The 63,828-nt window shown below is 51.5% G+C and overlaps 2 protein-coding genes, 1 non-coding gene and 1 pseudogene across 5 annotated transcripts in view; 2 read left to right on the top strand and 2 right to left on the bottom strand.

Annotated features, from left to right (window-relative positions):
- Positions 1-1,062, top strand: part of ALOX15 (arachidonate 15-lipoxygenase) — an 11,211-nt gene extending 10,149 nt beyond the window's left edge. The window contains 1 exon segment of the mRNA NM_001133877.1: positions 1-1,062. This exon segment is cut by the window's left edge and continues 160 nt beyond it. Within this exon segment, the coding sequence (NP_001127349.1) occupies positions 1-20 (20 nt within the window). The 3' untranslated portion in view covers positions 21-1,062.
- Positions 1,063-11,693: 10,631 nt separating this feature from the next.
- LOC112129756 (U6 spliceosomal RNA) lies at positions 11,694-11,797 on the top strand. The gene has a single exon (XR_002912112.1). It is a non-coding gene; the product is annotated as a U6 spliceosomal RNA (small nuclear RNA).
- An 11,161-nt stretch (positions 11,798-22,958) lies between these two features.
- SMTNL2 (smoothelin like 2) lies at positions 22,959-48,156 on the bottom strand. 3 transcript variants are annotated; one of them, XM_054536003.1, is made up of 8 exons: positions 48,033-48,156; positions 39,719-39,806; positions 38,997-39,239; positions 38,260-38,335; positions 36,838-37,020; positions 35,549-35,666; positions 35,204-35,355; positions 22,959-23,908 (listed from the first exon to the last, which is right to left on the bottom strand). In XM_054536003.1, exons 2-8 carry the CDS (start codon positions 39,771-39,773, stop codon positions 23,782-23,784), a joined length of 954 nt encoding a protein of 317 aa, XP_054391978.1. In that variant the 5' UTR covers positions 39,774-39,806; positions 48,033-48,156; the 3' UTR covers positions 22,959-23,781. The 3 variants fall into 3 exon arrangements, with proteins under 3 accessions (XP_054391978.1, XP_002826916.2, XP_054391977.1); XM_002826870.5 differs by lacking the exon at positions 48,033-48,156 and adding an exon at positions 47,128-47,623; XM_054536002.1 differs by lacking the exons at positions 38,997-39,239; positions 48,033-48,156 and adding an exon at positions 47,128-47,623.
- A 9,876-nt stretch (positions 48,157-58,032) lies between these two features.
- Positions 58,033-60,699, bottom strand: LOC112129649 (thioredoxin-like; annotated as a pseudogene).
- Positions 60,700-63,828: the final 3,129 nt, after the last annotated feature.

The raw sequence follows: 63,828 nt of genomic DNA, 5'->3' as shown, positions 1-63,828 counted from the left end.
AAAACAGTGTGGCCATCTGAGCGTCGCCAGCCTTTGGTTATTTCAGCCCCCATCACCCAAGCCACAAGCTGACCCCTTCGTGGTTACAGTCCTACCCTCCCAAGCCCCACCCTCTTCCCATGTCCCACCCTCCCTAAAGGGGCACCTTTTCATGGTCTCTGCACCCAGTGAACACATTTTACTCTAGAGGCATCCCCTGGGACCTTACTCCTCTTAGCTTCCTTCCTCCCTCTCTTCCTCTTTCTTCATTCAGATCTATACGGCAAATAGCCACAATTATATAAACCATTTCAAGGCTAGAATAGGGGGATAATACATATTACTGCACACCTTTTATGAATCAAATATGATTTTTTTGTTCTTGTTAAGACAGAGTCTCACTTTGACACCCAGGCTGGAGTGCAGTGGACCCATCACCATGGCTCACTGCAGCCTCAGCCTCCTGGGCTCAAATGATCCTCCCACCTCAGCCTCCTGAGTAGCTGGGACTACAGGCTCATGCCATCATGCCCAGCTAATTTTTTTTTATTTTTGTAGAGACGGGGCCTCACTATGTTGCCTAGGCTGGAAGTAGGATTTTGAACCCAAATTGAGTTTAACAATAATAAAAAGTTGTTTTACACTAAAGATGGAAAAGAACTAGGACTGAACTATTTTAAATAAAATATTGGCAAAAGAATATAGAGCATCAAAAAATTTTTCTGGGTTCATATGCTTGATGTGGTAAAGAATTAAAAATTTTTAATTTTTTTTTTTTTTTTTGAGACGGAATCTTGCTTTTGCGGCCCAGGCTGGAGTGCAGTGGTACGATCTTGGCTCGCTGCAACCTTCACCTCCCAGGTTCAAACAATTCTCCTGCCTCAGCCGCCCAAGTAGCTAGGATTACAGGAGCCTGCCACCATGCCCAACTAATATTTTGTATTTTTAGTAGAGACGGGGTTTCACCATGTTGGCCAGGCTGGTCTCGAACTCCTGACCTCAGGTGATCTGCCCGCCTCGGCCTCCCAAAGTGCTGGGATTATAGGTGTGAGCCGCCCTGCCCGGCCTAAAAATTTTTAAAAATTAAAAAAAAATTGTCTTCTAACTGTATGGGATTTAACTTGTGTCCTGAAGCCAGACACACTACAAAGGAAACCATGAACATAGTGAGTCCCAAGAATGTTTGACTCTGAAGATTTTCATTTCAAGGCTCAAGCAGAAAATACGAAACAAAAGTCAGCTGGTTGAACTGAAGAAGCTGCTCCTGTCTGGAGATACTTGGCCTTGGGACTTCAGCCTGAGGTGTCCGTGTCTTAACCCATCTGCAGTTCACCAGTTGGCAAGCTCCAAGTTAATATAATTAACTGGAAGAAGACTAAACATTTCATTATTATCATAATGAGTACAACAACGGATTCAATGAACTTCAACTTCTGTATCATGTTACAGTTTGGGGAAAATAAACTTGGAAGTTTTCTTTCTTTTTTTTTTTTTTGAGACGGAGTCTCTCTCTGCCACCCAGGCTGGAGTGCAGTGGTGCGATCTCAGCTCACTGCAACCTCCGTCTCCTGGGTTCAAGCAATTCTCCTGCCTCAGCCTCCCGAGTAGCTGGGATTACAGGCACCTGCCACCATGCCTGGCTAATTTTTTTGTATTTTTAGTAGAGACAAGGTTTCACTGTGTTGGCCAAGCTGGTCTCGAACTCCTGACCTCAGGTGATCCACTTGCCTTGGCCTCCCAAAGTACCGGGATTACAGGCGTGAGCCACTGCACCTGGCCTTTATTTCTTAATGTGATCATCTGTATTTTAAAACAGAAACTAACAGTATACACAAAACAAAAGTGTTTCATTTATAATGTGAATAAAGTTGCTTCTTGCCTCTGATTGTGTTTACTTCTACAGAAGACATACTGGCTATGTTTGGTCTGATTTTTCTTTTGAGATGGAGTCTCGCTTTGTTGCCCAGGCTGTAGTGCAGTGGCACAATCTCGGCTCACTGATACCTCTGCTTCCTGGGTTCTCCTGCCTCAGCCTCCTATGTAGCTGGGATTACAGGTGCCCGCCACCACGCCCAACTAATTTTTTGTATTTTTAGTAGAGATGGGATTTCATGTTGGCCAGGCTGGTTTTGAACTCTCAACCTCAGGTGATCCGCCTGCCTCAGCCTCCCAAAGTGCTGGGATTCCAGGTGTGAGCCACCGTGCCTGGCCTATATCAGTTCTCATCCCATGAAATAGTTCCCCTTCATCACAGACTAAAAAAAATATCTTTTTTCACTTCTGTTGAAGTGAAAGTCTTAGATGGATTTCCTGATAGAGAATGAAGAATTTACACTCAGTGATCACCACGGAGATAAAATCGTTACAATCTTCTAAAATCCTTTTATTCACCGTGAAAGCAATTTTGGATTTCAGACTTTAAAAATAATATTTCCTGGCTGGGCGCAGCGGCTCACGCCTGTAATCCCAACACTTTGGGAGACCAAGGCGGGCAGATCACCTGAGGCCGGGAGTTCAAGACCAGCCTGACCAACATGGAGAAATCCCGTCTCTACTAAAAATACAAAATTAGGCGGGTGTGGTGGTGCATGCCTGTAATCCCAGCTACTCGGGAGGCTGAGGCAGAATTGCTTGAACTCAAGAGGTGGAGGTTGCAGTGAGCTGAGATCGTGCCATTGCACTCCAGCCTGGGTAACAAGAGAGACTCTCTGTCTCAAAATATATATATATATATCTATATATATTATGTTCACTGAAGATTGCTTTAAGGATGGTGCTAGGCCAACACTGAGAAGAGCACGTGTAACAAAATAGGCATTCGGTAATTTTTTTTTAAGTTTAATGAGCAAAAAAATTAAAAATATATATTTCAATTGGATCATATTTCCCAATGCAAATACCAGGGGCTTCCATGAAAAGCTTTTGAGGGCTTTTTTTTTTTTTTCTTGAAGAGCAATTTTTTTCCATCTAAAGTTTGTATTGAACAAACTTTTACAAAGAACAATTTCGCACTATGGCGAAGTATGTCTGCACATCGCATTTTTCTTTGCTCTTTATGATGAAATTATCAAACACATTAATAAGATCTGAAGGTCCAGTTTCCAAGAAAGGAAGATGGTCATGGATGCTGGTGTAAGCCAGGCCTTCTAGAAAAATTTGAACAACTGCCTGATCCCTTGAGTTGTGAAAGGTATTTTAAAATTAGTATTGCATAGTAAAAATTATGTGTTAATTATTGTTAATTGTCTTCAGTGTCAATTATGGGCTTACTAATTGCATAAATAATGACTTCCGTAGTGTTTTATTTAAAAGTAGAGTTTAGGATGCTAAACATAAGTTTATTGTTTGCAAATATCTATGTGCTGGCATTTATGTGAGCCACGCAAAGTCTGATTGGGCCAAACCCTGGGAAATGTAAATATATTTATTCTTATTTTACTATTTGGCACAGCCTGTGTCTCCCAATAATTGTAATAATGTCTGCTCTTGAATCGTGGCAGACACCATCCAGTGTTTCTCGGAATACAGGCAGCCCTCCTACACTCTGCATCAGAGCCCCTCCCGCAGGGGATGCTTGCTAAAGGATGGATTCGCAGGACCTGCCGCCAACCTGCTGATCAGAACTTAAGTTTAAAAAAGGCTGCGCCTTCACGGGTGCTTGCTCCGTCCTACCAGTGAGCTTCCCTTTGGTTTCGTGTTTCCACAGGCAACAGGAATAGATCTAAAATTGCCTTTGCACTTGGACTGGTTTCCTTTGCTGACCTAATACAGAATAGCTTTTTGTGCTGTGACTGCGAGTGTGTTGAACAGATCCTCTGTATTTTAGGAGAAGAAATTTAGTGCCTCGTTGCTCACCATCACCACTGGCCCTGGTAGCTCTGCGGATAAACCAGCTTGGATTTCACCCTTGAGGATTAACATTGCAGCATTGCATAGGCACATAAAGCCACCTGAAAGTCAAGATGAGGCAGGTAATGTGCGCACTGGGATTTCGTGTGGTTGGTGTCTTGTCTTTTGCCATTTGTCAGGCACAGCAGCTGCAGTTGCTGAAGCAGGTGAGTAACTTTCAAGAGCCGATCCAACTGCAAGAAGCTCTCCTGGAAAAGGGCATCAAGGCTGCTGACCCTCGTCCTGCCCCTCTGCCGACCAACTCCATACCTGGGATTAGAGGGGAGGAAACCTTTATCCCATACTCTCTTATATTCTATTGCTGGGGACCTGCAAATTAAACTGACAGAACACAGATTAACAAGAGAAAAAGTATACAAATTTTATGGATGTTAATATTTTTATGGGCACAGGAGCTTCACAAAAAGAAGTAGAAAACCCCAATAAGTGTTTAGACTTGAGAAGTTATATACTATTTGAGCAAAGGGTGATAGGTTATAGAGAAGTGACTGGATAAAGAAAATAATGTTTGGGCTTCTGGGGTAATAAACTGTAAGAAAGCGTTTAGGAATATATGGGAGAAATTAATGGACGAGAACAGTTATCTCTCTTCCATTTATTTGTTTATGTAGACTCTTCTCGATGCAACTTCTGTTACAGGTGATAAGAGTCACTCTCTTCCTGGTATAGAGGGGCATCTTCCTCAAAACAAAATTTAGGTCCTGCATTTAGGCAGATAAGGGAGGACAGAGAACTTTTACTGCATCTGTTGTTTCTTCATTGCCTATAGCTCAAAATATTCTTTTGCCGAGGTAGCATATTTTGAGGTGGCATGTTCTCATCCTCGTTAGGATCATCAGCACCTCCAGCTGGGGTGATGCTGGACGGCGGGGGCTGGCACAAAGGAGGCCTTCAGGCAGTTTCCTTGAGTTCTAACCACAACCCCTGCAGAACAATTGGCCTGTGGCCTGTGGCCTGCTCTCCCTGCTGTGCCTGAATTGCTGTGGACTAATTTATGAGTAGCCCTCTGAACCCAGAGGAAGCTCGAGGAACAGAATTGACATACTCATCAGGTAGAATCGCTGTACGAAGACAGAATCAGTGAACATAAAGTCTCCAAGTTCGAACAACTGAAAATGAAATCATAATTAATTTTTAAAAGAGTTTTGTGAAATATGTGGATAAAACATACTTTCCGATGAGCCTAATACTATGAATGATAAATTATAAATGGGAGTCTTATTTCAAATCTAAGCTAGGACGGCTGGGTGCAGTGATTCATGCCTGTAATCCCAGCACTTTGGGAGGCCGAGGTGGGTGGATCACTTGAGGCTAGGAGTTCAAGACCAGCCTGGTCAACATGGTGAAACCCCATCTCTACTAAAAATACATAAATTAGCTGGGCATGGTGGTAGGTGCCTGTAATCCCAGCTACTCAAGAGGCTGAGGCAGGAGAATCACTTGAACCCGGGAGGCGGAGGTTGCAGTGAGCTGAGATCATGCCACTGCACTCCAGCCTGGGTGACAGAGTGAAACTCCATCTCAAAAAGAAAAAAAAAAAAAAAATCCAAGCGGACTTTGACTCAAAGAAATCATTATGTTCCACGAGAGGGCAGTATAGTAACTCGTTTATAAAACAGTAGGCTCGGAAGAGCAGGGAAAAACATTTGTCAACAGTTTTAAAATTTGTGATGAGCACCGGGCACGGTGGCTCACAGCTGTAATCTCAGCACCTTGGGCGGCCGAGGCGGGCGGATCACCTGAGGTTGGGAGTTTGAGACCAGCCTGACCAATATGGTGAAACCCCGTCTCTGCTAAAAATACAAAAAAATTAGCTGGGCGTGGTGGCGCATGCCTGTAATCTCAGCTACTCGCGAGACTGAAGCAGGAGAATTGCTTGAACCCCGGAGGCGGAGGATGCAGTGAGCGGAGATCGCGTCACTGCACTCCAGCCTGGGCAACAAGAGCAAAACTCCATCTCAAAAAACAAACAAACAAAAGATTGTGATGAGAACTGCTTTGAGCAGAAACAAAATCAAATAGCATTTTTACCATAAAGTGTTTGCAAAACTCCATCTCAAAAAACAAACAAACAAACAAACAAAAGATTGTGATGAGAACTGCTTTGAGCAGAAACAAAATCAAATAGCATTTTTACCATAAAGTGTTTGTCTCTATGACATGAAGCCTACTCAGGAAGATTGGTTTTTTCAAGTCGGAATAACATACTTTTGAAAAAGTAAGTTGCTTGACTTGGAATTAAATGGAATTGCTTTCGTTCGTTGCTATGTTGCTCGGTTGCTATGTGGTCTAGTAGAAGCTACAAACAAAATCCAGGAGATCACATTTCCTCTGCCTCAGCCCCTGGAAAAGCTTCATATGCCTGAGTCCTCACCTCCAGTTGTGCCTGGAGCTACGAAGTTTGTGGGAGAGTTTAAATTGGGAAAGATAGTAATCCTTACAGCTAGCTTTATCTGAACTCTGAGTAGCAGGCTGGGCGCTTTACGTGGATTATTTCTTTCAGCCCCATGATAGCTCTATGAGTTAGGAACTATTATTATCTTCATTTGATAGACGAGGAAACCAAGGCCCATAGAAGACTGAGTACTTGCCCGTGGGACACGGCTCATCGATGGCAGATGCAAAGTTGGGATTCAAACCGGGCAGATCAAATCTAGATCCCAAGTTTGAGCTATTTCTAGGCAATTGGTGGCAAAGACAGAACTAGGACCCATATCTCTTTGTTACAAATTAAAGAGTGACTTTAATGTTGGAAACGATGTGTATAGCGGGACTGGGTAGAATAACCTTTGGAAGACAGCTGATGGGACAGACACAAAGTGACTGTGTTTGCAAAAAGACAGGTTCATGCCAAGAAACAAGAACATTCCAGGCTGAGCTGGGATGCCCCATTTATGCCAATTATGCAGTGTCAGAGTGGCCAAGACCAGAGGGATTTCCCCATTCCCTTCTCAAACTCCAAAGAGCTCTGAGATCCACAGGCTGGTGGGGTTCCCAGGAGAAGCCTGCAGAAGGTGCTTTCTCCTTCAGGGAACAGAAGAGGACGGAGAGAAGTTCCCCTAAATCCCCAGAGCCCTTAGTCAAGTTCATCCCAAAACTATCAGAATAATCATCACTGCTATCCCTTGAGAACTCAAATGCCAAGCCTTGTGCTAAGCACTTTACTTGTATTAGCTCATTTAATCCACATAGCAACTCAGTGAGGTGAGTCCTATGTTCACCATCTGGGAATTTCATGGGCTGGCCCCTCTCACAGGAGTTTCATCATGTAAGGCATGCATGCATATATCTGTGAAAAAGTTATGTCTTGCACACAGATTGGTTTTCCTAAACCCTCCCTCATCTTTGAGCAATGCAGCCGATTTTGTTTTTAAAATGCAGCCCACTTCTGAGTAAGCACGACAGATTGCTCACTTCCCCCTTCCAAAACTCCACTGAAATGGCAATAAAGGAATCAAGAATATATAAACTCATAAGGGGATAAAATGAGGGAAGAGATGAACATGGATGAGACAGTCCCATAAATATCTGGAAGAGGGAGAGGAGCAGGAGCTGACTTGGCAGAGCTGGGGATCACTACCTGGCTCCCTGCAGACGAGGAAACTAACAAGCAGAAGGGGGGTGGTCTTGTAGAACTCTGGGTGCTGAGGATGGGGAGATCCAAATCTACAGAAGGTAGGCATGAGGCATGGGACTAAAAACAGGGGGTCTACGTGGCCTGTATAGGGGGGAGGATGGACCCCCTTCCTCCTCCTACAGCAGGCGCACCCCAGCTCTCTCCTACACCCATTGCACACCTCCCCACCCCCACTCCCAGTAGGAGATTTGACACATTCTCTTTGGATAACTGAATGGCTCCAGAGAAAAGACCTCCACATTCTGACATCTTGGAGTCCCACCCCAATTTGAAAGCCAGTTTGGGATGGGCGCAGTGGCTCACGCCTGTAATCCCAGCTCTTTGGGAGGCCAAGGCAGGTGGATCACCTGAGGTCACGAGTTTGAGACCAGCCTTACCAACATGGTGAAGCCCCATTTCTACCAAAAAAAAAAAAAAAGAACCAAAATTAGCCGAGCGTGGTGGCACATGCCTGTAATCCCAGCTACTCAAGAGGCTGAGGCAGGAGAATCGCCTGAACCGGGGAGGCAGAGGTTGCAATGAGCTGAGATTGCACCATTGCATTCCAGCCTGGGCAATAAGAGCAAAACTCCATAAAAGAAAGAAAGAAAGAAAAAGAAAGAAAGAAGGGAAGGGGAGGGGAGGGAGAAGAAAGAGAGAGAGAGGAGGAAAGAAGAAAGAAAGAAAGAAGGAAAGAAAGAAGCTAGTTTGCTATCCAACGACCTTGTTATAAGTCCTTCTATGGACAAGCCTCACCCACTCACTCAGAGTTCCCACTCATGTTTTTAGTGAGTCACACTTAGACAAGAACAGGCAGCCCAGGATCACCAAATGTTTAAAGACAGCCTTCAACTTGGAAGAGACGGATCCAGACAAATAGGATAAAGGAATTTGGAGAAAGCAGAGATGATGGAAGGAGTAGGAAAAAAATGAAAAAAAATTTGATAAGTTCTTCAGAAAAGTAAAATAAGATGTTGTGTCCATTAAACAAGAGTTAGATGCTTTATTCTCTATTTTGGACGTTACTTTTAAAGGAATTAATGAAAAAAATGAAAATTTGGAAATTGTTCAAAAAAAGAGTAAGAATAAAATATTTAAAAGCAAGTTTGGTGGAAGATAAAGTAGAACAAAAATAAACAGAGATTTAAAAATAATAATAATTGAAAATAAGAATGAGGACCACTCTAGGAAGTCCAATTTCCAGCTAATAGAAATTCTATAAAGAGAAAATAGAGGAGAGAGAGTGAGAGTAAAAATAATACCACTTCACAAAATTGAAAGATGTGAGTCTCCAGATTGAGAGGCCCAACTAAATGCCCACCCCAAGGTGCATCATCACAAATTTCAGAATACCCAGAACAAAGAATAGATTTCTAAAGCTCCTTGAGAGAAAAAAACATACGAAAGATCTGGTATCAGCCTTGGACTTCTAAATAGCCACACTGAAAGAAAACAATGCCTTCAAGCGTCTGTGTGAAAATGATTTTCAGCTGAGAATACTTGTAACCAGATGATCAATGAAATAGGAAGGTGGAATAAAAGCATCTCAGACATGCAAGGAGTCAAATTTTACCTCACATGTATGTCCTTTCTTAAGTAGTTACTGCAGGATGTGCACCAACAAAATGAGAAAGTAAACTAAGAAAAATAATGTGGAACTAGAAGTCATGGGATTCAATGCTGAACAGCAGTGAAGAGAAATGCCAGGATGATAATGGATAGAGAGCTACCAGTCCAGAGGGGAGCAGGATGGCAGGCACCAGGAGTGAAGCACCCAAGGAATCAAATAAAATGACATGTTTGAGGATACGGAAAATAGTATCCAGAAACATGAAAGCACTTGGGGAAAAAATGAGCAATTGCCACATAGAATAGTAGGTAAATGACAAACAAAAAGTAATGATAAATTCCAGGAAATAAATGAAGAGTATGGCTCATGCAAAGGGCCTAAAGTAGAAGTGAGCCTAATGCATTCAGGGACTAACAAGGAGAGTGGGGCTGCGGCAGAACTGGAGAGGGGAGGAGACTGGGCAATGAGGTCAGAGAGACAAGAAGGGTCAGGACATTGTGAGGACTCGGGCATTGACTCTGAGCAAGATGGGAGCTGCTGCAGTGTTTTGTGCCGAAGAGTGACATGATCTGACTTACATGTTGGCAAGATAATTCTGCCTATGTGTTGAGAATAAACGGTAGGAGGGACTAGGTAGAAGTAGGATGCTATTGCAGTCAGAAGGCCACTGCAGTGATCCAGGGGAAAGACCATACTGATGGCCCCATTGGATGATGGTGGCTTGGACCAAGTGGAAGCATTGGAGGTGGTGAGAAGAGATTGGATTCTGGATATTTTGAAGGCAGAGCCAAATATTCCTTGACATATAGAATGTGAGGTATGAAAGAAAGAGATAAATCAAAGATGGCCTGAGCAACTGGAGGGATGAAGCTGCAGTCACATGAGATGAGGAGACCACAGTTGGAACAATGTTCCCATCACCTGTTGCTGAACCAACCTCAATTTACAGACATAAAACAACAATCATTGATTATTATCAGCTCTGGTGACCCTGGCAGTTGACTGGGCTCAGATAGGCAGGTCTCACTCGGTGGTTGGGGCTAGAGTCATCTCAAAGGCCTCCTTGCTCACATGTCTGGTGCGTCTACTAGAAGACTCTTAGAGCTCGAGGATGGACTAGGAGGGGCTCCTCGGGCCTCTCTCTACGTTGTCTCTGCACATGATCTCTCCAGCATGGTGGCTGGTGGCTTCCTGCATGGTGGTCCAGGGCTCCAAAGGCTCAGGTCCTAAAATGAGAGGGAAGCTGTATCGCGCTGCGCGAGCTGCGTCAGAAGCAACACAGCGTCACTTCAGCGGCATTGTGTTCCTTAGAGTTGAACCACCTCGTGCAAGCAGGGAGGGAATCAGATTCTCCGTCTTGATGAGAGGAGAGTCCAAGAATCTGCAGATATGTTTTAAAACCACCTCAGCAGGTTTTGGGGAGACCATAAGAGTTGAGGAACATTTTGAGTTGAATGTTATTTGCATAGTGATTAAAATAAAAGCACTATCAATTTAACCAAAGTTGTGATATGACCACATTGTGGGAGGACTGAGCAGAGGAAGTGATGGGGTCAGAGTGGGACAGGGCCCAGTTCCCAACCCCCACAGTGGGAAATCAATGGGCACATACAAAGAAAGAATCAAGAAAGAAGAGTAGGACAATGTAGAAATCCGGGGATAAATACAAAGTGAAATACGTAGAAGAGATAAGGATGGTTCCTTGGGGAAGGGGGTTAGTGTTTTTCTTTCTTTCCTTTCTCTCTTTCTTTCTTTCCTTTCTCTCTCTCTTTCTTTCTTTCTTTCTTTCTTTCTCCTTCCTTCCTTCTTTCTTTTTCTCTCTTTCTTTCCCTTCCTTCCCTCCTTCCTTCCTTCCTTCCTCCCTCCCTCCCTCTCTCTCTCTCTTTCTTTCTTTTTTTTGACAGAGTCTCACTCCGTCGCCCAGGCTGGAGTGCAGTGGCACGTTCTTGGCTCACTAGCAACCTCCGTCTCCCAGGTTCAAGCTATTCTCCTGCCTCAGCCTCCCAAGTAGCTGGGACTACAGGTGCCCCCCACCACGCCCAGCTAATTTTTGTATTTTTAGTAGAGACAGGGTTTCACCATATTGGCCAGGCTGGTCTCCAACTCCTGACCTTGTGATCCACCCGCCTTGGGCTCCCAAAGTGCTGGGATTACAGGCGTCAGCCACTGCACCCAGCCAGTGTTTTTCAATATGGCTTTTAGTACCATGTGACTTTTTTTTTTTTTTGAGATGGCATCTCACTCTGTTGCCCAGGCTGGAGTGCAGTAGTGTGATCTCAGCTCACTGCAACTTCCACCTCCAGGGTTCAGGTGATTCTCGTGCCTCTGTCTCCTGAGTAGCTGGGACCACAGGCACACGCCACCACGCCTAGCTAATTTTTGTGTTTTCAGTAGAGACGGTGTTTCACCCTGCTGGCCAGGCTGGTCTCCAACTCCTGACCTCAGGTGATCCTCCCCTCTCAGCTTCCCAAAGTGCTGGGATTACAGGCATGAGCCACTCACTGTCCCTGGCCTCCATTTGACTTTTTAATTTATGTACATGTATTACTTGGTAAAATAACTGTTTTAAAAGGATGTAAATTTCATTTCTATAAAATCGATGTTAAAAATGATAGAACAGTGCTCACTTCAGCAGCACATATGCTAGAAGTGGAATGACGCCGATATTAGCACGGCCCCTGAGCAAGGGTGATACGTGAATTCATGAAGTGTTCCATATATCTTTTATGTAAAAAAAAAGTTTTTTTTAACTCAAAATTTTTAAAAATGAGAGAAAAAAATGCCCCCAGTCTGGGCAACATAGTGAGATCCCATCTCTAAAAAATAAAAATTAGGCCGGGCACTGGGGCTCATGCCTGTAATCTCAGCACTTTGGGAGGCCGAGGCGGGTGGATCATGAGGTCAGGAGATCGAGACCATCCTGGCTAACACGGTGAAACCCCACCTCTACTAAAAAAAAAAAAAATACAAAAAATTAGCTGGATGTGGTGGCAGGCACCTGTAGTCCCAGCTACTCAGGAGGCTGAGGCAGGAGAATGGCATGAACCTGGAAGGCGGGGCTTGCAGTGAGACTGTGCCACTGCACTCCAGCCTGGGCGACAGAGCGAGACTCTGTCTCAAAAAAAATAAATAAATAAAAATAAAAATAAATAATTTGCTGGGCATGGTGGTGAGCATCTGTAATCCCAGCTACTCAGGAGGCTACAGCGAGAGGATTGCTTGAGACCAGGAGTTCAAGGCTGCAGTGAGTTGTGATTGAACCACTGCGCTCCAGTCTGGGCCACAGAACTAGACCTTGTCTGTTAAAAAATAAAAATTAAGGCCGGGCGTGGTGGCTCACGCCTGTAATCCCAGCACTTTGGGAGGCCGAGGCAGGTGAATCATCTGAGGTCAGGAGTTCAAGACCAGCCTGTCCAACATGGTGAAACCCCATCTCTACTAAAAATACCAAAAAATTAGCCAGGTTTGGTCATGGGTGCCTGTAATCCCAGCTACTTGGGAGACCGAGGCAGGAGAATCACTTGAACCCGGGAGGCGGAGGTTGCAGTGAGCCTAGGTTGTGCCATTGCACTCCAGCCTGGGTGACAAGAGCAAAACTCCATCTCAAAAAAAAAACCCACAAAAGTTTAAAAAGTTAAAAAATAAAAAATAGCCTCATCCCTATAGCAATTTGTGTGTGTGTGTGTGTGTGTTTGTGTGTGTGTGTGTGTGTGTGTGATGGAGTTTTGCTCTTGTCACCCAGGCTAGAGTGCAATGGCGCGATCTCACCTCACTGCAACCTCTGCCTCCCGGGTTCAAGTGATTCTCCTGCCTCAGCCTCCTGAGTAGCTGGGATTATAGGCATGTGCTACCACGCCCGGCTAATTTTTTTGTATTTTTAGTTAAGACGGGGTTTCACCATGTTGGAGAGGCTGGTCTGGAACTCCTGACCTCAGATGAGCCACTGCCTCGGCCTCCCAAAGTGCTTGGATTACAGGCGTGAGCCACCGCGCCCAGCCTGGCAAGTGCAATTTTAGGAAATACTCCAACCCAGTCCCCTTTCCCCTCTGTGCCTTCTCCTTGGTGTCTCTGGCCCCAAAGAGTGCTTGGATTCACACAATCATTTCACCTTGTGGATCTCCCACCAAGGACCACTGCAGCTCCCCGAGTCTCAGATGCCCACTAACCCCCTCCCCGATCCTCCTGGGCTCATGCCCATTGCAAAGGAGAAAGCTGGCTCTGTGATTTCCCGTGTTCATCAAAAGGTGGAGTGCAGACTACAAGCCAGACCTCCTGGCTTAGGTTTAATGGTGTCTCCAGGATAAAAATGGTGGTTGCTGTCACTGTAGATGATCCAGCAGGTGGCATGGGGGACAGATGAGGGGGGCAACGTTCCTGGAAGGGAAGTCCATCCCTCTAAATTAAGTGCGTTAATTTTCCCGAATAAAGACACGCCTGTCATGAAATCCACTGCCTGGAAAAGATACTTGATACAGCAACTGTGATGGCCCCTGGCTGAAAATACTCCGTTTCCCCTTAGTCACCCTCCTCAGGTCAGGGTAAGCCTGCTGGCTAAAGCAACAGAAAGAAGCAAACAGATCTGTGGAATGAAATTCCTTGGCTAACAGGAAAACTGCAGCGAGAGGAGTAGGCGGCAGGGGACAAAGTTCTGAGCAGAACTTCGGGTTTTTCTCTTGCCCTTGGTGCGGTGGGGGTGGGGGACATGAATCTGGGATGTGGAGAATCAGTCCTGAGTAGGGGGTGGGCCTGATAGAGCAGATGAGAAACTCAGCCCTGGAGGCAACGTTATTGTCATCATTGTTAACCCTTTGCAGACCAGAAACCGCCAGGACAGCCAACTAACCCTGATTATTATTATATTCATAATAACGCTTGTCTTTTGTCGAAGCCCTTGTTCGAGTGCTGTAAGTGGCCTGGAAGGTGATGTTCCCCAAATTTGCCAACGTGCAAAGCAATGGTAACCATGATGGTTGGAGTGGTTTTCACAGGCAGGCAAAACAACCCTGCCATGGTCAGGTGAACAGAAGCCCCTGAGGCCTGGGATGGCAGAGGGGACAGACATGAACAGAATCTGTCTCTGCCCCGAGGCTGCTCACGTCAGACCCACAGCCCCGAGTGGCCGAGGCGCCTGCATTTTCCTCAGCAGCAGGAGCCGTGGTTTGCGCTGTGGCTCTGCCACGTGCCGCGTGGTTAATCCAGTTCGCTCGACTGTGCCAGCGTGGAATCTGAGTGTCTTATTAATTGAAAGGTGCTGCCCTGTCGAACATTCTGTGGGTTCCGAAGCGAGTGGAACGGGAGGCATGGTCGGCTTCTTCCTCGTTGGCCTCATTTTTTGACAAACAACAGCAGGTTCCCTGCGGGGTCTCTGGCCCAGCTTCTCAGCACGTCTCTGTTCTAACTGAATTTGATTTTCTTTTTTTTTTCAGTCTCGTGCTAGTGACGGAGGGGAATGAGACTGTGATCTCCCTCATGACACTAATTAATATCCTTCATCCAAGGTGGTGACACTGTACTTTGGGGCTGAAATCTGAAACTTAACCAATGGCAGTTCTAGTCCAGCCTGGAGAGGCTAAGTGACAGCTTGTTACCTTCAGCTTCATTTATTAACATCAGCTGAATAAACAAATCCCGGTGGGAGCAGAGCCCTGCTGCCCAGGAACCCCTCCCACTGGTTCTCAAAACTCTCCAGTGATTGGAATTGAAGCCATCTTGAGTAAGAAGGTCCCACTGGAAAGAAATTGAATGGCACCTGATTAATTCTGAAAGCACGCACTTAACCTTCAGGAGCTTGGGCTGAACCACTCATTCTTTCATTCCATTCCTCCTGTATTTACTTGGCACCAAACAACCTGTTGACTCAGCAGTACAAGCCATGCATTAAGAAATACTGATGGAGGCTGGGCGCGGTGGCTCACGCCTGTAATCCCAGCACTTTGGGAGGCCGAGGCGGGCGGATCACGAGGTCAGGAGATCAAGAGCATCCTGGCTAACACGGTGAAACCCCGTCTGTACTAAAAATACAAAAAAGTTAGCTGGGCGTGGTGGCGGGTACCTGTAGTCCCAGCTACTCGGGAGGCTGAGGCAGGAGAATGGTGTGAACCCGGGAGGCGGAGCTTGCCGATCTCAGTGAGCCGAGATGGCGCCACTGCACTCCAGCCTGGATGACAGAGTGAGACTCTGTCTCAAAAAAAAAAAAAAAAAAAAATACTGCTGGAGCGCCTGCTAGATCCAGTAGGGAAGCAGGCGCATGCTCTGCCCTCAGGGAGCTTATAGTCTAGTGATAAAACAGGAGCTGTGAGTGACAGGATGAAGTTCATGGTGCCCCGGGAACAGAGATGATGGAGGGGTGTTGATGAAGCCTCCCCAAGGAAGTGGTGTTTAGACGATGAGACAATGTAGCCGACCTAAGAAACCAGGTCTGCTCATTTCTGCTGCCAGCGTAATTTCACGAAGCCCCTTGTTCTGTGACCACATACAGCTCTTCGAAAAGATGCTATGAAGGCAAAAGAGGACAGAGCACATGGCCAGGGGAGGTGGTCCCCAATGCTCCTCTAAGAAACTGCTTATCCCAAGGACCACAGGAATCCAGTCACTGGAGGTGGTGACATGATCAGATGTGCATTTTAAGATCATTCTAGTTCCAATATGGACAATGGATTAGAGAAGGACAAGAGTGAGGCCTGGAAACCAGTTTCAGGAGGTAGTTGTTCTAATCCAAGTGAGAAGTGACATGAACTAGATTAGGTTACAAGCAGAGTGGGTGGAGAGAGCCGGGATGGAGAGATACAGAAATCTTTTATTCATTTATTTTTTTGAGACAGGGTCTCACTCTGTTGCCCAGGCTGGAGCGCGATGGGCGATTACAGCTCACTGCAGCCTTGCCCTCCTGGGCTGAAGCAATCCTTCTGTCTCAGCATCCAGAGTAGCTAGGACTACAGGTGCGCACCACTATGCTTGGCTAATTTTTAAACTTTTTGTAGAGATGGGGTCTCACTGTGTTGCCCAGGCTGGTCTTGAACTCCTGGACTCAAGCAATCCTCCCAGCTTGGCCTCCCAAATTGCTGAAATTACAGATGTGAGTCACTGTGCCCAGCCCAGAAATCTTTCTAATATATAAAAAGTTCTTGGCTGGGTGTGGTGGCTCACGCCTACAATCCCAACACTTTGGGAGGCTGAGGCAGGCGGATCACTTGAGGTCAGGAGTTTGAGACCAGCTTGGCCAACACGGTAAAACCCTGTCTCTACAGAAAATATAAAAATTAGCTGGGCGTGGTGGTGCACACCTGTAGTCCCAGCTACTCGGGAGGCTGAGGCAGGAGAGCCGCTTGAACCCAGGAGGCAGAGGCTGTTGAGAGCCGAGATCATGCCGTTGCACTCCAGCCTGGGCAATGGGAATGAGACTCTGACACACACATGCACGTGCACACACACACACACGTTCTTAAAAATCAAGTGAAAAAGCCAGACACAGTGGCTCACGCCTGTAATCCCAGCACTTTGGGAGGCCAAGGCGGGTGGATCACCTGAGGTCGGGAGTTCAAGACCAGCCTGGCCAACATGGAGAAGCCCCGTCTCTACTAAAAATACAAAATTAGCCGGGTGTGGTGGTGCGTGCCTGTAATCCCAGCTACTCGGGAGGCTGAGGCAGGAGAATTGCTTGAACCTGGGAGGTGGAGGTTGCAGTGATCTGAGATTGCGCCATTGCACTCCAGCCTGGGTGACAAGAGTGAAACTTTGTCTCAAAAAAAAAAAAAAAAAAAATCAAGTGAAAAAATAGAAAAATGAATAAAGACAGAAGAGTTCACAGAACAAGATATACAAGTCTCCCGTAAACATGAAAATATGCTCATCTTCACTCATAAGAGAAATACAAATTGAAACTACACTGAAACCATCTGTCTCCTAAAAATTCAAAAACCTGACAGCACTCGCTGTTGGGGAAAAGCAAGCATTCTCATGTGTCTGGTGAGACGGCAAAACAGAAGAGATTTGGGCAATGTCTAACAAAATATGTATTTACCCTTGAACCCAGCAATCTCAATCCTGGGAACTAGCCCTGAAGATCCACCCTCACAAATGCAAAACAGCATACACCCAAGGCTGCTCACTGCAGTCCTGTTTGTAATAGCTAAATGCTGGAAAAAAACCCAAGATATTCCCTGCCTAGGAGACGGGCTGAACAAATGATCAGCTAGCACAGTGGAGGACTATACAGGCATTTTTTTTTTTTTTGAGATGGAGTCTTGCTCTGTTGCCCAGGCTGGAGTGCAGTGGTGCTATCTTGGCTCACTGCAATCTCCGCCTCCCGGGTTCAAGCGATTCTCCTGTCTCAGCCTCCCGAGTAGCTGGGATTACAGGCGCACACTGCCACACCCAGCTAATTTTTTGTATTTTAGTAGAGACGGGGTTTCACTGTGTTACCCAGCGTGGTCTCAAACTCCTGAGCTCAGGCAATCCACCCACCTTGGCCTCCCAAAGTGCTAGGATTACAAGCATCATGAGCCACCGTGCCTGGCCTATGCAGGAATTTTTTAAAGATGAGGAGGATCAGCCGGGTGCAGTGGCTCACACCTGTAATCCCAGCACTTTGGGAGGCCAAGGCAGGCGGATCATCTGAGGTCAGGAGTTCGAGACCAGCCTGGCCAACATGGTGAAACCCCGTCTCTATCAAAAATACAAAAATTAGCCAGGCGTGGTGGCGGGTGTCTGTGGTCCCAGCTACTTGGGAGGCTGAGGCAGGAGAATCGCTTGAACCTAAGAGGTGGAGGTTGCAGTGAGCTCAGATTGCACCACTGCACTCCAGAGCAAGACTCCATCTCAAAAAAAAAAAAAGAATAAAAAAGAAAAAAAGGACGAGAAGGAGCTCTGTGAGATGATAGGTATATACCTACTTATTGTTGTGGAAGGAAGGTGAAAAGGAGGAAAGGAGAAGACAGGCAAGGAGGAGAAAACAGAGACTAAGGGTGGGAACAGATGGAGGAATGGGAATGGGAATATACCTATTTGTATAGTTTTGACTTGATCTAGGTAAAGAATTTACATAGTCAAAAAAAGAAAATAAAAATGATGGGAACAAACCTTCAATTGAATACAAACAGAATCAAGTCAACCTCATGCATATCAAATTCATAACCTGGTTTCCAAGAGAAAATTAATAATTCAAGTAACTTTTATTTCTTTTTCTTTTTTTGAAACAGGGTCTTACTCTGTCACTTCACGTGCTGGAGGGCAGTGGCGCCATCTTGGCTCACTGCAACCTCCACCTCCCAGGTCCTGGTTCAAGCAATTCTCCTGCCTCAGCCTCCCTAGTAGCTGGGATTACAGGCACGCACCACCATGCCTGGCTAATTTTTGTATTTTTAGTAGAGATGGGGTTTTGCCATGTTGGCCAGGCTGGTCTTGAACTCCTGGCCTCAAGTGATCCGCCTGCCTCGGCCTCCCAGAGTGCTGGGATTACAGGCGTGAGCCACCGCGCCTGGCCTCAAGTAACTTTTGAATCCACTACCCTGTGCACCCTTAGGGAATATACCCAAAGGTGGGGAAAGGGGCTGAAGAGAAATCCCAAACCTTACTTGGTGAGTTTGTTGTTGGCAGTGACATCAGTTTAAGAATTCGGAAACTATTGTTTCAGAATTTGGATATTGCAGTACAGAAGAAATTTATAAGTGTATTGAAATTGTTGGGAATCAGGATGGTTTGAGAAAAGGAAAAATATGGACTAAAGTACAGATGAGGCCTGTGGTGCTGAATTTAAGCTGGAGGTTTCAATACACTTGGAGGCTCCTCTAAAACATCTTAGCTCTCTTCACTGAAAGGGCCTAGAAGCAAGACACCCAGGAAAACGAGCGCACACCAAGTTCCTGGACCTTCACTGGGAAATAAAAATTCTCCACCACAAGAGACCAGGATTTGAATAAACGACTGATTCCACAGCTGGGGCAAGGAAAGTAAAAGGTCAGTCTGGAGCACCTTGTGTCAGAAAGCAAGAACGTGCTCAAAGTCCGGGTGCGGTGGCTCACGCCTGTAATCCCAGCACTTTGGGAGGCCGAGGCGGGCAGATAACCTGAGGTCAGGAGTTCAAGACCAGCCTGGCCAACATGGTGAAACCCCGTCTCTACTAAAAATATAAAAATTAGCCAGGCATGGTGGCTTATGCCTGTAGTTCCAGCTACCCAGGAGGCTGAGGCACGAGAATCGCTTGAACCTGGGAGGTGGAGGTTGTAGTGAGCTGAGATCAAGCCACTGCACTCCAGCCTGGGCAACAGAGTGAGACTCTGTCTCAAAAAAATAAAATAAAATAAAATGCTCAAAGAACCATGGGAATATGGCAAAAAGACACAAGAGCTGTCTTCTTGCTCTGAACAGTTTGAGCATCAGAAAAAATTATAACAGTAAGCGATTACAACACATTGAATTAAAAAAAAAAAAGAATCCATGGGCCTCAGGAATACTCAAACACTGAGTTAGAGGGAGAGAAAGACTTTCTTTACAGAAGAATTCCAGCCAGTAAACATCAAAGAAATACAATTTTTTGAGACAGAGTTTCACTCGTTGCCCAGGCTGGAGTGCAATGGCTCAATCTCGGCTCACCGCAACCTCAACCAAATTGAGGTAAAACACTCAATTTGGACATCCACAGACTCCCCAAAGTCCTGGGCTATGAACCCTAATGTAGAAGAAGGAGCATAGCGCTTAGGTCATAGCACATAGGAGCAACAAGCTGAGGAGAGGAGGCTCTAATGAACAGAGGAGGGAAAGCAACAGCCAGAGAGGCGGGCAGCACAAACGCCACTCAGTCTGCAAACCAGGTAAGGACGCTTGCTACTGGGAGTGATTAAAACTCAGATCCCCGGCCGGGCGCAGTGGCTCATGCCTGTAATCCCAGCACTTTGGGATGCCAAGGCGGGCGGATCACTTGAGGTCAGGAGTTCGAGACCAGCCTGACCAACATGGTGAAACCCCGTCTGTACTAAAAATACAAAAATTAGCCTGGCGTGGTGGCAGGCACCTGTACTCCCAGCTACTCAGGAGGCTGAGGCACGAGAATCACTTGAACCCGGGAGGTGGAGGTTGCAGTGAGCCAAGATTGTGCCACTGCACTCCAGCCTGGGCGACAGAGTGAGACTCTGTCTCAAAAAAAAACAAAAACAAAAACAAACAAAAAATTAGATCCCTAAAGATCAATTTTATATCCACCTACGTGACAGTAAGAAAGCTGGATCAACTTCAGGAATGAAGGTGGACAGTCAAGACCTACGGTAACACCGTCTGGCGTCTCTCTGGTGCCACCACCCACATCACCTGCCTCTGGTTCAGGGCCCCTTCCCAGCTTGTCATCCCACCTGCCTGGACCTTGTCCCTCCAGTGAAGGCTGCCTAGATGCCTTGGAGGGCGCAGCCTTCTTAGCTTCATTCTTCCGGAGTGCTTTTCCTTATTTGGTGTTTTCTAGGGAGTAGGCAGGTCAGGTCTTAGGGATCTTCCTTCCTTCTTTCTTTCTTTCTTTTCTTTCTTTCTTTCCTTCTTTCTTTTTTTGACAGGGTCTCACTCTGTCTCCAGGCAGTGGCACAACCATCGCTCACTGATGCCTTGACCTCCCGGGCTCAAGCCATCCTCCCGCCTTGGCCTTCCAAGTAACGGGGACTACAAGCATGTGTCACTACACCTGGCTAATTTTAAAACTTTCTGTAGAGACAGAGTCTCACTCTGTTGCCCAGGCTGGTCTCAAACTCCAGAGCTCAAATATTTGTCCTGTCTCGGCCTCCCAAAGTGCTGGGACTGCAGGCATGAGCCACCACGCCCAGCCTAGGAATTTTTAAGGTGCTCTTTCAAAAGACTATGAGGGCTGTTTGGTGTCAAAGCAGTCCAAGCACCAAGAGATAAGAGATCAAAAGCTCTAAAAGCAAACCCAATCCAATCTTTAAAAGTGAGAGAGATAAGATGGCTCAGAAATAATCATACTGGGTCCATTTATCAGGTGGTTGGGAGAGCACAGCTAACGGAGGGAGAAAAAATAAATCAAGTGGGCCATATCCACAGGCGTAATCAACTCATCAGAATGAGTTGGTCACCTGTCACCAGCTGGAGAAACCCAAGCCAGAGTTGGTTCTGCCGGACTGGTAAGATGTCCCACCCCAAAATGACCAACTGAATCAGCATTTCTAGTCTTCCGTGCAATTGCCTACAGTCATAATAGACCCGGTCATGATGGCAGAGAATAAAATCTTCTCTCACACCGGTCTCCAGTTACAGAGTTCTGATCACTGCAACTGGGAAAGCTGAGAAGTTTTCATCGTCTAGCACATTTGTGAAATTCATTGGCTTTAACAAACTGTTCCCCAAACACCTGGCCTGTGCGGTCTCCTCTCACCAGCATGTGCTCTGTCATATTCCGAAAGTGCTTATAGGCTCTCGCTTGCCTTGAAAAATATCCATCAGCTGTCAGAAAAGCTAAAACCCATCGTGGCTCTGGTGAAACGTTCACTTCAGGGAAACACACAAGCCAATTTGATCCGACTTAATAAGTTTAACAAAATCCAGGTGAAGGAATCTATCTGGAAAAACAGAAGACTCTTATGAGCAGCTCCAAGAAATAATTCTCTTGGGAAAGGGGAAAAAAGATGTGAATTCCTCCATACCAGGGTAGAAAGCAAGATGAAATTGGGTGTCACAAACGGGGAACTTTCGCGTAACCCCGACCTAAAACAGTGGTTTCCACATATCTCGGAATTGTGAGACCCTCCTGGATTTTCTTCTCATGCTTTGTCTTAGAGGTAAAATCACGTTTAAAACTCATAAACTCTCTTATGATCCCTCACCCCCACCCCCAACAAAGACCACAGACAAGAACATCATGGAACCAACTTTAAAATCTCGAGTCTGTCTCATTCTGAATGTGAGACATGAGGGACACCATTCCTAAAGTTTAAAAGAAATTGTTCTGTATTCTGGCAGGATCTGCTCTGTTTCATGTGCAGAGCGTATGGCCATGTCTGCAACTTGGGAGAGCTCTATTTAACATGTGCGAGGACTCAGTAACATATAGGCATGCTTTTTACAGAGACCTTGTGTTCCCAGATTGGCTTTAGGTTTGCAACCCTAAGCTTCAGTTATGTGTCCTACTAATAATAGGGCTCACCTCCCCAAGCGTACAAGAGACGAGAGAGCTAGCAAGCGAATGGTTTCTAGCGTGGGAGAATCCAAGAGAGAGGGCAAGACTGCAGCCTGGACCAACCAATCCATGGAGAAAACTGCTCACCCACCTGCAGGCTCTGCCATGTTCCTCCTGACACCCCCAAGGATCTCCTACCCACCCCCAATATACCACCCAAGGGACACGTGGGACCCCACAAAGGCACACAGGCACTGGTGTTGAGAGCCAGCTGCATGAGGTGAAGACACAGATCCGCTCCTTAAAGGGAAGGTTTAGAAGTGCATGGCTAAAATCCAACCCAATTATACAATGATTCTTGGCTGAGAATAAGCTAATGGCAGGAGCTCTATAGAATCTCAAGATTTTTCTATGGAAGTCCTACCACCAAACAGCTGTGAAAATAAACCAACGTTCCTTGATGGGCTTCCTCCAAGTGCGGGACCACCCCAAACCCTGCTGTCTTGGGCCACTGTTTATCACAAACACTGCAGTCTACATCCAGAGGACGGATCTCAAGGGGAACTTTCTGTTGATGCTCCTTCCACAACATGGAGATGGGAGACAGGCACACTCAGAGATGACAGCAAATAATGCCACCTTCAACTTTCCAGGCCAGTGATATAAGTGCAGGAACAGGGGCGGGAATTTAGTGGATATTCACTTGGAAGGTGTGTAAAGTCTCTTATTCACAGAACTCCCATCTCCCAAACAGAAATGACAAACCCCAAGCAAAATTCAACACATCTTTTTTATGTACAAATGGGTCAGTTGTACAGAGGGAGTTACTTTTTATAAATATCTGCAGCAAATCCCCTAAAAAAGATGTGAATAAAAACTCTCTCTCAGCACAAAGGGCCTATTCCTTCCCCAAAAGTGTTAAATTCCCGAGAGCCTGTGCTTAGCCGAACACTTGTGGGGCCTCCTGGGAAGAACAGGAGGACTTTGGGACCAAGAGGAGAGCCTTCCCATCTCCCTGGAGAGCGGAGGTGACTTGAAGGTCATCTGTTGCCCAGGACTTGGGAGTGATTAAACTGTTTCTTCCCAAGACTTGCGGTCTTCTTTGTCAAGCTGCTGATTAAGCAGTCTCTCTGTTTCCTGGCAGTGGCTCAGAGGGAGGGAGGAGAGGAACCTACAATCGCGTGAGGAAGTAAAAAACTCTGGGTATTTTGATAAAAAAACACTTGGTAATCACTGTAACCCTGTAAAGCCGATGTATCGAATTCACCAGAGGGAAAATCGTAGATTAGCATTCTGGAAGCTATAAACACAAGCATTTCTTTAGGAAGATCATTACTTAGCACCAACGTCTCTCTCTCTCATAATTTTTCCTTTTCCTCCGAGCCCTTGGCTGTGATCAGCGCTGTCGGACCACAGCTCAGCAGTACTTTTAATCAGTAACACAGCTGGGCTCGAAGGGGAGTGCGGTCACATGCCACAGAACAAACAGCGCGCTCACACCAAACGGCAAGGCTCCTGGGGGCATCCTGGCTGGGGAATCGCAAACGGACCCCCGGCCTCTTCCTGGGGCTGCTCTTTGGCAATCCAGGCTCAGGGGCTTTACTCGAAGCGACGCAGGTGGTTGTACAGCGACTGGACGTAGGTGAAGACACACATGGGGTCCGGCTTGCGGCCCATCACCATCATGTCCTCCACTTCGATGAGGCGCTCACAGTTGGCCAGATTCCTGAAACACACAAGCCCCGTCAGAACGGCAGTCCCAGCCATCAGCCAGCCCCACAGCCGCGACAGGGCCGGTGTCTTGGTACCGGGAACAGAGCTCAGCCTGCAGCCAGAGGTTCCCAAGGACCCATCCCGGGAACAGAGCTCAGCCTGCAGCCAGAGGTTCCCAAGGACCCACCAGCGGGGAATTCAGATAACCCTGGCAGAACTCTTGGAGTCACTGACTCCAATGCAGTGTTTCCCAGACTCCCAGATTTATGAGCCACCTCTACAATTCATGTTTTCATTTAAACAGACTTACTTTATTTAATTTGGGATTTTTTTAGAGACAGGGTCTTGCTCTGTTGCCCAGGCATGAGCAACAGAGCATGAGTACAGTGGTACAATCCTAGCTTACTGTAGCCTTGATCTCCTAGGCCCAAGTGATCCTCACGCCTTGTCTTCCCAAGTAGCTGTGATTCCAGGCACACACCACCGTGCCCAGCTAGTTGTTTGCTTTTTTGTTTTGTTTTGTTTCTGAGACAGTTTTGCTCTTGTTGCCCATGCTGGAGTGCACTGGCACAATCTTGACTCACTGCAACCTCTGCCTCCCGGGTTCAAGCGATTCTCCTGCCTCAGCCTCCCGAGTAGCTGGGATTACAGGTGTCCGCCACCACGCCTGGCTAATTTTTTTTTGTATTTTTAGTAGAGACGAGGTTTCACCATGTTGGCCAGGCTGGTCTCGAACTCCAGACCTCAGGTGATCCACCTGCCCTGGCCTCCCAAAGTGCTGGGATTACAGGCATGAGCCACCACGCCCGGCCCAGCTAGTTTTTTAAAAATAGTTTTGTAGAGATGGGGTCTCACTATGTTACCGAGACTGGTCTTGAACACCTGCCTCAAGCGATCTTCCCACCTCAGCCTCCTGAGTAGCTGTGATTACAGGCACACGTGACCCACAGTACCTGGCATATTGTATTTAAATTTGAAGTGAAACTATATTTAAGCTAAAAAAAAAAAAAAAGTAGGCTGGATGTGGTGGCTCACACCTGTAATCCCAGCACTTTGGGAGGCAGAGGCAGGCGGGTCACCTGAGGTCAGGAGTTCGAGACCAGCCTGACCAATATGGTAAAACCTTGTCTCTACTAAAAATACAAAAATTAGCCAGGCGTAGTGGCACATGCCTGTAGTCCCAGCTACTCAGGAAGCTGAGACAGGAAAATTGCGTGGACCCAAGAGGTGAAGGTATCGTGCCACTGCACTGCAGCCTGGGCGATGGAGTGAAACTCTGTCTCAAAAAAAAAAAAAAAAAAAAAAAAAATCAATAGTATATGGAACACCGAGTTATTAAAATAAATGTAAAACTAATAAAGCAAAAAATAAATTACCCATTTACTTCCTGAAAGTGCTTTTAGACCTTTTTTTTTTTTTTTTTACTGTGATCCAGAGTAAGGAAGATGTTTTTATCATGATTGAGCACATGCTTACATGTATGTGGAAACAAAGTTTCACAGAAATACTTATCTTTACCACTACATATATTTTCTCATGATACTTCATGTTTATTTCTCTCCCGTAGCCCTCCCCAATCCCACCTCTTTAAAATGCTGGTCATGGCCGGGCGTGGTGGCTCACGCCTGTAATCCCAGCACGTTGAGAGGCAGAGGCGGGCAGATCACCTGAGGTCAGGAGTTCGACCAGCCTGGCCAACAAGGTGAAACTCTGTCTCTACCAAAAATACAAAAATTAGCTGGGCATGGTGGCATGCACCTGTGATCCCAGCTACTCGGGAGGCTGAGGCAGGAGAATCGCTTGAACCCGGGAGGCAGAGGTTGCAGTCAGCTGAGATCGCGTCACTGCACTCCAGCCTGGGGGACAAGAGTGAGACTTCGTCTCAAAAAAAAAAAAAAATGCTGGTCATGAAGCACTAAATGGATTTTATAGTCTACTAATAAGTCATATCTGGCAGTTTAAAAGATTGCTTGTCACGCCTGTAATCCCAGCACTTTGGGAGGCCGAGGCGGGCGGATCAGAAGGTCAAGAGATTGAGACCATCCTGGCCAACATAGTGAAACCCCGTCTCTGCTAAAAATACGAAAAATTAGCCAGGCGTGGTGGTGGGCACCTGTAGTTCCAGCTACTCGGGAGGCTGAGGCAGGAGAATCGCTTGAACCTGGGAGGCAGAGGTTGCAGTGAGCCGAGATCGTGCCATCGTGCCACTGCACTCCAGCCTGGGCGACAGAGCGAGACTCCGTCTCAAAAAAAAAAAAAAAAGATTGCTTAAAATCATTGCCGCCCCACCCCCCAGCCCCCCAGGGCCCTCTGCCTCCTGCCCTGGGAAATACTGGTTGAACTTTTGGCTGCACTGGTTTAGACTCGTGTGTACACCGTGGCCTTCCAATGGGGCTCAGAGGGAGGCTGAAGGCCTCGTGGACGTGGGAAGAGGAACATCAAGAGTCAAGACACATCGCCCTGCTCATCTCAGCAGCGGGTCCTGAAATAACAACAGACAGCCTCTGGAATGCCCAGCCCTGCGCCGCCTGCCTCCTCTGACTCTGCTTACAGTATGCCTGGGTCCCCTGGGCACCAGATGGAGCCGGCCTGACATTATCAGGCAGAACTAAAAAGGCAAAAACGATCGCACTTGGCCTGATTGTCAGTGCCCTTCCTTCAGCAGCTGTGTGTACTTTTGTAGTTCCAGGGGTCGCCAGTCTTTTTTTTTTTTTTTTTTCCATCAATAAGCCCATGGCTGTCAGGGTTCAAATCCCAGCTCCATCTCTTCCAAGCCATATATCCGCGGGCAACACACTTCATTTCTCTGGGCCTCAGTTTCTCCATCTGTGAATTATATCCACCTCAAAAGAGTGGTATGAAAATTATAAACCCATGCAAATCAGGTAGAATAGCAAAGGGCACATCGAAAGAGCTAATAAATGTTAAAGATTAGGCCGGGCACAGTGGCTCATGCCTGTCATCCCAGCACTTTGGAAGGCCGTAGCTGGAGGATCACTTGAGCCTGGGAGTTTGAGACCAGCCTGGACAACACAGCAAAACCCCGTCTCTATAAAAAGTTTTAAAAATTAGCCAGGCATGGTGGTGTGCACCTGTAGTCCCAGCTACTCGAGGCTGAGGTGAGAGGATCGCTTGAGGCCAGGAGGTGGAGGCTGCAGTGAGCCCAGATTGCACCACTGCACTCCAGCCTGGGTGACAGAGCCAGACCCTGCCTCGAAAAAACCAAAACCAAAACAAACAAAGAAGTCAGAGATTATTCTTGTTGCCATTTTGATGATCATGCCTTGCTTTAAAGAAGCAGGGTAGATCACAGAGAAGAGGGCTGAATGTGAAATCAAAATAGTCGAGTTCAAACCCCGACTCCTCCAATTGCTTCACTGTTCTGTGCCCATTTCCTTAGCAGAAAATCGCGACACTGGCCGGGCATGGTGGCTCACACCTGTAATCCCGGCACTTTGGGAGGCCGAGGCGGGCGGATCGCCTGAGGCCAGGAGTTCCAAACCAGCCTGACCAACATGGTGAAACCCTGTCTCTACTAAAAATACAAAATTAGCCGGGCATGGTGGTGCATGCCTGAAATCCCAGCTATTTGGGAGACAGGCTGGAGAATCGCTTGAACCCAGGAGGTGGAGGTTGCAGTGAGCCGAGATCGTGCTACTGCACTCCAGCCTGGTGACAGAGAGAGACTCCGTCTCAAAAAAAAAAAAGAAAAATACCAGAATACCACCTCTGCTGTCCCTCCCAGTAGGCCTGTTACGAGGCTATGATTCCACAATGTGTCTTTATGCATCTTGTTCCCCAGAGAGCCCAGCCAGAGGGGAGACCCCAGTGAGTGAGCAAGACTCCTCTGACCCATCCCAGTTTGGCACGACGCACTCAGCACTTTCTACCAGGACTCACGCGGCTGTGTGCTCCAGAGACAAAGACTGTAACATTACCCGCAGGCCCTGCTCTGCTGTGCTGGCTGGATGCCAGGCCTCCTATCAGAAACCAAATGTCAAGGCGAAATGGAGACATCTGTCTTGGATCCCCTCCCCACCTCCTGCTTGGGGTTGTAGCGGGTGGCCTGTAAGTGAATCCAACAGGCTTTGTGGGGTGATGAGTGGGTTTGGCCCAATGAGCAGGCACCCATTCTCCCTGGGACAGGCCAGGGCAGGGCTCGATGTCAGGGAAGTTGGCCCTCTGATGCAAGCAAGCATGCAAAGGTGCTTTGTCAATGATAAAGGATTGAAAATCTGAGTTCAGGCCGGGCACGGTGGCTCACGCCTGTAATCCCAACATTTTAAGAGGCTGAGGTGGGCAGATCATTTGAGGTCAGGAGTTGGAGACCAGCCTGGCCAACATGGTGAAACCCCGTCTCTACTAAAAATACAAAAATTAGCCGGGCATGGTGGCGCATGCCTGTAGTCCCAGCTACTCGGGAGGCTGAGGCAGGAGAATCACTTGAACCCAGGAGGCAGAGGTTGCAGTGAGCCGAGATCATGCCACTGCACTCCAGCCTGGGCGACAGAGTGAGACTCTATCTCAAGGAAAAAAAAAGAAAAGAAAAGAAAATCTGAGTTCAGAGAGGCTGGGGACCTGAGTTCACCTTCCTGAGCGATCATTTCATATCTGGTGCCCTCCTTTCCATCTGCCACACAGCTGGGGCACCTCCACTCCCATACCTGCTATTTGGAGGATCCCAGGTGTGTAGAAACAGGCTCCACACATGCTCACGTTATCAGCACTGACAATGGTGGCCTCAGTGGTGCCACATGTTAAATAGGGACAGCATGAGGACTCTAGGACCTCCAAGCATCCAAACACCCCCATCAGAAGCACCAGTCACCTCTATAAAGGCCCTGCCTCAGCTTGTTCATCTCAGGGTGCAGGGAAAGGGGACCCAATTTCCTCCAAGGACAGCTCAGAACCCTCTGCAGATTCTCTGACCACGAGAAAGTTCTTCTGACATTTCTTATGCTATTTGTGCCTGTGCGTACTTTCTACCTACTGACCCCACAAGGCTACTTATTCTCAGTCTAATTTCTTCCCCCATGCAAGAACCCTTCACATGCCAGAAGAAAACCTTCCTTCCATGTCTTTCTTTGAACTAAATAGCTCTGGTTCCTTAACTGTCCCCACAAAGGATACCCAGGACCCACCTCTCTGAACCAGGTCTTGCCACTCCCTAACCCACTTCATAGGAGGCCCTCAGAATTGCTGGCATTTTCCGGGTGTTGTCCACCCTGTGCAGAAGACAGCAAGCTGACCCCCTCCTCATTCTAGAGGCTGCATTTACCCTCTGATAATGACCCCTGGCCCCTGCCCTGGTGGCAAGTCTTCAAGTCCAGGGTGGCAGTCAGGATGGGAGTGGATGCCATACCCTGTGTCATCCTCCGCTGTCCAGATCGCTGGCTTCCCCAGCAGGCAGCAAGGGCACTGCGCCATCTGGTCCCCACTGTTGTTATTTCTAAGTTGAGTACATGAGAGTGTAGGGGTTCCTAGGGGAGCAGGGAGGGGTCACAATATGCAACACGCAACCACCGTCTCCTGGCTCCTTTTCTTCACCTCTGCCACCTTTGCTCTTCACCCCCTTCTTTTCCTGGGGAGCTCCAAATTCCCCCTCCCATAGGCAGAGACCACTCTCTGTCTTTGAAGCACAGCTCACAGCAGACCCTCAAGGGCACCTGCCTTCCACGGATCACCTGAGGTCAGGAGTTCGTGACCAGCCTGGGTAACATGGCAAAACCCCATCTCTACTAAAAATACAAAAATTAGCTGGGCGCAGTGGCTTACGCCTGTAATCCCAGCACTTTGGGAGGCTGAGGCAAGTAGATCACCTGAGGTCAGGAGTTTGAGACCAGCCTGGCCAACATGGTGAAACTCTGTCTCTACTAGAAATACAAAAGTTAGCCGGGCGTGGTGGCGGGTGCCTGTAATCCCAGCTACTCGGGAGGCTGAGGCAGGAAAATCGCTTGAATCCAGGAAGTGGAAGTTGCAGTGAGCTGAGATTACTCCATTGCACTCCAGCCTCGGCAACAAGAACGAAACTCCATCTCAAAAAAAAAAAAAAAAGCACCTGCCTTCCACCCCAGATTGTCCCCGCAAAGGGAGCACTCTCTCTCAGAGACATGGTGCTAACTTCAATGGCACAGGTTCACCATACCAAATCCAAAATGCGCCAATGAGCATTTCCTTTGAGCATCATGTCTGGCACTCAAAAAGTTTCAGATTTTAGAGCCTTTGGATTTTTTAAATTTGGGATGCTCAACCAGTAAGTATTATATAATGCAAATATTCCAGAATCTAAAATCCAAAACACCTCTGGTCCCAGGCCATTTTGGATAAGGGATATTTGACCTGTGATGGCAAGATTCCTGGAAGCTGCAGACATAGGCTGGACAAAACCCGGGAGACAGGAGAAAAAGAAAGTGATGATCAGCATTGACTTTTATAAAAAATGTTTGAGTCTCCAAATATTAGAAGTCCCAATTGCCTTTTAAATTAAAAAACAAACAAACAAACTCCTTTTGTAAAAATGATACAGGTTTGTTTTAATGATTCAAACAGGCCAAGTGCGGTGGTTCACGCCTGTAATCCCAGCACTTCAGGAGGCTGAGACGGGAGGATCACTTGAGGCCAGGAGTTTGAGACCAGTCTGGCCAACATAGTGAGACCCCGTCTCTAAAAAAAAAAAAAATAGCCAAGTGTGGGGGTGTGTGCCTGTAGTCCCAGCTACTTGGGAGGCCGAGGCAGGAGGATCACTTGAGCTTGGGAGTCTGAGGCTACAGTGAGCTGTGATTGCACCACTGTATTCCAGCCTGGGAGACAAAGTGTGACCTTGTGTCAATCAATCAGTCAATCAATCAATCAATCATTCAAACAGAAAGTTCAAAGGAGAAAGTACAAATCACTTTAAATGCCATTCCATAGCAAGAACCAGAGTTAACATGGGCTGACTACATTTTTTTTTTTTTTGAGATGAGGTCTCACTCTGTTGCCCAGGCTGGAGCGCAGTGGCACCATCTGGGTTCACTGCAATCTCTGCCTTCTGGGCTCAAGCAATCCTCTCACTTCAGCCTCCCAAGTAGCTGGGACCACAGGTGTGCACCACCACACCCAGCTAATTTTTTGTATTTTCTATAAAGTTGAGGTCTTGCCATGTTGCCCAAGCTGGTCTCAAACTCCTAAGCTCAAGCAATCCACCCGCCTTGGCCTCCCAAAGTGCTGGGATTGGATCGCAGGCATGAGCCACTGTGCCCGGCCAATCCTGACTACCATTTTTAAAGTGGCTTTGCTTGTGCCCCGCATCAGTGGGGTGGGGAAAAGGCTGAAAGGGCTTTCTCCTACTCCTGTCTATTGTGAGCTTCAGCTACCACAGGGCTGGCCTGTAAGGGAGCTGGAGGACGGGTTTGGGGGTTATTTTTATTTTTTAAGCCTGCTCTAAATGCAGACCAGGATGCCAGGACTGGGACTACTGCCTCCTATCTGGTTTTAGACAGAGACACATGGGCACTACAAATAGCCTGGAAGCCCCTTCTGCTCCAGCGTAACCCGAGAGCAGGACACATTCCCCGCAGGGCAAGCGGGAAGCCTGGGGCTGCACGTCCTGCACTCCGCCTCTGCAGAGGTGGAGAGGACGGGTGCAGAAGGGTCAGGCGCTTGCCTGACTCAGCCCCTTCCATAAAAGGGGCTGGTCCTCCCTCGTTCCAGACCCTGAACACCTGTCAGGCAAGGGAAGCTCTCTGTGCTGTCAACACCGCATCATTCACACAGATTAGGCCACCAGGAATCTCTGGGACCATAAATTATCAGGTGGGGGTTGGGGGAGGGCAGCACACACCACTTTTACTCCAAAGGTCCCTGGTGCATCCTTGATCCTTGTGCCTTTAAGGCACTTGCTCGGGGAAATGCTTCATTCCTCACGCAAGGTGAACCCTTGGTTTGGGGACCTGTGTCCTCCTTTCCCTTCCAGAAGTTGTCTTTGTCAGACCCCAGGCTCCTCTCATCCCACCCTGCCTGCCCCCAAGCTGCCTTTCTTAGACCTGTGGTCCTGCTGCCTGCACGACCCTGGGTGGCTTTAGCAGCACGCGTGCGTCTGCTCAGCCTTTGCCGCAAACCTCAGGAATATCGGTGAGGACACTGACAGCTAGTATCCTCAGGCAGCTGTCCCTGAGCTTTCCCGCCAGCTCTTCTCACCAGCCTATTGTCCAAGAAAGGAGGTGATCCAAGCTGTCGTCCTCCCCAGAGGCCCCAGGCAGGCGAGCCAGTCTTCCCAGCCCTCTCCCCCTAGTACCTGCGAGATCATCTTATGGATGAGTCATGAGGGGAGGCCTCTTCCCAGGCTCTGAGCAAACTCCCCCGACCCCCCGCACGGGCCTGCGGTGGACGCCCCTCCCCACGCCCTCGAGTCAGCAGAAAAGCAAGAACTCATCTCAGCGGCTTCATCAGACCCATCCTCTCTGCCCCTCTCCACAGCTGGAGCAGGCCCAGGCCACCGGGAGGCGGGGCCCACGTTTTTACCCTGCTGTGTGCTCCGGGAAGGCAGAAGGCAAAACCTGGACCAGCCTCCGCCGCTGCCTCCCCATCACCCCACCAAGCTGGGAATAGAAGAAACATCTGTTTGGAGTCTAGAAGCTCCCTGAACTCAAACCTCATGCTGGGGAAGCACAGCCCGGAATTGCTCTGGCTCTGGCTGCCAAGGGGAGCTGTGTTCCCTGCAGGCTGGGGCACGAGGCCACCACCCCATGGCCCAGGGCATCCCTCTCCCTGCCACAGCCTAGCCTGGTCTAGGGCGGAGGGTGACCAAGGTGACCAGGGCATAAGCGGGCATCACTGGACTTAGACAACAAAGAACCCTGCAAGACAGTGTGGCCTCACCCTGGGGTGGGTGTGGGGGTGACCTCGCCACTGGAGTGGGTGCTAGGATGACCTCGCCGCTGGGGTGGGTGCTGGAGTGACCTCGCCGCTGGGGCGGGTGCTAGAGTGACCTCGCCGCTGGGGTGGGTGCTGGGATGATCTGGCCGCTGGTGTGGGTGCTAGAGTGACCTCGCCACTGGGGTGGGTGCTAGGATGATCTTGCTGCTGGGGTGGGTGCTAGAGTGACCTTGCCGCTGGGGTGGGTGCTAGGATGATCTTGCTGCTGGGGTGGGTGCTGGAGTGACCTTGCCGCTGGGGTGGGTGCTGGGGGTATCCACCCCGATACCCTGACCCTGTGTCCTCTGACAGTCTGACTGATGGTTGCCACGTCTGGGCTTCGGCAGCTGGGCCCCATCCTCATGAGCTGCCCGCTCCCTGCACCACCCATTCCCCTTGGCTCCACCTCACTGTCGTCTGGATCCAGTTGTACAACACGCTCGTCCAGAGCTGTTTCTGCAATTAGGATGACAGCTAACCCCAAGCAGCCAAGACAGAAAGGCTTTTAAAGTATACAAGGGGTTCTTGTGACCCCAGGGGGCTGAGTCCAAGCGCGTCATCCAAGGCAACATAACAGGGCTGATACCGATATTCCAAAAAGTCAGGCTGAGGAGCTCAGAGCCAGTCTCGATTCTGTCCTCGGAGTGAGAGTTGTCTCAGGTCAAAGTGAGACTTACAATACCAAGTGCAGGTTACAAGACCCACTGGCTCTGGTTCCTTCCCTGGCCAGGCTCGGGGGCCGGGGTGGTGGGCCAGGGCTGGGACTGGGGCCAGGGCCGGGACTGGGGCCAGGGCCAGGTGGTTTGTGGTTGGGCTGGGAAAGGAATGAGGAAGGCAGGTGAGGCCTGGGGTGAGACTGCTTTAACCCAACAAGCCCATGAGGACCACTTTTTTTTTTTTTTTTTAAGAGACTGAGTCTCACTCTGCCACCCAGGCTGGAGTGCAGTGGCGCGATCGCGGCTCACTGCAACCTCCATCTCTTGGGTTCTAACAATTCTCCTGCCTCAGCCTCCTGAGTAGCTGGGACTCCAGGCGCCTACCACTATGCCTGGCTAATTTTTTGTATTTTAGTAGAGACAGGGTTTCACCGTGTTGGCCAAGCGGGTCTCGAACTCCTGAGCTCAGGCAATCCACCCGCCTCGGCCTCCCAAAGTGCTAGGATTACAGGTGGGAGCCACCGCGCCCGGCGAAGGACCACTCTTAAATGTGGGCACTGAGGACTCAGACCAGAAACAAACATGGTCAGTTGTAGACCGACGTCAGAGGCTGACAACACCAGGCACAAAGGCAGGGAGAGAATAACAAACGCGCCCTCCAGAAGACTCTGCTTTGGGGACGGCCTTAGTTCTCTCTGAGCTTCAGAGAGCTTAGCGTCGGGCAGCTCCGAACACCACTCATCTGTGCCCTGCTCCCTGCCCTGGGGGCCAGGATGAACCACAGCGACGGCTCCCGGCCCTCTGTCTTCAGATTGGGTTCAGTCACCAAGAGGCCCTGGCGTGAGGCAGGAGAGGAGTGAGGTTGGGACACTTATCCACAGCTCCCTCCCTGCCAGGTCGCAGCGAGCTGACTGCAACCATTTGCCCAAAGCGCAGCTCTTATCAGACAGCCCTCCCCACCCAGGCCACGGGCTGGGATCCACCGTGCTGCTGTTATCCCGAGGCTGCTGCATGAGGCCTGACTCACGACCTCATTCCTGCTCACGCCTTTGTAAAGGGCCCCTTTATTAAACTCTCCTCGCCCAGTTCTTGACTGTGCCCCCCGTCCCTCGCTGGAGCCCTGGCAGACAGACCTGACTTTGCCAACTCTCCTGAGGCCCTCGGCCAAAAACCAATCCCAAACTGGCTTTCCAGGTGCCTCCTGACCCCAGAGCCACCCCCAAATCTTCACCCTAGAGGTGGGACCTAAGAAGCTAGGCAATTTTACAGTAAATGCTAGAATACCATTTGGGAAGGAAAATCTTATTGGAAGCAAAAATCTCCTTTCAAGTGGCCCAGGTCGTATCCAGTTTCTTGCTAACTGGCAGCTGTGGCTCATGCAAGCAACGGCATCTCTCCCTCAGTCCAGAGAGGACAGATTCAGAGCTTTGGGGGATCCTGTCCTGCTGCCCTTCATGCCTGGTCTGTGGCTGGTCTCCCAGAGTGCACCTCAGAAGCTGGGCACCCAGCAAAGAGGGCAGGTCCCCAGGAACAGAGTCCCCCTCCACCACTGAGTGCTGTGTGACTCTGAGAAAATCCCTCTCCAGGCCTCAGTCTTCCCATCTGCACAAGAGGTACACAGACCACATGGCCCCAGGGTCCTTCAGCTTTGCAGACAGCGGCTCCACATCCCACTGGCCCCCATGCCCCACCTGGGGAAGAAGTTGGGCTCAGGGACTGGGCTGGGGCTGGTAGCCAGCAGAAGCCACCATACTCACTCAGCCATGGTGAAGGCCAGCTCGAAGTTCTTCTGTCGCTGCGTGGGGCTCAGGGAGTTGTAGTCGAAGGCGTCGGGGAAGAAGGAGTGTACCAGGGCGCAGAAGGCCATGCCGTCGCTCCAGCTGGAGGAGAAGTTCTGCAGGTCCACGTGCTGCAACAGGGTGAGTGGGGTCAGTGCGGGAGGGCAGCTAGGCACCCACTCGGAAGGCATAATTACTGTGGTTCCTGCCCCTTAACCCCAGCCTCAGTGGGCTCCTGCCCAGGCGGGACAACAAGGACAGGGGCGACGCTTGGTCAAGCTTTTGGCTGGGGGTCCCAGCAGCCAGAGGGGAGCCGGGGCTCACCTGGTAGCCCAGCGTCTTGCTGCGGCACCACTCGAGCAGGATCTGCTTGATGCTGCTGGCGCTGGCCACACCGAAGCTCTGCGACCGCTTCAGCCTGGCCCGGGCCTCGCCTTTCCCCCTGTGGAGAGATGGCAGGCCTGCTGCGGGGGCCCCTCCAGCTGCCATCTCCCAGTGCGGGTCTGGGGCAGGGGAGGCCGTCCCTGCACCACCAGGGAGGGTGCCCCCACCTTCTCTGCTCACCCAGGGGAGATGCTGGCGGCACACATGGGCTCAGCTGTGCCCACGTCCACGGCACGGCCCATATACCAGCGACACAGTCTCCTTTGAGGGTATGTGGCAGGACTGTCCACACCCCTACAGCCCTCCAGATCCCCTGTTTATTCCCCACCCAGGAAGCAGGGGTCACTTGGGAATCCTGAGACAGAAGACCTTGGCTCACATGGCCCTAGGCCCCTGCCTTCTGCCTGGAACACCTTTCCTGGTTCCTTTCTCCCACCCGTCCTTCTGAGCTCCCCTCTTAATGGGGTGCCTCCTTCCCCGATGCTTTTTCCTAGCCAGGAGGGATGAGTTCCTCTTCTGGGCCCCAAGGACAGTCCCTAATGGCCTAGACCAGGTTGTTTGGGGTGAGTGGGGACACGTCCTGGGTCGGTCCCTCTCACTAGAGTCGAGCAGGGACTGGCTGTCATCTTCATTATCCCACAAGGCCTGGGCCACACTCTGCACACAGCAGGCATCAATACCATGCACTGACACGAGGACTGGCTGAATATACAAAGGTGAGCTGGAGCCCGAGGAGCCGTTTCTCGATACCTAGCAGCGGGCTGGAGGCCACTCGTCCCCGTGGCATCACCTTTGGTCCTCGGGCAAGACCAACCCCATGCTGGGGCTCCCAGCTCTGGCCAGGAGTCCCAGTCCCCATCCAGTCCCCGGTCATGCCCAGAAACTAAAGGAGGCACAACCCCTGGGGAATGTGGGTGTGAGGGCAGCCTGGCAGCACCAGAGACAGGACAGGGGGCCTCGGGAATGGAGGAGGAAAGAGGGGCTCTCAACAGGACTTCCTAGCTCCCCGCCTCACAGCCGTCTTTCCCCAACAACTGGGGTCCCCTGTCCCCCCAACCTGCCCTGTGGCCCAGCCCTAACTCTGTGCCTTGCCCAAGAGATCTTGTCTTGGGCAACAGCACCCTGGGGAACAGGACAGGGCTGAACCTTGCTCTGCTGCACCCACCCAACCCCCGTCCAGGTCTGGGCACACCGTGGGGCAGGGCCTGTCTGTGAGTGAGCATCCGTACTTGCCGGCCGCCGTTTCCTGCTCCCACTTCTCAAACAATGCCTTCCGGGCCTGCGCCTCCGAGGTGCGGGGCAGCGTCTGCGACCTCACCAGCTCCCTGCGACGCTCCCCCTGCCGATGGACCTGAGTTATGGCTGGCGGCTGCGGGGACACGGGCGACTGGGGTGGTGTCACCAGCGGTGGGCTGAGGAAAGAATCGCTGAGTTGGGACCTGGGCCCAGGAGCCATCACTAGCTCACCAGGCTTCAAGGTCTCCATTGCACTGAGTGTGGACAAGGCAGCCTGCACCGTGATGAGCGCTCAGAGAGGAGGCCCCCTTGCTCCGGTCCCTAGCTGGTTTGGCAGGTTTTCTGAATTGTGCCGGCTGGAGGGACTGGCCAATAGGCTCAACTCAGGAGACGCTGGGTCCCGATCTGGACATAACCACCCCTTTGCAGGTGTCAAAGCCTGGGGAGGACAGAGAGACCCCCTCCTCAGGCAGGAGGTGTGCTCAGAACCAGCCCCGGAGGGACCAGGCCTCCTGCCTCCACCACCATGAGATAAGACCCCCTTTGTTTTCCCCAGAACGGTTTGCCAGAAAGTCACAATTCTCCTTTTATTATTAAAGAAAAAAAAAAAGCCAAGCCTGCTACCCTACCCCCACCCCCAATCACAGTCCCGCTGGCTGGAGGTGGGGAGGCCTGTGCCACAGGGAAGGCCCCGCTCACCTGCCCCTGCTCGCAGCCTGTGGGCAGGAAGTTCCAGGCTCTGAGGGACCCCAGCTGGCTGGGACAGAAGAAGACAAAGCTCCTGTCCTCTCCCTCCTGCCGGCTGAGAGGCCTCCTCCAATATTTTTTTATTTTTTATTTTTTAATTTATTATTTTTTTTTTGTAGACAGAGTCTCACTCTGTTGCCTAGGCTGGAGTGCAGTGGCACCATCTCGGCTCACTGCAACCTCCACTTCTCGGGTTCAAGCGATTCTCCTGCCTCAGTGTCCCAAGTAGCTGGGATTACAGGCACCCACCACCATGCCCAGCTAATTTTTGTATTTTTAGTGGAGACGGCGTTTCGCCATGTTGGCCAGGCTGGTCTTGAACTCTTGACCTCAGGTGATCCACCCGCCTCAACCTCCCAAAGTGCTGGGATTACAGGTGTGAGCCACCGCGCCCGGCCACTCCTCCAATCTTTTGACTGACTTGAAGAGTCCACAAAGAAACCAGCCTGTGACCATATTTCTCCAAATGAAACTCTCCACCGAGGCCCACCGCCTCACTCCCCCTGCTCAGACCTTCCCCCCAACCCTGCCGTCCAGTGCTCCCGAGATCCAGCCCCGAGCCTTCTGTGGAGGCACCAACCCCAGGGCCAACCCTGGGCGGCCTGCGTCCAAAGCAGAGAGGACACCTGGGGCACAGCGACCCCACAGGAACACGGGCCCTGACTCACCTGTCGCTGTGTTTGCTTGCTGTCACTGCCCCGTAGCCAGAGCTCGACACAGACCGCATGAAAGAGGAATTCTTCTCTGCAGAACAGAGAGAGGGAGAGAAGTAACCAACCCTGGCCCCAGGGAGGGCCCGTCACAGACTCCCTTCCTCTGACCCGGCCCTGCCTTATTTACCCGGCATCACTACATGGATGAGCTAACCTTCTGGGCTAAGCTGGCCCTGCCCCAGCAGACAGTGGAGGAGAAAGGAGGATGGGCACACACAGCAACAACATCAAAGAGGTCTTTTCAACTGTCCCTGCCCTGCTCTTGAGAGCACAGAGCCCAGGGCCCATGCCGTGCCATGTATCCAGCGAACACTGCTCCCAAACCCTCTCTATAGAGGCCCACACGGCTTCCCCCAGGACATACCACGGAGGCCTGACCACAGGCCCAAGTCAGGCCTGGGGCCTTGAGGGAGGGAGGGGACAGTGCCCAACGTGCACGGCAAGAGGCCACCTTCCAACTGTAATAAAAGCCACGGTCGCCCCCACCAGGGGATGATGCTATTTCACAGCATCTCTGGGCAGGAGCCTGGGAGGACAGGCTAAGGGAAGGGGCTGACATGGCAGACAGAGGCAGGGCTGGGCTTAGCCCCTCGTTTTCCATGTCACCCACTGACGCCCACTCCCCAGCTCCGGCCTTCCCTCTCCCATCCCAAGGGGAGGTCTACCCCAAGGCCACGCTCTCCAGCTCATACCGCTAGGACTGGGAGTCCAGGGCGTGGTGACCTCGCTGGGGCTTGGGTTGAGGCCCCCCAAGGTGGCAGCAGACGTGGGTGATAGAGCCGCAGCTGAGGTCTCCCCAGAGAACCTGTCAGAGACTCGGGTGATGGCCGTGACTGGCTGGTGGGGCAGCCGCAAGGAGAGGCTCACGGGACGAGGCCTGGGGGGATCTGGTGCTGAGAAGTTTTGGGCAATCTCAGGGGGTCCATCGCCTGGACCTGGAACATGTGACCAGCATGGTGGGTGGTCAGCTGTGGCAGCCACAGGGGCCTGAGACCTCCCAGGAGGGCTGTAGCCTTCCTGGGCCCTCCTCCCACCTCCTCTAGGATGGCCTCTCTGACTGCTCCAGCCTCCCTGACCTCCCCTACCAGGGATATCTTACTGCTCCAACCAGAGTGGATTTTCCCCAACTTCCCCTCATGGCCAGCTTAATAAATACTAGTTGGCTCCTCAGCCTCTACTTGCTTTCCTCTAGAAACAGGAGGGCTCACTACCTCCTGAGATCTCCCAACTTCCCTCTGTGTTTTACAAGTTCTACTGAATGACGCTGCTCTCCTGTCAGCCTCTCTCCCTGCTGGGGTTCAGGATAGAGTCCCCCCGACGCCAGGCCAAGGGCCGGCCTGACACAGATAGCTGACCAAGACCTTACTTAACCCCCAAACCTACCCAGCCACCCCTCCTCTGCCCTCAGCCCTACCTGCCCCCGGCTGGTGCCCATTTTCCATGATGCACGAGTTTGAGGTCTTTCTCATCTCCAACTCACTGGCCTCGTCGTGATCCAAACTCTACAGAGACACAAATGTCACCGAGACCCCATCAGCTAGGGCCAGCTGCCCACCCCCAAAAGCTGCCCACCCCCAAATCCCCTCCTGTTCTGGCAAAACACCAATCATGTTGAGAGAAAACAGCCCCCAGGAAGCAAGTGATGGGCCAAGTCACACAACAAAAGCTGGAATGGCCCCACTCCAACTGCTGAGCCCCTGAGATCCTGGGAGGCAAACACCTCCACTGGGCTCCTCCCAGAGTCCCAAAAAGCTGAGGACAGAAGTCAAGATTGAGGGTTCCAATGACATTAGGCCACCTCACCCTTTCCCCCAGGCTGGACCAGATGATGGGGTCAGGAGTGCCTGGCCCCCTGCCCCTCTCAGCCGCGCCAGGTCGGCATGGCTACCGGTGCAGGGGCAGCAGGAACCAGTGGCACCAGGTCCTTCCGGGCCAACGATGAGCCATAGAGTCCTGGTCACGATGAGGTCTTTGCGTGAGAGGCGGGGACACAAGATTTACCCGGCTATGCAGAGTGCAAGCGCCTGATCAGCTCCGTGCGACTCATCCATCCAGGCTGGACAGTAGTAGTGGATGGGGCAGGTGGGGGCAGACAAGACAGCCAAGGCCAAGAGCCAGTGGGGAGCCTGGGATCCAGGCTGTGCTGCCACCCACCCATGTGACCTGGGCCACATCAGTTCCCCTCGGGGTCTGTTTCCCTGTTTGAGAAACGGGAGCACCCTAGGCAAGTGCCACTCGGCATCTACCAAACATCCAGCCCTTTTTCTGGGCACACCACTTATAGCAACTGTCCTCCCAGGTAGGTGCTGCCAGAGCCATTTGACAGATGGGACCCAGGGACTCCAAGAGGGCATGTGCCCTGCTCAAGGTTATACAGCGAAAAACAGCTGGGACGTGTGGCCAGGGGAGAAGTCCTCAACCTTGGTCCTGCCCTCCTCACAGCGAGGGCGTGTGAAGGGCTGAGAGTGTCTGTGGGGCTGGTGGGGGCTCCACCACGAGCCCAGGACGAGCGGCTTGAGAGGTCGGCTGTGCCTCTCCCAGATGCCCCCTGGTCTACAAGGTTCCCAGGCAAATGATGATGCATCCCTGGCCCCAGATGGCTCAGCTCCTCTTGCAACCCCAGATGGCTCAGCTCCTCTTGCAACCAGTGTGGGAGGTGCCACCCTGCCGTGGGGGAATCAGTCTGTTAGGGGAGCCAGGCTGGTGAACAGAGGGGGCCGTGCCAGGATAAGGATGCCTCACACAGGCTTCATCCGATCCAGTGGGGCAAGGAAGGCTTCTCAGAGGCAGGGGTGCCTAAGCCACATCCAGAGTGAGCCCGGTGGATGAGCAAGGGAGGGCATGCCCAGCAGAGTGATTAGTGTCTGCTTTTGCAGAGAGACATCAAGGCACAGGTATCCTGATCATGCGCGTCCAGGACACAGGCAGATGGAGAAGTGCCCTGCCGCCCAAGCTGCTGGCCCTGGGTACTTGACGCCTTAGACAAGAAGGAGCCCAAGGTCCTCGGCTCTGTGTTTCAGGAACACCCTTCAGAAGATGCCAGAGAGTGGAGACCAGATGGCAAGACACTTCACTAGTCCTGGGCAGGAACCTGGGGAGGGGAGATGGGGCACTGGGAGGACCACGGGCAAGAAGGACTCAGAGCTTTGGGGAAAAGGGATCGGGCCGGGAGACTGGGTGGACATGGAAGAGGAAGGGTGCCAAACCTCTCCCAAGCCCAGACTTGGTGGGCCAGGGCAGGTTTAGGGGGTAAACGAGGGTTTCAGGTGGGACATGTTGAAGGCCTGGGGCACCTGGAGCATCAGGGAGCTGAGGAGGTAGCTGGATTTTTGAGTCTGGAGTTTAAGAGAAAAGAAGGATGAACATGGGAAAACAGGAGTCAGGGGCATCCACTGGGCTCCTGGAAGCCCAGCAGAGGAAGAGCAGCTTAGGGCCCCTGGGATGAGGCCCCCACATTTCAGGAAGCAACAGAGCAGTCTGCAGAGAATGAGGAGCAGCCAGAGACGTAGGAGGAGCCCCTAAAGAATGGTGAGAGAGCCAAGGCCAGAAGGAAGGGAGTCAAGAAGCCAGGCACAGGGCCGGGCGCGGTGGCTCACGCCTGTCATCCTAGCACTTTGGGAGGCCGAGGCGGGTGGATCACCTGAGGTCACGAGTTCAAGACCAGCCTGGCCAATGTGGTGAAACCCCATCTCTATTAAAAATACAGAAATTAGCTAGGCATGGTAGTGGATGCCTGTAGTCCCAGCTACTCAGGAGGCTGAGGCACGAGAATCGCTTAAACCCAGGAGATGGAGGTTGCAGTGAGCCAAGATTGCACCACTGCACTCCAGCCTGGGCAACAGAGCGAGACTCTGTCTCAAAAAAAAAAAAAGAAGCCAGGTGCGTCCAAAGGCAGCCTGGGGTTGAGGAAAAGGTGAAGAGGAAATCCAACCAGGCATCCATTGGGTTCAGCAAAAGAAGAGGTCATGGGTGATCAGAAGCATGGGGTGGGGGACAGGAGGTCGGGGGACAGGAGATGGCTTAGCGGAGAGGTCCCAGAGAAATGAAGACAGCACAGTAACTTTAGCCCTGAGCGGAGCCGGGGGAAAGGGTCTGAGGGGTTTTTCCAGAAGGAAGAGGCAAGACCACATTTATAGGCTGAGAAAGGTGAGGGGACCATCTGCAGAGTGGGGTCACTGCAGAGCTCCCAGCAGATAGGACCCAGAGCCTGGGAAGAGCCAGCCTCGGAGAGGAGGCGACCCCTCAGCTCTTGATTCAAGAGTGGGAGGAGAAGAGCCCAGGCCCATTCTCGGAAACGCAAGAAAAGCACAGGGCGTCTCCCAGCGCGCAGAGCAGAATGGGTGTCCCTAGAGCCACGCTGTGGCCGTGTAGACCATGTCGGCAGGGGGAGGAGAACCAGCCAGTCCAGCTGGAACCCCGGCCCCCACGGTCACCAGGCTCTGGGGTCTCTGTGCCCCCTCACCCACCCTGCTCTCGTCTGACAGGTTCCACAGGTCCAGGCGGGGCCCTGGGGGGAAAGGCCAAGGGTGGAACCATTTTCCCAGGAAATATGTATCTCTATGGGTGGGTGGGGGGGTCCTCCACAGATGCCTGTCCCTGCACGTTGCAGCCCCCTCAACAACCCCCATGATGCCCCAGGGGACCAGGTGCTACACCAGAATGGGAGTAAGTTCTATTCTGGTTAGATCCCTGCTAAGGGTTCTCCGGCAAAGGGAGGAGGGGAAGGGGCTGGGCTAATGCAGGCTGGGGTGTGGGGCTGAGCCCAGACTCCCAAGCTCCCCTGCCCCACGACTAGAAGGACTCCTCACCTGGGGAAAGGGCTCTGCCCATGCCTTAGGTCAAGGTGCAAGGGGCTGTTCTGAGACCACCCTCCAACCCATCATCACACAGATGGGGAAAGCAAGACACGGGGCGGGGGAAGGGGAGCCCTAAATCCCACACCATGGCTAAAGGTAGTGGCAGAGCCAAAGTACGGGACTCGGGTCTCCCACCCCAATCCAGGGCTCTGTCCACAAAGTGCTCTGGCCTTCTAGGGGGCAGAGAGGACAACTCAAGGCAAAGTTGTCTTCCAGGACCTGGGTCAGTATGAGCCCCGGCCCCACGGGATCTGTCTTAGCCAATGAGTGTGAGGAAAAGGCGGAGGACTGGGGTCACCACCCAGCGGGACCTTCACAGAACTCAGAGCTCTTCAACCAAAGGGCTGGGCTGGAATGAGCTGTCCCCGCAGAGTCCCCAGTGGGCAACTGCTGTCCTTTGATGGGGGCAGCCTGCTGCCGTCATGCAGAAGGAAACCAGGGAGGGGCCTCGGTATGCTGGGACCGGGGCAGAAATCGCTGGAGAGCCTGAGGCTGGGGACAGGTCCTGTTGAGCTGGCCTGGTACCCCCCAAGATTCCCCAGCTTGGCTTTGTTTTGAGAAGGGGGAGGTGCCCCATGAAGGAGCCCAGGCCTGAGAGACTCACGGGAAAGGCGGAAGGGTGATGAGCTAAGTCTGATTTCAGGGACCTTCTTATTGGCAAAGCTTTTAAACATTTTTGTAGGGGAAGGAAGAATATTTCAGGCCTTCTGGGTGCTGCCTGATCTGCACGGGCCCATCCATGGGGACGAGGCCCACGCAGGGTCAGAGCCCCATCCTAAGACAGTTTACACTGCTGACCCGGCCCTTCTCCACTCACACCACCGTTTGAAAGGACTTAATTCAAACTTCTCCCTAAAGCATTTAACTCTCTTATCGCACAGTGTGTCTGGGAAAGGAAGGCAGATAAGGCGAGTCTGGCTTCTTTCATGGTCGGGCCTCTGACATGGGGCTCCTGGCAGCTGTTCCTGGGGCCTCCGCTGCCTCGGGCATAGGGACCCAGTGGCTCCAGCTCAGCTGAGGATGACATTTCCAGGCCACAGCTCTGGCCCAACCTGCTGGGGCCTGGGCCTGGCCTCAGGCTGCCACCATCCACCCCAGGCCCCAGGCTGGCTCCCAGCTCCCTGCTCCCAGCCAGACAGGATTACTTGATCAACCCTTCCTATATTGAGTTCAGGGGACATTCACATATTGGAGACAATCTACCTCCAATCCTTCAGTCCCCAGTTTGAAAGCAACTGGGTCTCTAAATGTCATTGCTTGTTACAGAGGGGCAGTGTGACACCAACCTCTACAATGCCAGGTAGTACAGCCATCCCTGGCTCATGTGGATGGGATGAGACTGTCCCACCCAGACCCCCACTACACAGACACAAAGTCTGAGAGGTCAGACACCCAGCAGCCTGGTGTGTGGCTGTGACTCTCTGTCCGTGGTCCACATTCCAGTCTCACCCTGAGCCCTGGCTCCTTGTATGTGACCAAGCTCTTGATCACATAGTGCTGGTCACAGCACACGAGCCAGAGCATGTGGATGGCGCCACACAGTCCCTCCTCTCGATGCTGGACACTGGCCTGGAGGCTGTGACAATGCTCCTGAGACGGAGGACAGCAAGAGAGATGGGGATTGGTGCTTCTGGGGTCAGCCCAGCGGCAGCTGCCTCAGGCCCCAGGAGCCAGGGCTCAAGGGGTGCAGAGTCTCTAATCCAACTGGGGACCATAGCCATGCTCCACCCACAGTGCTCAGCTACCCTTGCTGCTCACACCCCTGGGTGCCTGGGTCTCCATCCTCACTCTCCAACAGGCCGATGCATCCTCGCTGACCCCAGCCTCTTCTTCCAGGAGGGCTCCCTCTCTGGTTTGCTAAGAGTGCACCCTCCGGTCCTCCTCACTCCCTGGCAGTTCCCCGGTCTGGTTTTTATTTCCTTCGGACTCTTTGCTTCTGCCCAGAGAGCTCCCTAATCTCCAGGCTTGCTCCCTCTCTGGAGCACCAGATCCATGAATCCACCTGCTCTGGGACAGCTTCACCTGGAGTTCCCATAGTCCCCCTCACATTCAGCACGACCTGGGTGGAACCCAGCATCTCCGCCCAGATCTGTGACCCAGCAGTCCCCCAAGTCAGGGCTCCCCTCTGAGACTACTGCATCTGCTCATTCCCCCTCCGAAACCCTGTCCAAGGCAGCCCCTCTACACATGGCCCATGGCCCAGTTCAGACCTTTCCTTTCTCCTTGGACCATCACAATTAAGTTACCCACCTCCAGCCACCCTCCACCTTCCATCCACCCCTAAGAGGACTTGCCAGACACAAAGAAGACCCTCATCCTGAGCTTCACCCACCAACCCCTAACCTAGAGGACCAGCTTGGTGCTAGTGAACAATGGCTAATCTCCATTGACAAAAATCACGACTGGAGAGAATTTCTCTCTCTCTCTCTCTCCCTTTCTCTCTCTCTCTCTCTCTCTCTGTGTGTACACACACATCTACATGTATATGTGACTCTGACATTATTTTTTTTTAAATTTGGACAGCTGCTGCTATGAGCAGACAAATAGCAAATGCATGTTCAAATAAAACCTCAGAAACAAGCGATGACACAGTTGATGAGGCACGTGTGAGCTCACAGTGGTGATTTTAGACCCTGGTCATGTCGAGTGTCATGTTCATAAGAAAGACTTAAGTGTATCCACATTTCCAGACGCTTCACACGGAGCACTGGGACACTCCCGGGTTCTGCCACCATGACATGTTTAAGAACTTCTTACAGGCCGGACAAAGCCCAGCTCCTCTGCCCAGCACACTAGGGGCATTCGCCACTGCCCACTCCACTTGCATACCTCGAGGCTGCACTCACCAGTGAGTACTTTCAGCCTTTCTGAGGCTTCCTGCGCAGCCCCCACCCCACCCCCATCTGCACCAGTAGCAGCAAGCCCCAGGCCCCCAGCACAAAGCCTTGCTAGGATACCCACTGAGAAGGGGCTAACTACTGTGTTTGGAGCAAAACATCTCTGGCTGCCCAAACTTGGTCTGGGGCCATCTCCCACCCTCGATGGGACCTCCAGGGGGAAGGCCCAATCTGATACCCTCCTCCAGGCCCCCTGAGGTCCAGCCCAGCCCACAGCGGGAAATCTGAGAGCCCCACGGATTGCACCAAGGAGGGAGCAGGTGCAGGCTACACAGCCCCAGATCCTGGGAACCCAACCCGAGAGCACATGCCTGATCAGGATGGAAAATCCCACCCAAGGGCCACTGCACACACCATGGAAACATTCTAACCGCTCTGGGTGGCCCATGCGCAAGGTAGTGACTGGTCCACGTTGGCCTCCGCCCCATCCCCACGTGGTGTGGGCCTCTGGCTAGTCACTGACCCGAGGAATCTAGACACGGCTCAAGGCGAGTTTCCACCTCTCTCCCTTCACGGTAAGGGATTTGCTCCCTGCGATGGAGAGTTCCCAAAAGCCGCTGCTGATCGCGTCCCCCTCGGCCCCCCTCCCCACCCATCCAGGGGCCTGAGTTCTCAATCTGGGTTAATCAATAACCGGAGTCGTCAGGCCTCAGTGAAGCGGCAACGCAGGGGAGCGTGAATGGAGGGTGGGGGGCAGGCAGGGGTGTTGACCATTCCAACATGCCCCGCGTGGCTCCAGGCAGTGCTGAACAGTCAGGGGCCGGACTTCGGTGCCCAAGCCGTTGGTGTCATGGGACAGAGTAGAGAGGGAGGCAGGACTCTGAGCAAACAGAGCCTGGCTCTAAAAAAGGGCGGAGGACCAAGACAGGTGCAGCTGGCAGGCTAAGCGGTCCTCCCCCCGCCCTCTCCAACTCCGGAGGGGAGGCGGGACCCCCATCACCTAGTCTGAGCGGCCCGTGAAGGCCCCAACCCCGCAGACGCGCGCAGACGCAGGCAGTCAGGGAGAAGGGGCGGCACCCGGTTCGGAGCCCCACTCCCTGGCGCCAGCGCACGCGCTCCCCCGGGCTCACCTGGCCGCGGCCGGACAGCGAGAAGGTGGCGTGGCTGGCGAAGCGTGCGCTGCCCAGGCGGGGCGCGCGGTCGGGAACCCCGGGCGCGGGCGGGGGGCTGGGCGTGCCGGGAGTGCCGGGCACCGGGGACATCCCGCTGGCCAAGCCCAGCGCCTCCACCTGGCGCGTCAGGCGCTCGAGCTGCGCCTGCAGCCGCTGGTTGTCCCGCTGCAGGTCGGCCACCGTGCGCGCCAGGGGGCCGGCCAGGCGCATCGCCTCTGCCACCCGCCGCTCCACGCCGCGCTGCAGCCCCTGCATGTCCTCGTGCAGCGCGCGCACCGCACCCTCCAGCGCCGCCTCGTAGCGGCCCAGCGCCTCGCGCACAGTGCGCGCCTCCTGGGCGTCGGGGGCCGGCTCCATGGCCCAGAGGAGCGCGCGGGTCGAGAGCGGGCCAGGCGGACAGAAGATCCGAGCTCCGCAGCTCGGGGCCGCGACTGGCCGTCCGCGGCTGGCTTCGCTCGAGGGGCGGCCGGGGAGGCGGGCGCGGGGCGGGGCCTTGGGGGCGGAGCCGGGGACGACTCCGGGACACCCCCCTGTCCTGAAGCCCAGCGGGTCGGTGCGGAGGGAGAGCTCGCCCAGCCTCTCCCCTCCCCGGCTCTTGACTGAGCCCTGCGACCCCGGAGGAGCGGCGTGCGGCCTGCGGGAGGGGCTGCGGGCCCACCCGAAAAAGGCCCTGGCCCCCCTGGACCGTAGAGAGCACACCCGGGCTGACGCGTTCGTTCGGGGCTCTCACCCGCAAGGCCCAGGTTCCGCCGGGGGCGGAGACTCCCGCGCTAATGGGGACACCTACAGCTCCCAGAGCTGCCGCCCTCCTCCGCGGAGCCCTCCCTATGCAGCGGCCACGGCTCTCGCAGGCACACGCTCACCTGTGGGACCTTCGCCTGGAATTTCTTGCATCTGTTCTAAGACCTCAGGGAGGAGACAGGTGTTGAGGTCCCCTCCCTGACTCTGCGACTATGCGCTCTCCCCTCCCAGTCCTACTCTGTAGAGCAAGATCTTCGTGCCCTTCCCACTAGTGGTCGGTAGAGGCTCCCGACCCACCAAAGGACCTCCGTTAGGAGATCCTGGAGAGGCTAAGGGCAGACAGGGAAAGAAGGCTGTGCTAGAGCTGAATCTCCAAATCCTGGAATGGGCGGCTTTGCGACTAATCGCCCCCTCCCCCAATGAGAGTCTCAGTCACTGGCCTCTACCCGCAGGCCAGGGGTCCTACCCCTATTCGTTCTCAATGCTCTTCATGGCTGAACCCAGATAGTTCCCCCTTCCAAATGCACACCCCAAACCATCACCAGAATAGGGAAGAAGGGAAACAGGTGTTGCTTTAGGACGATGGGATGATGGGCAAAGCTAACTCTAAGTTTTCACTATATCATAAAGCTAATTTAAAATAAAAATGAGAACATATCCTCCTTTGTGCAAAAAAACTTTTCCTAATTGGCCTTCTTTTTCCCAAGCCTGGCCTGCCTGAAAGAGGCCCAGAGGCTGGGCAGGCACAGCCAGCTGACCTGCAGGAAGGAGAAGTCTGAAAGGCTTGTTCATATCGTGTTCTGCTCCCAAGGTTGTTTGGAGCCCACAAACCCTCCTGGACTGGCCATCATTGCCCCAAAGGAACTGGAGCAGCCTGACAGATGCTAAATGCTGGTTCTCTCCCCCGCCCCCAGCCCCAAGGGGACAGGAAGGAACGCCGGGTTACCTAATCCAAGCAGCCTTCCAGCAATTATTTCATGAAAAAGTCGAATGCCAAAAGGCGTGCGTGCTGCATGTATGTGTGAGCATGTGTGTGCGTTCCAAGTAGCCATCTGGACAGGGTGAACCAAACTGCTCCCCGAATGCTTTCTCCAGGTGGAATCTTTAGTAGCAGCCTCCAGAGACACTGCTGCTGCTCTTGCCGCAGACAGCACTCAAAGCCCCTCCAGGTCTCAGCACAAGAACCCAGAGTTCAAAAACCCTGGTCTCAGCCACAGAAGCCCAGTCCCTTCCCTTGTAAGATCCAAGGAAGGACCGTGTGAAAAGCCTTGAGAGGGACTGGACAGGTTGGTCTCTAGGCTTCTCTCCATCCTCTGGGAGAAGGCAGGCTGGCTGGGCCATGGGTGGGAAGCCTGGCAGGGAGGAGGAGGTGACAGATTGTAGAGCCTGGCTGCCTGGGATCCATCCACACTCTCCAACCTCAGGTTAGTTATCTGGTCTCTCCTGAGCCACATGGGAATATCTAGGAGGAACTTCTTGGGGACGGGGCCTGGCTGCTTCTGGGGCCGAAGGAGGGACTCTGTCAAGGGCAGAGATGGGGGCTCACTGTGGGTTCTGGGAAAGCAGATGGTACAAGACCTTCCCCCTTGGCTCCTTTTTCTCAGCAGTCAGATCCCCGAGTCAGTAGCTGGAGATGCACCTAGGAGACGAGAGAAGAGCCAGGAGCACGAGGAAGAGAGTGATTCTGGGGTGGGAAGGGGGCAGGAGGGAGGGTCAGCACCACCCTCCGACCTGGCTTCATGACAGATGGACCGAGGCTGCAGCTCTGCTCCCAGGCCCAGGGGCTCCAGTGAGCCGTCCCTGCAGGCCCCTCCCCCACTCTCCTTTAGCTCCACTCCTGCCCAGTACCAGGCTGCGAGGGAGGTGAGGGCCGGTGAACCTGGCTGAACTCCCTGCACATTCACCAGCCCTGATGTCAGCAAGCAAGTGGAGGCCAACCTCCCACCAAGGCCTGGGGGCCCTGGCGCCTGCCCTTCCCGCTCCAGTCTCCTGGCTCTGCCCCCGCTGCTGCCCGCCGTCCTCCTGCTCCGCTCTGGCTCTAGGCTGGATGCAGGCTGCAGGACAAGCTTTCCCCAGCCCCCCTGCCAATGTCTCACAAAATCAAATCCACAGTTAGGGAAGTTAGCATCATTGGGCCTGAGGCGGGGAAACCGAGGCCCTAAGAGGGGCAGGGACTGGCCCAAGGCCACACAGCAAGGCATGCGGAGACAGGACTGGAACCCAGGCCCTGCCCCCAGACCTGAGGTGCAGTACCCTCTTTCCTGCACGCCAGTCACAGCTCACCTCCTGGGACAGCAGTGAGGTTCCACCAGCTCAGAGCAGCTCCTCCCTGCTCTCCAGATTGGCCGGAGGCCTCACTCCCCTGAAATTGCTCCTCAGAGGTCTCCAGTGCCCCCCATGGCCCTCGGGACCCCCCAGGACCACTCCCTCCTCCTCCTCACTCGCTGATTCTCCTCCTTCCCTCCCCAGAGACCTTCCTGAGTGACTGTGCTTCTGCTCATCCCTTCACCGAGGTGGTCCCCAGGGCTCTGAGCTGGGACTCCTCCCTCTCACCTGCACACCTGCCTGGGTGGTCTCACTCACCCCCCCACCTGCACGGTGCTTGCACCTCAGTGCTGACGACTCCCACTTCTCCGCCTGCCCCCAGCCTCTCCCCTGAAGGCCCCACACACTCTCCAGACTCCTCAGGTCTGAGGGAACACAAGCAGGGCTTACAGAGAAAGGACAGAAGGAGTGGGACGGCTGAATCCCCCAACTGAGGTGGGAGTGGGCTCTGTCCACCTGCCTGGCGCCACCCCTCCAGCCCTCTGCACCCCAGGTCCACATGCATGGTGTGCGCACACACACACACACACACACACACACACACGTGGTCACGCATTGGACTCCATCCCTGGAGAGCAGGAGCTGTCTCAGCCATTACACTGTCCCCACACTTGGGGCAGCAGCTGGCTTTAGTAATGGCTCAATAAAAATGTGGTGGTTGGGTCCTCTTGGAAAAGGGGACTCATTGGAGAGTCAGTGGAACCAATAGGATGCTGGATGGATGGACAATGGAGAATGAGGGAGGGAGAGAGGCAAGGATGGCTCCCAAATTCGGACTTGGGGATGTGGAGGGACCTTCATTAGAATGGGTCACAGAGGCCAGGTGCAGTGGCTCACGCCTGTAATCCCAGGTGTGGATCCCTCCTTTCGGAAGCCAAGGCAGGCAGATCACCTGAGGTCAGGAGTTCGAGACCAGTCTGGCCAACATGGCAAAACGCCGTCTCTACTAAAAATATAAAAATTAGCCAAGCATGGCGGTGTGTGCCTGTAATCCCAGCTACTCAGGAGGCTGAGGCAGGAGAACTGCTTGAACTCGGGAGGCGGAGGTTGCAGTGAGCCGAGATCATGCCACTGTGCTCCAGCCTGGGTGACAGAGTGAGACTCCGTCTCAAAATGAAATAAAATAATAAAATAAAATGGGTATCAGAGAAGGTGCGTTAGACGGATAGTGAGCTGTGGGGCTCCCCAGCCTGTCTACACGCTCGCATCAGCCTCCTCACTGGGTCAAAGGCAGCTGCACACCCCACTGGGGATCCCTCCAAGCCCCTCCACCAGGAAGGAGTCAAGTTGGAGGGTCAGGCCCGTCTTGGCCCTGCCACACCCCCACGGAGGTCTCGCTGTCTGGGGCAGCTAGCCGGCCCGGCCATCAGTGTCATAATCAGGAAGGTGTGTGCATCCTGCCATACCCTCTGACTTGTCGTGGTCTGCAGCCGCAGGCACCCACAGGGAGCAAGGTAATGAGGCCTCAGAGGAGACGTGCACTCCAGGACTGGACCCCACCACCCTGGCAAACACGCCATTCCCCCTCCTCCTCCCAAATCCTGAAATCCAGCCTCTCCCCTGGAAACTGTTGCCTTGTTATGAGATCCATAGGGTGGGAACACAGGGCTTAGATTTATCTTTTCCTGCCAGGTTGCTGGATTCAGGAGCCAAGAAGAGCGATAAAGAGGGAGCTAGAGAACTTGGTGAAGGCTGTGCAGGAGTGGGGGCCCCATGCTGGACACGTCTTGGAGCCTCCAAGTCTTATCTCCAGCTGGGTCCCAGGGCAGTGCCCAGGAGAAGGATGTATGGGTCTCTGCCCTAGTCCCACAGCTCTGCCTGCCTGAAGCGGAGCCACAGGGGCTGATCCTGGGACCCTCCTGCTCTCTGGATAACTTCAACTCCGCTCCACCAAACCCTCCTTTAAATGCCGTCCCTCCGTTCCAGCAGACATTCTGCCAGACACACATGTACCTTTCAATGCTCATCTCTTTCCCGTGTATCTGAGGATGTGTCTGGGCATGTGTGGTGCTTGTATGTGCATGTGTGGGTGTGTCTGTGTAGAGGAAAGAGCTGGGAGTTCGGGCGTCTATACTCCTTACTGGCACGGATAGGTGGTGTGTGGAGTATGTGCACGTTTGTAAGTACCCATGTTTACAGGAGGGTTTTTCAATGCGCTTGCTTGTAGGTAGGGAATGTGTTTATATGCACACATACGTATGTATGCCTCCAGTACACGTGTCAGTGTAGACATCAGGATGTGTCCTATGCAGCTGATACTGTCCACACGCTTGTACATGCGTCACATGTGTACACATGCTTCCATATATTAAATGTTTGCATGTATAATGTTGTGTGAGCATGAGTTTGAACATGTATATCACATGCCCCAGTTCTGGCTCACTCTAATCAGAAGTAGGTCTCTAGAAGATGCAGATCCTGGCTGCTGTGGGGTCTGCTAAAATTCTAAGCATATGGCCGGACAAGGTGGCTCACGCCTGTAATCCCAGCACTTTGGGAGGCCGAGGTGGGCGAATCACCTGAGGTTAGGAGCTTGAGACCAGCTTGGCTAACATGTTGAAACCCTGTCTCCACTAAAATAATACAAAAATTAGCCAGGCATGGTGGCGTGTGCCTGTAATCCCAGCTAATCAGGAGGCTGAGACAGGAAAATAGCTTGAACCCAGGAGGCAGAGGTTGCAGTGAGCAGAGATCACGCCACTGCACTCCAGCCTGGGCAACAGAGCAAGACTCCATCTCAAAAAAAAAAAAAAAAAAAAAAGAGAAAGAAAAAGAAAATCCATCTCTACTAAAAATGCAAAAAATTAGCTGGGCGTGGTGGCATGCGCCTGTAATCCCAGCTACTCAGGAGGCTAAGGCACGAGAATCGTTTGAACTGGGGAAGTGGAGGTTGCAGTGCACTCCAGCCTGGATGACAGACCCAGACTCCATCTAAAAAAAAAAAAAAAGAAATCAGGGTGACTGTGATGTGGGGAAAGAAGAGAGTGAGCAGAGTTTCTTGCCCTCCTGCACCAACCTTGGGCCCTCTTGACCCCAATAAGGAAGAATTTCCCACAGGCCTCTGTGGAGGCCCAGGCTACCCGGTGAACAAACACCACCTATTCCTGCACAGAGGGGCTGCTGTCCTGCCCCAAGAGGCGGGGGCTGCGCAGGGTGTGGGGTGGAGACAGCTGCTTCCAGCCCAGATAAGGCTGTTGGGCTCAGATTTTCCATTTCCAGGATCCTCCCCCTTGGGTCCCAGCCCCTAAGCCCTGGCCCCATGGCCTGGAGAGGGCTCTACACTGACTCACCCAGCTCCCACCCAGAAAACTGCAAAGCCAGGAGGGCAGACTGAGTCCAGGTAGAACAGGCACATGTTTAAGGTCTTCAGGCAAAGCAGGGACAAGTTTGTCCTGGGCCACTGGGAATTGAAGAAGGGGTCTCCGGGGCAGGCCAGGCCCAGCCTGGGTGGCCCTCAGAGCTCATATCCGGACTCTTGGACCTCCGGAAACCCACCCAGAGATGGGAGGAAGGAGGACTGGCCGCTCCTCTTACAACAACAGTCCCCGCACGCACTCTCCCTGTGGAGCTTGGCTGCTCCAGCCCAGAGGACCTCCAACCGTGGGCCCTGTCCCCTTCTTCCCTCACCCCCTCCACAGCTTCCCACCAAAAGACCCGGTGCCTTCAGCCTGGCCTGGGCCTTCCTCCCCTCCCCCTTCTCAGAGACCAGGCCGGGGGAGGGGTTATTTATAGGCCGCAGCTCAGCAGCCTTCAGGACAAGAGGAGCCCGAGCTCCAGGACTCTGCTCCCTGGGCCTTCCCCAGGGGCCTCACAGGCCAGGCAGTGTCCGCTTTCAGCCCAGCAAAAGGCTGCGTCAGCCAGAGTGGGCAGTGGGGGTGGGGAGGCCAGGCCAAGGCAGGGGGCTGGGCTGAGCCCTGGGCCTGGAGCCCACTGGAGCCGCTGCAGCCCATAGACCAGCTGGGCTTCCTCAAAAGCATTGTGGAGACTAACTGGGGCTGGGGCTGGCACGGGAGGTCTCGGAGGCACTAGCCCCTCCTCGGCAAGGCCTGGAGGTGCCATCAAGCTGCCGCTTCCCCTACAGCCCCCAGCTGTATCTTGATTTGACAACCTGTCCCAGCTAGGACCCCTACCCCTGACTCATGGGTCTCCTCACCAACAGAAGAATGCCTGAGGGGGCCATTCAAGGCCCTTCCTAACCAGCTCCCCACCCACCTCTCCAACCCCCCTTTCTCAGCCACTGCCGCCCACAAACGCACAAACACAAAACTCTTTCGTGCTTCTGTGATGGTGCCTGGCCTTCAACTTCTCAAACGGACACATTCCTGCTCATTCTCCAGATCGGGGTCCAGCTTAACCACCCCCTCCTCCGGGAAGCCCTCCCTGATAAAGCCTGTCCTTACCTCCTTACCTCCACTAACCCTGCATGGTGCCCACTAGGACACATCCCTCCTCGCACTCCCCATCTTCCTCCTCCAAAGCAGGGCTTGTGTTCCTCAAGCAGTGGTCTCTGTTTAGGGTGTGTCTGTGTGGGCCACCTGCCCCCCTATCAGGTGAAGGGCTCCCTAAAGGGCAGGACCCTGTCTCCTTGTCCCTCTGTCCTCATCACTCACCCCCACTCCATCAGCCAATGCTTGATGAATGAGTGAATGAGTGAACTACTGAATAAACAATGGACGATGAAGAGGAGAAGGGAGGGAAGGGAAGCAGGAAAGACCCCCTCTGTGTCTCCTGAGCCCAGGGTAACTGCTTGGTGTCCCAGTGGGCGGGAAGGCGGCAGGGGCAGCTCAGGCCAGGTCTCAGTGACACGGCTCGGCCCTGCGCAGCTGCCAGATCGGTCACCCTCATTCTTTCCCGATCAAAGTTCCCCCAGGGAACAGCCTGGAACCTGACACTGGCACCGGGAGGGTGGAGCCAACTGGCCCATGCAGGAGGAGGGCAACACGAGGCCGGGCGCCTGTCCCCAGATCCAGAGACACCAGGCTAGCAGCCAGGAGGGACTAGATACAATACGCACGCTTACTCCAGCCCCAGCCCAGCCCCACCTGATACAGGGCCGCACGGGTGGTGGGAAGCCCTGGCTCCAGGCCTTTTTGACTTGGACTCCCCAGAGCTTTAATCCCCCATGGCCGGGGACTCGTTCCTTGCACGGCCACCTCCTGTACCAGCTTTGACTCACCCCAGCCCCATCTCCCGACAGCCTCACTCTCAGATGCCCTCCAGGCACTTCCCTCCACCTCCCAGTCTCTCTGTTTCTCGGTCTTTGCTCCTCTCCGTCTTGGCTCTCTGTATTTCTTCTTCTTTTTTTTTTGGAGACAAGGGTCCCGCTCTGTCACCCAGGCTGGAGTGCAGTGGTGCAATCTCTGCTCGCTGCAACCTCTGCCTCCCGGGTTCAAGCAATTCTCCTGAATCAGCCTCCTGAGTAGCTGGGACTACAAATGCCCACCATCACGCCTGGCTAATTTTTATTTTTTTCTTTCTTTTTTTTTTTTTTTTTTTTGTATTTTTAGTAGAGACGGGTTTCGCCGTGTTGGCCAGGCTGGTCTCGAACTTCTGAGCTCAAGTGATCCACCCCCCTCGGCCTCCCAAAGTGCTGGGATTACAGGCGTGAGCCACCAGCCTGTATTTCTGTATTCCTCTGTATTCTTTGTTCTCTCCTGGGTCCTGTATCCCTTATTCCCTCTCTCTATCTTGCTGTGTCTCTAGACATAAAGAACTGCAGTGAGGTGGCATGGTAGCCCTCTCCTCTAAGGAGGTAGCTGTCTTCACGTATCTCCCTCCTCTCCAGGCCCTGGTCCCTACGGCCTGCAGGGAACAGATTGGTCCTGATGGTGGGTTGGGGATGGGAGAGAGTGGGAAAGAGACCCCATTGCCCCTGCTGCAGCCAGGCCTCCTTGGCAGTCTCGGACTCTTGCGTCTGAGTCTAGTGAGTAGGCAGGGGGGAAGCGGGCAGAGCATGTCTGGGTCAGAGGGCTGGTGTCCCCAAGCCAGGCCCTGAGTCTGCCACTCTCCTGTCCTTCCCCCTTCCACTCTTGGCTGTGGAAAAGCACGCCACTGTCAGAGGTAGCATGGACTTCCTGTCCCCCACCCTTGTATGCAAGCTAAGGCACGAGGGCAAGCATGTGCACACACAGCAGAGAGATCCGCAGGACTCTGGATCCCAGTCATGGCTCACCACTCTTTGGGCCTCAGTTTCCTTATGTGTAAAATGGGGATCATAATAACAGTATCTGCATCCTAGGATTGTTATGAGGATTAAATTAGCTCATGTCTGTAAGTCCCTTACAAAGGCTCTTATGTCTGCTACATAGTGATCACACACACACACACACACACACACGAAAATGAAAGAATATGCATATATTTAAAATTGACTCTTAATAAAAACTAGAGGTTGCTTTCACCTTTGTCACCAACAGGTCCAAACAGGCTTGACGTGAGTTGTTTTAATGCAAGTTGAAGAATAACACACAGCTCCGGGGTATGTGGGTATGTGCGTTTCTGCAGATCTGCTTGTGGAACAAAATTTAGTTAACAGCAGCGGTATCACACAAGCAGATAAGTTACAATGTTTCTGATTGAGATAGAAACCACGCCATGTACCTGTGGCTCAGCACAGCCACCAGGCTCACGGGGACTTTCCCAGAAATGCATCACGCACATGAGGTGGAGACCCACAGTAGACACTTCTGAAGAAACCTCTGTCTGGAGCCCAGCCCAATATGAACCAAGCTGAGGCCACTAACAGATGGCCTTGGTTTTTACAGACTCTCCAGATAACCTCACAACCAGGAGGCTGAGGCAGGAGAATCGCTTGAACCCAGGAGGCGGAGGTTGCAGTGAGCCGAGATCGCGCCAATGCACTCCAGCCTGAGTGACAAGAGTGAGACTCTGTCTAAAAACAACAACAACAACAATAACAACAACACCTCAGTAATAAAATAAAATCACCTGATTTTTTAATGGGCAAAAGATTTCAACAGACACTTCAGCAAAGAAGATATATGAGTAGCAATAAGTGAATAAAATGATGTCCAATATCATTAGACATTAGGGAAATGGAAATTAAAATGATAATGAGATACCACTACACACACACACACACTCATACACACATACACACACACACACATACACACACACATACACACACACACACACACACAACCTTAAAAACTGACAATACTTAAGTGTTGCCAAGAATATAGAGCAACTGGAATGTTCATCCAATGCTGGTGGGAAAGCAAAATGGTAGAGTTATTCTGGAAAATAATTTGGTGGTTTCTTCCTGAGTTAACCATATACTTACCATAAGACCTGGCAATCTCACTCAGATATTTATCCAAGAAGAATGAAAACATACGTCCCCACAAAAGCTTGTACACAAATGCTTATAATGCGTATATTCATTATAGTAAACAATTGGAAACCATCCAGTCTACATCAATGGGTGAATCAATACATTGTGGTACATAGATACAATAAATACTACTTAGCAATAAAAAGAAAAAACGGATGCACGCAATGACATGGATGCTTCTCAAAGGCTTCATGCTAAGTGAAAGAAGCCAGATATGAACAAGTACATCTTGTATGATTCCATTTACAATATATAAGTCCTCAAAACACGATTTCTTAGGTAAAGAGCAACATACAGGGATCAAAATCAGACGAGTGGTTGTCAAGAAGCAGAGGTAAGGGGTGGGGCAAAGGGGTACTAGGAAAAGGCTTGGTTGTTGTCTTTTTTAAAAGTGTTAGAATTAATGTTTTATTGTCACCCAGATGGCATTTGAGTTTATAGTCTTCATGCTTTATATTTTTTTTGTAAATTAAAAAAATTACAAGTTTTAAATAGCCAATGGCTGGTTATGTTTTCAGAAAACACGATTAGACTAATTCATGAATGGTGGCTTCAAGCTTTTCCTTATGGGCTCCAGAAAATTCACCCACCTTTTGTCCCTTCTTAAAAAACTGGAATGTTGGCATGCATTTGGCTTCACACTCTGAAGCAACATCCTGACAGTCATCCACATCTACTTCAAGGAATACCACGTTGGAATACTTTCCAGAGAGGGGATAAAGAAAGGCTTGATCATTTGCAAGGCCCACACCATGTGGCTGAGAAGTCAACTACTACACGTTTACCGCCTGTGACATCCAAGGCTTCCTAAAAAGCAAGCTTGCTCTCGATCTGCTTCACCGTCTTGGCCGCTGAGGTCTGATGAGCAGCTTTTTTTTTTTTTTTTTTTTTTTTTTTAATAGGGAACTGACCATATTCATTTGTAGCCTGTTACCCCATAATTCTTTAGGATGTTCAAAGTTGGAGTGACCATATGCCCGTCCCTGTTCCTCTTGACACTCAGTGAGAGGCAGCCATCTGAGTAAGTGGCAGTGTGATATTCGCTCCGGGCATTATGTCAGGAGCCTTAAATCCAGAATACGCTGGATTGAGTCTTTCAGCCCAATAGTTTGCCACTGTTGCCAGATTTGGGAGCATCCGAGGAGAGACCTCAAATCATAATGGGGTGGTGCAGGGCTCCCCCATACTCAAAAAACTTTCTGTGTGTTTTCCGGGCAAGTGTCTTTCTCCTCGAATACAACAATCTTGGTTACAACTGACAGTAGTGCAATAGATCAGGCCGTACACTGATCTAGGAACATCTTGATGGTATAATATGTTGTCATTCGCACTCTACCAGCCACTCGTCTAACCTGGTTGAGTAGCTCTTTTTCGGGGACTCGAATTCTCCGTTATCAAAGCACAGACAAGCGATCCGACCCACGGTCTCGAATTAAACCAGTTAGTCGCCAGCCCTGCATTGTAATTGAGTGACAGGTTGGCACCATCCCTGTGTGTTGGTCGTTGGAGAGACACCATCAGGGTCTTGAATCATTTTTGAGCCTGGAGACTATTAGCATGCATTTTGTCCCTCGACCCTGCTACTATGTTGCCCACCGGGTCACAACAGTGCCGAGGTACAGATGATATCTCGAAGGATGTGAATTCCAGGTCCTTCCCTTTGAGGATTTCGCCATACGGTGTTTTGATTTTGTTCTTTCCACTACTGGAATCACAAGATACAACTCCCTGGAGAGTCCTACGGATAAGAGATTCTCATGTTAACACCTCAAACAAAAAGCAGAGAAACACCTGACTTGCTGTGATGGGATGACGTGTGATCAATGGGTTGGATCGAGCATCGATTTGGGTGCTCTAAATCTTCCACTTCCCCAGTGCCAGGATGTGGTTCATCTACATGGGCTGGGTACTGCCCAAATTTCCCACTTAGCTCAAAGGACTTCTGCCCAGGAAATGGTCATGCAGAGGGAGGCTTGGAGCTGTCCACGGGGTCCTCCATGGTGAACTACAGTGTTGGCTACGGGAGTAATTGGTTCTTTTGTTGTCTTAATTGTGGTGTCAGTTGCTGGCAATATACACAAAAATTGGTGACTTTTACTTTATGTAAATTATACCTCAGCTGGGCGCGGTGGCTCATGCCTGTAATCCCAGCACTTTGGGAGGCTGAGGTGGGTGGATCACGAGGTCAGGAGTTTCAGACCAGCCTGGCCAATATGGTGAAACCCCATCTCTACTAAAAATACAAAAATTAGCTGGGCTTGGTGGTGGGCGCCTGTAGTTCCAGCTACTTGGGAGGCTGAGGCAGGAGAATCGCTTGAACCTGGTAGGCGGAGGTTGTGGTGAGCCAAGATTGTGCCACTGTATGCCAGCCTGGGTGACAGAGCAAGACCCTGTCTCAAAAAAAAAAAAATTATATATATATCTCAATAAATCTGATTTTTAAAATCCAAGTCCTGGAGCAGTGGCTATACCTATAATCCCAGCATTTTGGGAGGCTGAAGTGGGAAGATTGCTCAAGCCTAGGAGTTCAAAACCAGCCTGGTGAACATGACAAGACCCCATCTCTACAAAAAAAAAGTTTTAAAATTCAGTGCATGAGAGATGTGCTGGCTGATAGTGGTTTTGATCATATATTGAAGAGAGTTGGCTGCACTGGAAACTGGTACCCCTAAAATCTATTGTAGGAAAAGGATGTGTGATTGTTTCCTATGGACCAGATGCGAGCTATGGGGGAGGGAGAACCAGCATCAGGCCACATTAAAACCTGCCCAACCTTGAGCAAGAGCTATTTAAAAAAACAAAACAAAACAGAACAAAAAAACAAAGAATAAAACCTGCCCAGGAGCACCACCTGGAGAGAAAGATGCGGCCCCAGCAGCAAGAAACTGATGCCTGAGCTGCTTGTGAGCCAAGAAGAGTTCAGCTATACCCATGGAACTGGAGGTAAGACCCCAATAATGGGGTCGGCTGGAGGTCTTGGAAGGACTTTAAAAAGTGTCCCAATAGATAAAAAGTCACATATATACAAAGCCCAAGAAGCGTCTGTACCAGCTCGTACAATACAAAATCAGATCTTTCCTGCCCCTTTTTACCTCTTCCCCCGCCATGTCAACCCTGGGGGTACAAAAGCAGCCAAATGAGTGAGCAGGAGAATCCCAGGGCGTAGGAGCAGGTGGGGGTTGGAGGGTACATTGAGAAGTTAATTAGAGTCTCTCCCTCCTCACCATACCCTTTCACACACACATACACACATACACACACACACACACACACACACACACATACACACACACACACACACACACACACACACACACACAGCCTTTTCCTGTTGCATGCTGCTTGCCCAGAACAGACTGAGAAGGTGCAAGGGAGAAGTTTTTAACTTTAAATGGACTTTTACATTTGGGGGAGGGGCTGTGGGGTGTTTTAGGGTTTTTTGGCTTATACTTTTTTTTGCATTTTTTCATCGTGATACAATATACATAACACACAATTTACCATTTTAACCAATTTACATGTATATGAATCATTTCAGTGGCCCCAAATATGCTCATGCTGTTGCGCAGCCATCCACAGAAGCTACTCATCATCCCAGACGGAACCCCACACACACTAAACAACAAGTCCCAGCCCGCCTCCCTCCGCCCCTGGCAACCACTGCTCTACCCTCCAGCTCCATCAATGGGACTTTTTTTAATTGCAATTATTGAAATGAAACTGTTGGTTTTTTTTTTTTTTTTTTGGAGACAGGGTCTCAGTCAGTCTCGCAGGCCAGAGTGCAGTGGTGCGATCTCAGCTCACTACGACCTCTGCCTCCCAGGTTCAAGTGATTCTCCTGCCTCAGCCTCCCGAGTAGCTGGGATTACAGGCGCCCACCACCCTGCCTGGCTAATTTTGTATTTTTAGTAGAAATGGGGTTTCACCATGTTGGCCAGGCTGGTCTCAAACTCCTGACCTCAGGCAATCCACCCGCCTAGGCCTCCCAAAGTGCTGGGATTACAGGTGTGAGCAGCCACTGCGCCTGGTTGAAATGAAACTTTTATAACTTGAAGTGACCCAAAAACTTTTTACGAAAAGAGAGTGTCCCAAAAAGACAGGGGCCCGCCCTATATTCCATTCAAAAGAATGGTGATGGGCCATCCCCACAAAACACATTTGAATGGAGATTAGGAGATTAAAATAAAGGCAGACTGTGAGTCCTATTTGTTCAACCTCACAGCTACACAAAGGAGAGCTTTATTTTGCCCATGTGACAAGAAACGTAAAGATCTAGAGTCCAGGGCTGAAACCGCTGGTTGAGAGGTCAGTAAGGCCCAGCCTCCATTTAGCTGCCTGCCGCACTGTCCTTGGCGCAGCCTTGCCGTCCCTGGGGCCCAGGCCTAGAGTCGGAATTCCAGCAGGAAGAAAGTGAAAGTGCAAAGGCTTTTTGGAGACTTGGGAAAATCGTTCCTGTGTTCCGTGGTTCAGAGGAGTGACCTGGTTGACAAAGCCTGCTCTAAAGGATCAAGAAGCGAGAAGTGGCGGGCTCAGTGGCTCACGCCTGTAATCCCAGCACTTTGGGAGGCCGAGGCAGGTGGGTCACCTGAGGTCAGGAGTTTGAGACCAGCCTGGGCAACCTGGTAAAACCCCGCCTCTACTAAAAAATGCAAAAATTAGCTGGTTGTGGTGGCGCATGCCTGTAATCCCAGCTACTCAGGAGGCTGAGGCAGGAGAATCGCTTGAACCCGGGAGGTGGGGGTTGCAGTGAGCTGAGATCATGCTACTGTACTCCAGCCTGGATGACAGAGTAAGACTCCGTCTTAAAATAAATACACAAATAAAAAGAATCGAGAAGCAGCATGGCAGAGTCTCTTGATAGGGCCAGACTGGCCAATGATTCTAATCTCCAAATCTCCAGATACTGAAGTCACACACACATATGAAAAGGCCTGGGGAGGGCTGGGTGCAGTGGCTCAAACCCAGGCTATTTAATAATTCCCAGTTAGAAAATCTAGGCCGGGCGCGGTGGCTCACACCTGTAATCCTAGCACTTTGGGAGGCCGAGGTGGGCGGATTGCCTGAGCTCAGGAGTTCGAGGCCAGCCTGGGCAACGTGGTGAAACCCCATCTCTACTAAAATACAAAAAATAATTAGCTAGGCATGGTGGTGCACACTTGTAGTCCCAGCTACTTGTGAGGCTAAGGTGGGCGAATCACTTGAACCTGGGAGGGAGAGGTTGCAGTGAGCCTAGATCGCACAACTGCATTCCGGCCTGGGTGACAGAACGAGACTTCATCTCAAAAAAAAAAAAAAAAAAAGAAAAAAGAAAAAAAAAAAAAAAGAAAGAAAAAAGGAAAAAGAAAATCTAGATGCTTTGGGAGGTGGTGGGCAGATTGGTTGAGCCCAGGAGTTTGAGACCAGCCTGGGCAACATAGCGAAACCTCATCTCTATTAAAAAAAAAAAAAAAAAAAAAAATTAGCTGGACATGGTAGCTCACGCTGGTAGTCCCAACTACTCGGGAGGCTGAGGTGGGAGGATCGCGTGAGCCCAGGAGGCAGAGGTTGCAGTGACCTGAGATTGAACCACTGCCCTCCAGCCTGGGAGACAGAGCAAGATACTGTCTCACGAAAAAAAAGTGAGAGGTGTGAGGTGGGCTATCACTTGTAATCTTAACACTTTGGAAGGGCAAGGAAGGAGGATCTTTTGAAGCCGGGAGTTTGAGACCAGCCTGGGCAACATAGCAAGACCCCATCTCTACAGAAAATTTAAACATTAGCTGGGCATGGTGGTGCATATCTGTGATCTCAGCTACTCAAAAGGCTGAGGCAGGAGGATCACTTGAGCCTAGGAGATCAAGGCTGCAGTGAGCCACGATTGCACCACTGCACTGCAGTGTGGGTAACAGAGCAAGACCCTGTCTCAAAAATAAATACATAAATAAATAAAATTTTAAAGACCTGGGGACAATTCCTGAACTGACTGAGCTTAGGCCCCATGTTTGCCCTTGGCTATACGAGCAGGGGAGACTGAGGAAGGATCTGCTCCCTCGACCTCTGTAGTGGTAGAAAGTGGGGGAGGCAGGCACTGTTATTCACTTCTGTCATATAAATGAGCTGTACCTTGAGTCCTATGTTGTTTACTTCTTCACAACAGGACTGCTAGCTCAAAAACCCATGAGAGCTAAACTCAGTTTTTTACACATCCAATTGTTTAAATTAAAAAGCCCAAATAAACATATTTCTAGCCACTTAGG

This window comes from Pongo abelii, chromosome 19, assembly GCF_028885655.2.
Source record: "Pongo abelii isolate AG06213 chromosome 19, NHGRI_mPonAbe1-v2.0_pri, whole genome shotgun sequence".
NCBI lineage: Eukaryota > Metazoa > Chordata > Mammalia > Primates > Hominidae > Pongo > Pongo abelii.
Note: the sequence above shows the minus strand (reverse complement) of the source record. Positions and strands in the feature narration are given on the sequence as shown.

Bases quoted from the DNA above. Each gene is read 5' to 3' on its own strand.
- SMTNL2 (XM_002826870.5), bottom strand. From the start codon at position 47,526: ATGGAGCCGGCCCCCGACGCCCAGGAGGCGCGCACTGTGCGCGAGGCG. The intron at 35,356-35,548 runs GTGAGCCCCGGC...ACCCTGTTGCAG, and splicing joins GCAAGACGCTGGGCTACCAG to CACGTGGACCTGCAGAACTT. The intron at 23,909-35,203 runs GTGAGTATGGTG...TGTGTGTTTCAG, and splicing joins CTGGCCTTCACCATGGCTGA to GAATCTGGCCAACTGTGAGC.